At 43.4% G+C, this 72,089-nt stretch overlaps 1 protein-coding gene across 1 annotated transcript; it reads right to left on the bottom strand.

Annotated features, from left to right (window-relative positions):
* Window positions 1–27,351: 27,351 nt before the first annotated feature.
* LOC145862675 (uncharacterized) lies at window positions 27,352–28,705 on the bottom strand. Its single transcript, XM_082967801.1, has 2 exons — window positions 28,499–28,705; window positions 27,352–28,289 (listed from the first exon to the last, which is right to left on the bottom strand). Exon 2 carries the CDS (start codon window positions 28,242–28,244, stop codon window positions 27,495–27,497), a length of 750 nt encoding a protein of 249 aa, XP_082823927.1. The 5' UTR covers window positions 28,245–28,289; window positions 28,499–28,705; the 3' UTR covers window positions 27,352–27,494.
* Between the last annotated feature and the right edge of the window lie 43,384 nt (window positions 28,706–72,089).

The following is a 72,089-nucleotide window of genomic DNA, read 5'->3' as shown; positions in this document are numbered from 1 at the left end:
ACACACGACGCAGCAGTATATACACAGTAAATAAAACACGAGGCAGCGGTATATACACAGTAAGTAAAACACGAGGCAGTGGTATACACAGTCAGTAAAACACAAGGCAGCTGTCACGACTTCCGCCGAAGTCAGCTCCTCTCCTTGTTCGGGCGGCGTTCGGCGATCGACGTCACCGGCTTTCTAGCCATCGCCGCTCCATTTTTCTATTATCCATTTGTCTTGTCTTGTTTGCGTACACACCTGGTTATCATTTCCCCAATCAATCTACTTGTATTTAATCTTCCATCTAGACGTTCCGCTAGCGGAACACCTGCTCCAATATCCAATGATAGGCGTGGCGCGAATTACAAATTCCTCAAAAATACTAAAACTTCAATTTTTCAAACATATGACTATTTGACAGCATTTTAAAGACAAGACTCTCCTTTATCTAACCACACTGTCCAATTTCAAAAAGGCTTTACAGCGAAAGCAAAACATTAGATTATGTCAGCAGAGTGCCCAGCCAGAAATAATCACACAGCCATTTTTCAAGCTAGCATATAATGTCACAAAAACCCAGAAGACAGCTAAATGCAGCACTAACCTTTGATGATCTTCATCAGATGACAACCCTAGGACATTATGTTATACAATACATGCATGTTTTGTTCAATCAAGTTCATATTTATATCAAAAACCAGCTTTTTACATTAGCATGTGACGTTCAGAACTAGCAAAATTCCGGGGAATTTACTAACAATGTACTAAATTACTCACGATAAATGTTCACAAAAAGCTTAACAATTATTTTAAGAATTATAGATACAGAACTCCTCTATGCACTCGATATGTCCGATTTTAAAATAGCTTTTTGGTGAAAGCACATTTTGCAATATTCTAAGTACATAGCCCAGCCATCACGGGCTAGCTATTTAGACACCCGGCAAGTTTAGCCTTCACCAAAATCAGATTTACTATAACAAAAATGTTATTACCTTTGTTGTCTTCGTCAGAATGCACTCCCAGGACTGCTACTTCAATAACAAATGTTGGTTTGGTCCCAAATAATCCATCGTTATAGCCGAATAGCGGCGTTTTGTTCGTGCGTTCCAGAAACTATCCGAAATGGTAAATCAGGGTCGTGCGCATGGCGCAATTCGTGACAAAAAAATTCTAAATATTCCATTACCGTACTTCGAAGCATGTCAACCGCTGTTTAAAATCAATTTTTATGCAATTTATCTCGTAAAAAAGCGATAATATTCTGACCAGGAATCTCCTTTTCGGCAAACAGAGGAAAAATCACAAAGACGGGGGCGGCCAGGGCATGCGCCTAAGCCCACAGTCCATTGATCGGCCACTTGAGAAAGGCGATAATGTGTTTCAGCCTGGGGCTGGGATGACGACATTCAGGTTTTTCCCGGGCTCTGAGCGCCCATGGAAGACGTAGGGAGTGTCACGTTAGAGCAGAGATCCTTTGTAAAAGATAGAGATGGCAAAGAAGTTCAAGAAATGGTCAGACAGGCCACTTCCTGTAAAGGAATCTCTCAGGTTTTGACCTGCCATTTGAGTTCTGTTATACTCACAGACACCATTCAAACAGTTTTAGAAACTTTGGAGTGTTTTCTATCCAAAGCCAATAATTATATGCATATTCTAGTTCCTGGGCAGGAGTAGTAACCAGATTAAATCGGGTACGTTTTTTATCCAGCCGTGAAAATACTGCCCCCTAGCCATAACAGGTTAACCCTCTGTTTCCCATCATGTTTTGTGTGTAATTGTTTCATGTTTTTCGTGGTTTTTGATTTACGCGCTTTACTTTGGTTATGTTCCGTGGTTTGGGCGCATTTTGATTTATGTAGTGCTCTCGTATTTTGGAACTATAATAAAGTGCGCTTGGTTACATTTCGCTTCTCTCCTGCACCCGACTTCGCCTCTCATACACCCAATATTGACAGAATTACACACCTACCATGGAGTCAGCAGGAGCAGGTACCCCGGTTAGAGGCGTCGAGGAGCGCGTCCAGGAACATTCGGCCATGTTACATCATCTTGGTGCCATGATGGATCGCGTTGTCCAGACCATGGACCGCTGGGAGAGACAGGAAGTCTCTCCAGTGCCTCGACCAGGACAACTGGTGTTGTCACCACCCGTTCCATCCGGAATGAATTCCAGTGGGATGCGTCTCCCTTCCCAGGAAGTATGATGAAACGGCAGCACAGTGCCAGAGATTTCTGTTACAACTGGACCTCTACCTGCCCACTGTGCACCCAGCTCCCTCAGGAGGGGAGAGAGTGGCCGCCCTCATCTCCTGTCTCACAGGAAGAGGGTTGGAGTGGGCAAACGCCGTGTTGAGAGAAGGAGACACGGCGCCAGACCACTTCGAGGAGTTCACCCGTCGCTTCAGGGCCGTCTTCGACTATCCACCTGAGGGCAGAGCGGTGGGGGAGAGGCTCTTCCATTTGAGACAGGGGACGAGGAGCGCCCAGGACTTCGCTCTGGAATTCCGGACCTTGGCAGCCAGAGCAGGCTGGAACGACAGGGCCCTCATCGACCACTATTGATGCAGCCTACGAGAGGACGTCCGACGTGAGCTGTCCTGCAGGGATGCCACCATTTCCTTTGACCAACTGGTGGATTTGTCCATCCGGTTGGATAACCTGCTGGTCACCCGCGGACGTCCAGAGGGGGCTCTGTCGGTTCCATCATCCAGCACCCCCGCTCCGGTGCCCATGGAGCTTGGAGGAGCTGCGCATAGGGAGACTAGAGGAGGATCCATCATGTGCGCCATCTGTGGCCGCAGAGGACAGACTGCCGGTCAGTGCCGTGTTGGTTCCTCTGGGAGTCGAGGCAACAGGCAGGGCACTCTGGCGTCACCCCAGGTGAGTTTGCACCACACTCATCCAGAGTCCTCTGTTGATCAACTCTTTGTGCCTGTTCGTTTCCCTGAGTATTCCCCACATTCCCAGCATAAGGCGCTCGTCGATTCAGGCGCAGCTGGACATTTTATAGACCGAGCATTAGCCATTAGGTTAGGTATCCCCATTTTTCCTATAGTTAGACCCTTCCCGGTACATGCTCTAGATAGTCGACCATTAGGTTCCGGGCTAATCAAGGAGGCCACAATCTCCTTGGCTATGGTTATGCAGGGGAGTCATGAGAAGAGAATCAATCTCTTTCTCATTGACTCTCCTGCGTTTCCTGTGGTACTAGGCCTTCCTTGGTTGGCTATGCATAAACCCACTATTTCCTGGCAACAGAGGGCTCTCACGGGGTGGTCGCGAGAGTGCTCAGGGAGGTGTATAGGGGTTTCTGTTGGTGCTACCACGGTGGAAAGTCCAGACCAGGTCTCCACCGTGCACATCCCCCCCAGAATATGCCGATTTGGCTCTCGCCTTCTGTAAAAAGAAGGCGACTCAATTACCACCTCATCGACGGAGGGATTGTGCGATAAATCTCCTGGCAGACGCTGCGCTTCCCAGGAGTCACATGTATCCCCTGTCGCAAGCGGAGATGGTGGCTATGGATACATATGTCTCTGAATCCCTGCGTTAGGGGTACATTCGGCCCTCTACTTCACCCGCCTCCTCGAGTTTCTTTTTCGTGAAGAAGGATGAAGGTTTACGCCCGTGCATTGACTATAGAGGTCTCAATCAAATCACAGTATGGTACAGTTACCGGCTACCTCTTATCGCCACGGCAATTGAGTCAATGCATGGGGCGCGCTTCTTCACAAAACTGGATTTCAGGAGTGTGTATAACCTGGTGCGTATCCGGGAGGGAGACGAGTGGAAGATAGCGTTCAGTCCCACCACAGGGCATTATGAGTAGGTCCTATGATTAAGTATAGTCTGGCCCAGAGGTGAAGGTGAACGGAAAGGCTGGAGCAACGAACCGCCCTTGCTGTCTCTGCCTTGCCGGTTCCCCTCTTTCCACTGGGATTCTCTGCCTCTAACCCTTTTACAGGGGCTGAGTCACTGGCTTACTGGTGTTCTTCCATGCCGTCCATGGGAGGGGTGCGTCACTTGAGTGGGTTGAGTCACTGACGTGGTCTTCCTGTCTGGGTTGGCGCCCCCCCTTGGGTTGTGCCATGGCGGAGATCGTTGTGGGCTATACTCGGCCTTGTCTTAGGACGGTAAGTTGGTGGTTGGAGACATCCCTCTAGTGGTGTGGGGGCTGTGCTTTGGCAAAGTGGGTGCGGTTATATCCTGCCTGTTTGGCCCTGTCCGGGGGTATCATCGGATGGGGCCACAGTGTCTTCTGATCCCTCCTGTCTCAGCCTCCAGTATTTATGCTGCAGTAGTTTATGTGTCGGGGGGCTAGGGTCAGTCTGTTACATCTGGAGTATTTCTCTTGTCTTATTCGGTATCCTGTGTGAATTTAAATATGCTCTCTCTAATTCTCTCTTTCTCTCTTTCTGTCTTTCTCTCGGAGGACCTGAGCCCTAGGACCATGCCTCAGGACTACCTGGTATGATGACTCCTTGCTGTCCCCAGTCCACCTGGCCGTGCTGCTGCTCCAGTTTCAACTGTTCTGCCTGCGGCTATGGAACCCTGACCTGTTCACCGGACATGCTTGTTGCACCCTCGACAACTACTATGATTATTCTAGGTTTCTTCCTAGGTTTTTGGCCTTTCTAGGGAGTTTTTCCTAGGGAGTTTTTCCTAACCACCGTGCTTCTTTCACATGCTTTGCTTGCTGTTTGGGGTTTTAGGCTGGGTTTCTGTACAGCACTTTGAGATATCAGCTGATGTACGAAGGGCTATATAAATACATTTGATTTGATTTGATGAGTACCTTGTCATGCCGTACGGGTTGATGAATGCTCCATCAGTTTTCCAATCCTTAGTAGACAAGATTTTTAGGGACCTGCACGGGCAGGGTGTAGTGGTGTATATCAATGACATTCTGGTTTACTCCGCTACAAGCGCCGAGCATGTGTCTTTGGTGTGCAAGGTACTTGGATGACTGTTGGAGCATGACCTATACGTCAAGGCTGAGAAATGCCTGTTCTTTCAGCAGGCCGTCTCCTTCCTAGGGTATCACATTTCCACATCAGGTGTGGAGATGGAGAGGGACCGCATTGCAGCCATGCGTAATTGGCCGACTCCCACCACGGTAAAGGAGGTGCAGCGATTTTTTTTTTTTTAAATGTTTGAATATTTTTTTTTTAAATATTTTATTTTGTATTTTTTGTAATTTTTTTTAGGGTTTGCCAATTACTACCGGAGATTTATCCGGGGTTTTGGTCAGGTTGCTGCGCCCATTACCTCACTGCTGAAGGGGGGTCCTGTAAGGTTGCAGTGGATGGCTGAGGCGGACAGGGCTTTTGGGCAACTAAGAGCTCTGTTTACTTCGGCTCCAGTGCTGGCCCATCCGGATCCCTCTTTGGCATTCATAGTGGAGGTGGACGCGTCCGAGGCTGGGATAGGAGCCGTGCTCTCACAGCTCTCGGGCACGCCACCGAAGCTCCGCCCCTGTGCTTTCTTCTCGAAGAAGCTCAGCCCAGCGGAGTGTAACTATGATGTGGGGGACCGGGAGTTGTTGGCTGTGGTTGAAGCGTTGAAAGCATGGAGACATTGGCTTGAGGGGGCTACACACCCTTTTCTCATCTGGACTGTCCACCGCAACCTGGAGTACATCCGGGCAGCGAAGAGACTGAATCCTCGTCAGGCATGGTGGGCCATGTTCTTTACCTGTTTTGTGTTTACCCTATTCTACAGACCAGGTTCACAGAATAAGAAGGCAGACGCACTGTCCCGGCTGTATGACACAGAGGAGCGGCCCATGAATCAGACTCCCATACTCCTGGCTTCCTGCCTTGTAGCGCCGGTCGTGTGGGATCTGGATGCGGACATTGAGCAGGCGTTGTGTACAGAGCCCGCTCCCCTCCAGTGTCCCGTTCGGTGTAAGTACGTTCCGTCTGCTGTCCGTGACCAGTTGATCTCTTGGGCCCACAGATCTCCCTCCTCTGGTCATCCGGGGATCGGTCGGACGGTGTGCTGTCTGACTGGGAAGTACTGGTGGTCCACTTTGGCTAAGGACGTGAGGGTTTATGTCTCCTCCTGCTCGGTGTGTGCCCAGTGTAAGGCTCCGAGACACCTGCCCAGAGGTAAGCTACACCCCTTACCCGTTCCACAACGACCTTGGTCACATCTGTCCATGGATTTCCTAACGGATTTTCCTCCCTCACAGGGAAATACCACGATCCTGGTCATTGTGGATTGTTTTTTGAAGTCCTGTCTCCTCTCTTTGCCCGGTCTCCCTACGGCCCTACAGACTGCGGAGGCCTTGTTTACACACGTCTTCCGTCACTACGGGGTGCCTGAGGATATAGTGTCGGATCGGGGTCCCCAGTTCACGTCGAGAGTTTGGAAGGCGTTCATGGAATGTCTGGGGGTCTTGATTAGCCTTACCTCAGGTTTTCACCCCGAGAGTAACTGGCAGGTAGAGAGAGTCAACCAGGATGTGGGCAGGTTTCTGCGGTCATATTGCCAGGACCGGCCGGGGGAGTGGGCAGTGTTTGTGCCCTGGGCCAAGATGGCACAGAACTCGCTTCGCCACTCCTCCACTAACCTCTCCCCCTTTCAGTGCGTATTAGGGTACCAGCCGGTTCTGGCACCGTGGCATCAGGGTCAGACCGAGACTCCTGCGATGAACGAATGGTTCAGGTGCGCACGGAGGTAACATGGGAGGCTGTCCGTGTCCATCTGCAGCGAGCCGTGCGTCGCCAGAAAGCCAGCGCGGACCGTCACCGCAGTGAGACCGGGTCTGGCTCTCGACCCGTAACCTGCCTGCCGGAAGCTGGGTCCGCAGTTTGTGGGGCCATTTAAAGTCCTGAGGAAGGTGAACGATGTATGTTATAGATTACAGCTTCCCTCTGATTATCGTATTAACCCCTCATTACATGCGTCTCTCCTCAGACCGGTGGTGGCTAGTCCGCTCCAGGAATCTGAGGTGCGGGAGGTCCCTCCGCCCCCTTTGGACAACGAGGGGGCCTCGCCGTATATCGTTCGTTCCATCCTGGATTCGAGGCGTCGGGTGGGGGGCCTTCAGTACCTCGTGGAGTGGGAGGGGTACGTGCCGAAGGAGAGGTGCTGGGTTCCGGTTGCAGATGTTTTGGATCCTGAACTGATGCGGGAGTTTCACTGTCGCCGGCCGGATCGCCCTACGCCTCGTCCTCTGGGTCGTCCTCGAGGCCGGTGTCAAAGGGGGGGTACTGTCATGACTTCTACCGAAGTCGGCTCCTCTCCTTGTTCGTTCGGCGATCGACGTCACCGGCTTTCTATCCATCGCCGCTCCATTTTTCTATTATCCATTTGTCTTGTCTTGTTTCCATACACACCTGGTTATCATTTCCCCAATCAATCTACTTGTATTTAACCCTCTGTTTCCCATCATGTTTTGTGTGTAATTGTTTCATGTTTTTCGTGATGTTTGATTTACGTGCTTTACTTTGGTTATATTCCGTGGTTTTGAGAGCATTTATATTTTTGTAGTGCTCTCGTATTTTGGAACTATAATAAAGTGCGCTTGGTTACATTTTGCTTCTCTCCTGCACCTGACTTCGCCTCTCATACACCCGATATTGACAGCAGCAGTATATACACAGTAAATAAAACACGAGGCAGCAGTATATACACAGTAAATAAAACACGTGGCAGCAGTATATACACAGTAAATAAAACACGAGGCAGCAGAATACATACAGTAAATAAAACACGAGGCAGCAGTATATTCACTAAGTAAAACACAAGGCAGCAGAATACACACAGTAAATAAAACACGAGGTAGCAGTATATACACAGTAAATAAAACACAAGGCAGCAGTATATACACAGTAAATAAAACACGAGGCAGCAGTATATACATAGTAAGTAAAACACGAGGCAGCAGTATGTACACAGTAAATAAATCCGATCTTACAAATATTCTCCATCCTTCCACCCCAGAACTGCAGTGACCTGTTGTACACAGCCCTCTTTTTACAGGGAAGAAGAAAGCTTCAGTATTATGCTGACCTGAAATGATGTACGGCAGTCGCAACTAGCAGAGCACTAACTTTCCAGGCATTTAATAATTTTATCCCTTTCAATTGGGAGGTCAATTCCATCCAGGTTAAAGACTTCCTTAAAGCAGTGTTTCCAGAACTGTTCCTTGGTCCCTGTCGAAATAACTTATGATGCATTGACGTGATTGATTTTAAATGGAGACCAATGGCATGCCCTGAAATCCTGTACTACACTCATGGAGCGGTTATCTATTTTCATTATGCAGCACGTTGCTGTCCCAGCAAATATTTTGTTTTTTCTTGGCAGGAGCACTGACAATTTGTCATTGTGGCTTTTTTCTGTTTCCCCAATTCACATTTTTCACAATTGTCTGGGCGGCAATATATAAAAGTGTATGGGCGGCAATATATAAAAGTGTATGGGCGGCAATATATAAAAGTGTCTGGGAGGCAATATATAAAAGTGTCTGGGAGGCAATATATAAAAGTGTCTGGGAGGCAATGTATAAAAGTGTCTGGGAGGCAATATATAAAAGTGTCTGGGAGGCAATATATAAAAGTGTATGGGCGGCAATATATAAAAGTGTATGGGCTGCAATATATAAAAGTGTATGGGCGGCAATATATAAAAGTGTATGGGCTGTAATATATAAAAGTGTATGGGCGGCTTCATAATTTCAACCAGTAGTTTGCTTGCGTGTTTTTTTTTTTGCCCCAAAAATTATTTGGTTGTGTGTGTGTGTGTGTGTGTGTGTGTGTGGATGACCTGTCCACGGTTGATAAACAAATGACAAGGTGGGTGTAGGTACACTGAGGTGGCTAAGCCTATTTCGTCCCAATCCTCATGATCAGAACCAGAACACCTCTGCAAAACTGTAGCCATTAATGTGTTGTGCATTGCGATTCAAATGATTTGTTATTAAAATCCTTTTGGGGCCTTACATACCCTGCTGGTTCCCTCTAGTGCATCAATACCTAATAGCACCTCCAGGGGTTTGTTTTAAACCAAACCTTTGGTAGAACATTAGAATAACTGTGTAATCCACATGCTAAAACTATTCATTTGAATTAGAAAGTGATAGTCAACGCCTAAAGCTGTTTATTCTAATCAAACTTACACTCTTGTAATTGTGTGTTTTTGAAAACCATAACTAACAATATGCATCATAGTGTGGATGGTGCTGATAATTGTCAGTGATGGTGATTATCCTTTTCATCACATTCTGATCCTTGTTGTGATTATCCTTTTCATCACATTCTGATCCTTGTTGTGATTGATGGTGCTGATAATTGTCAGTGATGGTGATTATCCTTTTCATCACATTCTGATCCTTGTTATTATCCTTTTCATCACATTCTGATCCTTGTTGTGATTGATGGTGCTGATAATTGTCAGTGATGGTGATTATCCTTTTCATCACATTCTGATCCTTGTTGTGATTATCCTTTTCATCACATTCTGATCCTTGTTGTGATTATCCTTTTCATCACATTCTGATCCTTGTTGTGATTATCCTTTTCATCACATTCTGATCCTTGTTGTGATTGTGAAATCGGAGAAGGCTCATTGGTCATGCATGACAGATAGAAGGATGGAAACGGACTCATTAAAAAACGGCCACACGTGGCAATGCATACTGGGAGCTGCTACCGTTGGCAACCATTGACAGTGTTTAATGAATGCACAGAACAAAGGAGCTGTTATTAGAGAAGAGATATAGAAAGGGAGGTAGAGTGATAGAGATGGGGGGGCAGAAAGTAAAAGAGAAAGACAGAGAGATGCTGGGGTTATTAAAGAGAGGGACGAAATGCTATTGTTCCCGGGTCCTCAAGGGAGTTTTCCTCTCTTTGTGAAGATTTGCCAGAGCGCTCAGCCATGCCTTGGGCTGTGTGTGTGTGTGTGTGTGTGTGTGTGTGTGTGTGTGTGTGTGTGTGTGTGTGTGTGTGTGTTGTCTGTCTGTGTGTTGTCTGTCTGTGTGTGTGTGTTGTCTGTGCGTGTGTATGTGTGTGTTTGTATGTGTTTCTGTGTGTCTGTGCAATTCACAAGTCTAATTAAGGTGGTCTACTGACACACACCACACAGGCGCACGCACGCGTATACACACACACACACACACACACACACACACACACACACACACACACACACACACACACACACACACACACACACACACGCTCCCACCACAACATAAACACAGACACTGACACGTACACACACAAAGTAAGCACACGAGCCAAGCAAAACTGAACCAGACTTGGGCCGGCCCTGCCCAACAGGCTTTGCACTTAAGCTTCAACTAATTGGTATAAAGGCAAGCCAAAGGCCCTTCTCCAGCTGTGTCAGTTGAGCACTAGACTGGAGAAAGCTTTCCTTCTCTCTCCAATTAATTTACATGAGTCTCAACTGGATCGATACCGCTTCCCGTTTATATTCCTCCTTTTTTACATTATTTTAATTCGGTATGCATAGCTTTTTCTATTGGCTCGGTCAGAAAAATTGGAAAAGCCAGATGTTACATTGCGGTGTTGGTGCTTCTTTATTCTCTCCATTCTCTGGGTGTAACGTGTTGTCTGGAGAGCGGATCTATAAAGCTTTGCAATTTGCTTTTTCTAAGTGGGAGGACAATAGGTTCGTTTTGGAGACTTTCCTACCAGTCTGTCAATTTAAAGATAGGGATTAAACAACGAGAGGCTGTCCCTGAGCCGCTTGCACCGCAGGGGGCCCTAACTATGATGCCAGCATACAGGATGTAACATAATTGCATGGCTACAGTACATTGGATCTCTCACCCTCCCTCTCTTTGTCTCTATATGTATCTCCATGTTAGTGGTGGATGAGATGGTTCTTGTCTGTTACCACACCAACCACCGCCTGTCATATAATTGGATTCATGTAGAAGGCTAATATATGCTGAGAGAGGGTAGGAGAGACAGACAGGTTGAAAGAAAGGATTAGAGAGAGAGACAAAGACAGAGAAAGAAAGACAGAGAGAGAGACAAAGGTAAAGAGAGTGAGAAATAGAGAGAGATTCTGTAATCCAACTGGACACCAGCAAACAGTCCGGCCCTCCAGATTGACATGACCTCATCCAGCAACAGTCCAGCCATCCTCATTAAGATGACCTTATCCAGCAACCGTCCAGCCGTCCAGACTGACATGACCTCATCCAGCAACAGTCCAGCCATCCTCATTAACATGACCTTATCCAGCAACAGTCCAGCCGTCCAGACTGACATGACCTCATCCAGCAACAGTCCAGCCCCCCTGAATGACATGACCTCATCCAAAATAACATGATAACAGCTCGATAACATGATAACAGCTCGATAACATGAAACCACACTCAAACCAACATCTTCTCATCAATCTGAGCCTATTCTTTAGTTGTCCTTTACCCTCCAAAGTCTGGCAATGGACATAAATTGAAATGACTAAGACCATATTCAAAGACCAGGAAAGACGATTATCAACATGATCTGATATCCTGTCTCAAATGAAGAGATAACCGTAGTTAATTTCCTCCTTCGTGTGATATGGTTGATTAAAGCCTTGTTTTTGATGAACAGGCGTTTGATAAGGGTTTGTGTTTCACCCAGAGCCTCTCTTTATCTATCTATCCTTCTCTAAGTATTTTTATACTTGTCTCTTGTCTTGCCTTTTAATCATGGAGGCTTGCTTGACACAGTCAATATAAATATTATGGTTTCAGTCCAGATACTGCTTGTTCAAAACCACCACTTTTATGTGGGACACATTTGAACAGCAGCTACGTTGCTAGTCATTAAGTTGCCACGTAATATATGAATGCGTTGTTGCATAGTTAAGTTAATAATCTTTGTGTATGTATTTGCAATATTTTTAAAGGTTGAATAATCGTTTTGTGGATAAGACTCTGTCTATTCTAGCCACCTATGAGGAGATTCTTAACGAGAAAATCGAATCATCACACGACTTCGCCTCTATACCGTATCGACAAACCCCCCCTTTCCCTCTGGACTGTATTGACAAACCCCCCTTTCCCTCTGGACTGTATTGACAAACCCCCCCTTTCCCTCTGGACTGCATAGACAAACCCCCCTTTCCCTCTGGACTGCATAGACAAACCTCCCTTCCCCTCTGGACTGTATCGACAAACCCCTCTTTCCCACCTGTCTCTTTGATACCTGTTGCACCTCTATTTCTCTGTCTGATGGCCATTGATTGGCACCGTTTTGGCATGGTGAACAAACCTGCAAACAGCAGGGACTGATAGCATTTCAGACCCAGGCCCAGCCGGTATTCATCAGACAGCGTCTTCTTCCAGCGCCTTGGCGCCAGCATCTTGGTGCCCACCAGATAGATGAGATTCCCGGTGTCCTTCCTGGTTCCCGCTGTGATCAGGAATGAGGAAGACGTTCCCGCCAGGTGATCTGACGTTCCTGGGAGACACCTGGGCTGCAGCTCAATCAGAACACACAGAGAACTTGCAACTCGAAGAGGCTGCCAAAATGAAGGTGTGTAATATACATAAGAACATCAAAAATGTTGTGTACTGCATCTCTCTGAATGTTTTACATCTGCTTTCTTTCTAATTTAACTCCCTTTAAGAGTTATGAGGTGGTGTAGAATCAGACAATGCTGCTTGCCGACACAACTTTCTGTAATTATTATGGTAAAGAACAACATATTTGAATTTCAGTCTAACAATATATACTCTTCTTTCTTCTTCCCACTCACCATATTTTCTCCTTTAAACAACACCATTTCACCTAGCTGTTTCCATGACAGCAACAGACTTATTAGTATGCCAATATGGCCCCCAAAAAGTGCCTTGAACTAATTACTTCTAAGTAAGACTGAAAGAAGAATTCACATATCTTAATGTTACTAGCTATGTAATTTTATACATTTGAGAGTATCTTGATCCTGTCATTTGTGTGAATTCATTTCAGTCTTTTTGGCATTCATAGTAAGCGACTCTAGTCCTAATACAGCCATCAGCAAGATGGCATTACGTAATCAAAAAGAGAAAAACACAATGCGTTTCTGCATGGCCATGTGCCATTATTATATAGGTATATGCCATGTGCAAGCAGTCCCCACAAAGTTATTCTCATGGCTGAGGAATTGAAAGGCTAATCTCAGAGGGGAAACAAGGAATACGAAGATCAAACCTGTGTACGGTGGCCATATGTAGGGGCAAAATAATTTGAAAATGTAGTTATGGTGGGTGTACACAAACCTAGACTACTTTGTCCCTTAGGCCCACTGTACATGGGCCCCATGTTTTTTACATTTTTTAATTTAATCATTATTTGACTAGGCAAGTCAGTTAAGAACAAATTCTTATTTACAATGACGGCCTACCAAAAGGCAAAAGGCGTCCTACGGGGACAGGGGCCTGCTTACTAAAAAAATGTAATAATAATATATAAATATAGAACAAAACACACATCACAAAAAGAGAGACAACACAACACTACATAAAGAGAGACCTAAAACAATAACATAGCAAGGCAGCAACACATGACAACACAGAATGGTAGCAACACAACAACAACATGGTAGCAACACAACATGGTAGCAGCATAAATCATGGTACAAACATTATTGGGCACAGACAACAGCGCAAAGGGCAAGAAGGTAGAGACAACAATACATCACACAAAGCAGCCACAACTGTCAGTAAGAGTGTCCATGATTGAGTCTTTGAATGAAGAGATTGAGATAAAACTGTCCAGTTTGAGTGTTTGTTGCAGCTCGTTCCAGTCGCTAGCTGCAGCGAACTGAAAAGACGAGCGACCCAGGGATGTGTGTGCTTTGGGGACCCTTAACAGAATGTGACTGGCAGAATGGATGTTGTATGTGGAGGATGAGGGCTGCAGTATATATTTCAGATGGGGGGAGTGAGGCCTAAGAGGGTTTTTATAAATAAACGACGGGTAAACAGAGATGACCAGTTTACAGAGGAGTATAGAGTGCAGTGATGTGTCCTATAAGGAGCATTGGTGGCAAATCTGATGGACGAATGGTAAAGAACATCTAGCTGCTCTAGATCACCCTTACCTGCCGATCTATAAATTATGTCTCCGTAATCTAGCATGGGTAGGATGGTCATCTGAATCAGGGTTAGTTTGGCAGCTGGGGGTGAAAGAGGAGCAATTACGATAGAGGAAACCAAGTCTAGATTTAACTTTAGCCTGTAGCTTTGATATGTGCTGATAGAATGACAGTGCACCTTTTAGCCATACTCCCAAGTACTTGTATGAGGTGACTACCACAAGCTCTCAACCCTCAGCGGTAGTAATAACACCTGTAGGAGGAGTGGGCATTCTTCTTACCAAACCACATGACCTTTGCTTTGGAGGTGTTCTGAACAAGGTTTAAGGGTAGAGAAAGCTTGTTGGACACTAAGAAAGCTTTGTTGTAGAGCATTTAACACAAAATCAGGGGAGGGGCCAGCTGAGTATAAGACTGTATCATCAGCATATAAATGGATGAGAGAGCTTCCCACTGCCTGAGCTATGTTGTTGATGTAAATTGAGAAGAGCGTGGGGCCTAGGATCGAGCTTTTGAGTGCTCCCTTGGTGACAGGCAGTGGCTGAGACAGCAGATTGTCTGACTTTATACACTGTGCTCTTTGAGAGAGGTAGTTAGCAAACCAGCCCAAAGACTCCTCAGAGACACCAATGCTCCTTAGCCGGCCCACAGGAATGGAATGGTCTACCGTATCAAAAGCTTTGGCCAAGTCAATAAAAATAGCAGCATAATATTGCTTAGAATTAAGTGCAATGGTGACATCATTGAGGACCTTTAAGGTTGCAGTGACACATCGATAACTTGAATGAAAACCAGATTGCCTACCCAAGAGAATACTGTAGACATCAAGAAAGCCAATCAGTTGATTATTGACAAGTTTTTTCAACTCTTTTGATAAACAGGGCAAAATAGAAATGGGCCTATAACAGTTAGGATCAGCTTGATCTCCCCCTTTAAATAAAGGACGACCAGTGGCTGCCTTCCAATAAATGGGAACCTCCCCAGAAAGGAGAGACAGGTTAAAAAGGTTTGAGATAGGCTTGGCGATTGTAGGGGCTGCAACTTTAAAGAAGAAAGGGTCTAAACCATCTGACCCAGATTGTTTTTTGGGGTCAAGTTTAAGGAGCTCCTTTAGACTCAGTGACTGCCTGCAGGGAGAAACTTTGTGGCGGGGCAGGGGAAAAAGAGGCAGAAGCATCAGGGATAGTCGCATTAGAAGTGGTGGTAGATGAGGAAATGTTGGACGGGCAAGGAGACATGGGTGAGTCAAATAGGAATCCTGACTTAATGAAGTGGTGATTACAGAGCTCAGCCATGTGCTTATTGTCAGTAACAACCACATAATCAACATTAAGGGACATGGGCAGCTGTGAGGAGGAGAGTTTATTCTCCAGGTCTTTAACCGTTATCCAGAACTTCTTGGGGTTAGACCAACAGAGAGAGAATTGCTCCTTAAAGTAACTAACTTTGGCCTTCCGGATAGCCTGAGTGCACTTATTACTCATTTGCCTGAACGATATCCAGTCAGCCTGAGTACGCGTGTGCCGGGCCTTTCGCCAAATGCAATTCTCGAGATGGAGTAACTCTGCAAGATCACGGTCGAACCAGGGGCTGAACCTGTTTTTAATTCTCATTTTCTTTATGGGGGCGTGTGTCACGTCCTGACCATATACTTAGGTATTTTTGTATTATATTTGGTCAGGACGTGGCAGTTATGTTTGGTTATGGTATAGTGGGGTTGTGAGTGTTGGGGTAGGTTCTAGGTTAGGTATTTCTATGTGGAGTTTAGTGAGTGTATGTCTGTTTGGTTAATTGGGGTTGGGACTCTCAGTTGAAGGCAGGTGTTGTCTATCTGCCTTTAATTGAGAGTCCCATATAGTGGGGTGTGTTTGTGTTTGATTTTTGTGGGTAATTGTATTTTGCACTGTGTTTCGTTTCACCTGTGAAACTGTCACCTTTCTCCTTTGCGTGTTTATTTTGTTTTGTCGTTTCCATCTAAAATAAATATGATGTGGAACAGTCAACCTGCTGCGTATTGGTCATCGAGTGATTTCGACATATCTTCCGATGAGGGAGAATACGAGGAACGTGACAGAATTACCCACCAACAACGGACCAAGCAGCAGAGGAAGGAGCAGCACAAGGAGAGGCACCAGGAGAAAAGCATTCTGGAGTCATGGACTTGGGAGGAAATCCTGGATGGGAAAGGTCCATGGGCTCAAGCTGGGGATTATCGCCGCCCGCAGTGGGAGATCGAGGCGGCGACAGCTGAGAGGCGCTGGTATGAGGAGAGGGAGCGCAACGGACACGGGAGGCAGCCCCACAATTTTTTTTGGGGGGGGCACACGGGGAGATTGGCGGAGTCAGGTGGTAGACCTAAGCCAACTCCCCGTGCTTACCGGAAGCAGCGTGGTACTGGTAAGACACCGTGTTATGCTGTGGAGCGCACGGTGTCCCCAGTGCGCGTTCAAAGCCCGGTGCGCTACATACCAGCCCGCCGCAAGTGCTATGCGAGTGCAGGCATCGAGCCAGGGCGGATGGTGCCAGCTCAGCACGTCTGGTCTCCAGTGCGCCTCCTCGGTCCAGGTTATCCTGCGCCGGCGTTGCGCACTGTGTCTCCAGAGCGCTGGGAGGGTCCAGTTCGCCCAATGCCTGCTCTCCGCCCGTGCCGGGCCAAAGTGGGCATTCAGCCTGGAGTGTGGGTAAAGAGTGTCCGTACCAGAACTCCAGTGCTCCCCCACAGCCCGGTTTATCCTGTGCCACCTCCCAGGACCAGGCCTTCAGTGGGTCTCCCCATCCTGGTTCATCCTGTGCCACCTCCCAGGACCAGGCCTCCAGTGGGTCTCCCCATCCTGGTCCGTCCTGTGCCACCTCCCAGGACTAGGCCTCCAGTGGGTCTCGCCAGTCAACAGTCGTCAGAGCTGCCCGCCAGTCAACAGTCGTCAGAGCTGCCCGCCAGTCAACAGTCGTCAGAGCTGCCCGCCAGTCAACAGTCGTCAGAGCTGCCCGCCTGTCAACAGTCGTCAGAGCTGCCCGCCTGTCAACAGTCGTCAGAGCTGCCCGCCAGTCAACAGTCGTCAGAGCTGCCCGCCAGTCAACAGTCGTCAGAGCTGCCCGCCAGTCAACAGTCGCCAGAGCTGCCCGCCAGTGCTGAACTGCCGGAGTGGCCAGACTGCGCTGAACTGCCGGAGTGGCCAGACTGCGCTGAACTGCCGGAGTGGCCAGACTGCGCTGAACTGCCGGAGTGGCCAGACTGCGCTGAACTGCCGGAGTGGCCAGACTGCGCTGAACTGCCGGAGTGGCCAGACTGCCCTGAACTGCCAGAGTGGCCAGGGACGCCCGCCAGCCCGGTGAGTCCTGTGCCTACGCCTAGGGCCAGGCCTCTGTCATGTCTCCCCAGCCTGGTGAGTCCTGTGCCTGTGCCCAGGGCCAGGCATCCATCATGTCTCCCCAGCCTGGTGAATCCTGGGTCAGGGCCGTCGGAGGATCCGACACCGGGGTGCGGCCCAGAGGATCCGACACCGGGGTGCGGCCCAGAGGATCCGACACCGGGGTGCGAACCAGAGTATCCGACAACATCTTGCGACCCGGGACTGAGGGGAGCTGCCTGTGACCCAGAACCGGGTGAGTCTGGTCACAATTCTAAAATAAAGTTGATTAACTATGACTGTGATGATTCTGCCTACAACCCAGAACCGAAGGAGTCTGCTTACAGCCTGGGACCGACGGAGTCGGCCCACGAACCAGAACCAAAGAAGTCTGCCTACTGTCCTAAGCCCAACAGGTCTGTCTACGGTCTGTTGGACAGTAGGCCAGAACCGGAGCCACCTCCAATATAGGTGGGTTGGGGAGGGGGGGTGTAGCACTGTGCCGTCGTTGACGGCAGCCACCCTCCCTTCCCTCCCTTTAGTTAGGAGGTTAATTGTGTGTTGTTGTTTTTTTTTTTTTTTTTTTTTCTGTTGGTTTTGTGCATTCGGTGTATGCACCTTTAGGGGGGGTAATGTCACGTCCTGACCATATACTTAGGTATTTTTGTATTATATTTGGTCAGGACGTGGCAGTTATGTTTGGTTATGGTATAGTGGGGTTGTGAGTGTTGGGGTAGGTTCTAGGTTAGGTATTTCTATGTGGAGTTTAGTGAGTGTATGTCTGTTTGGTTAATTGGGGTTGGGACTCTCAGTTGAAGGCAGGTGTTGTCTATCTTCCTTTGATTGAGAGTCCCATATAGTGGGGTGTGTTTGTGTTTGATTTTTGTGGGTAATTGTATTTTGCACTGTGTTTCGTTTCACCTGTGAAACTGTCACCTTTCTCCTTTGCGTGTTTATTTTGTTTTGTCGTTTCCATCTAAAATAAATATGATGTGGAACAGTCAACCTGCTGCGTATTGGTCATCGAGTGATTTCGACATATCTTCCGATGAGGGAGAATACGAGGAACGTGACAGCGTGTTTGTTAACCTCTATGGGTGGTGCACTCCATCAACAGCAGGTGCATTTCAAGAGCGGCAAATTTGAATCCAAATAAATGTCAAAATTCAAATTTTTCAAACATACAACTATTTTACACCCTTTGAAAGATAAACATCTCCTTAATCTAACCACGTTTTACGATTTCAAAAAGGTTTTACGGCGAAAGCATAAATTTAGAGTATGTTAGGACAGTACATTTACAAGAGTTGTGTGTAATGTTTTGTCAATTCAAAGACAGGGTCACCAAAACCATAAAACCAGCTAAAATGATGCACTAACCTTTTACAATCTCCATCAGATGACACTCCTAGGACATTATGTTAGACAATGCATGCATTTTTAGTTCTATCAAGTTCATATTTATATCCAAAAACAGCGTTTTACTATGGCATTGATGTTGAGGAAATCGTTTCCCTCCAATAACCGGCAGTCAAGTCAGCATCACAAATTAAATAATTAAAATTAGAAAACATTGGTAAAATATTATATTGTCATTTAAAGAATTATAGATTTACATCTCTTGAACGTAATCAACTTGCCAGATTTAAAAATAACCTTACTGGGAAATCACACTTTGCAATAATCTGAGCACTGCGCCCAGAAAAATACGCGTTGCGATACAGACTAGTCGTCATGTTGGGGAGATCTAAAATCGAAAATACTATGTAAATAATCCATTACCTTTGATTCTCTTCATCAGATGTCACTTCCAGGTATTACAGGTCCATAACGAATGTAGTTTTGTTCAAAAAAGCTCATCATTTATGTCCAAAAATCTCCGTCTTGTTAGCACATGATCTAAGCCCGCCGGACTTCACTTCATGAACGAGGGGAAAAAATATGTTTACGTTCGTTCAAACATGTCAAACGTTGTATAGCATAAATCATTAGGGCCTTTTTTAACCAGAACATGAATAATATTCAAGGTGGACGAATGCATACTCTTTTATAACGTATTGGAACGAGGGTACCCAACATGAACTCGCGCGCCAGGTGTCTAATGGGCCATCATCGTTCCATGGCTCTTGTTCGGTCAGATCTCCCTCCAGAAGACTCAAAACACTTTGTAAAGGCTGGTGACATCTAGTGGAAGCAATAGGAAGTGCCAAAATATTCCTCAGCCCCTGTGTTTTTCAATGGCATAGGTTTAAAGGTAATACAACACATCAGGTATCCACTTCCTGTCAGAAAATGTCTCAGGGTTTTGCCTGCCAAATGAGTTCTGTTATACTCACAGACACCATTCAAACAGTTTTAGAAACTTTAGAGTGTTTTCTATCCATATATAATAAGTATATGCATATTCTAGTTACTGGGTAGGATTAGTAACCAGATTAAATCGGGTACATTTTTTTTATCCAGCCGTGCAAATACTGCCCCCTAGCCCTAACAGGTTAACCTCTTGGGGCTAGGTGGGACGCTAGCGTGCCACCCGTGGTGCACTCCATCAACAGCAGGTGCATTTCAAGAGCGGCAAATTTGAATCCAAATAAATGTCAAAATTCAATTTTTTCAAAAATACAACTATTTTACACCATTTGAAAGATAAACATCTCCTTAATCTAACCACGTTTTACGATTTCAAAAAGGTTTTACGGCGAAAGCATAAATTTAGAGTATGTTAGGACAGTACATTTACAAGAGTTGTGTGTAATGTTTTGTCAAGTCAAAGACAGGGTCACCAAAACCATAAAACCAGCTAAAATGATGCACTAACCTTTTACAATCTCCATCAGATGACACTCCTAGGACATTATGTTAGACAATGCATGCATTTTTAGTTCTATCAAGTTCATATTTATATCCAAAAACAGCGTTTTACTATGGCATTGATGTTGAGGAAATCGTTTCCCTCCAATAACCGGCAGTCAAGTCAGCGTAACAAATTAAATAATTAAAATTAGAAAACATTGGTAAAATATTATATTGTCATTTAAAGAATTATAGATTTACATCTCTTGAACGCAATCAACTTGCCAGATTTAAAAATAACCTTACTGGGAAATCACACTTTGCAATAATCTGAGCACTGCGCCCAGAAAAATACGCGTTGCGATACAGACTAGACGTCATGTTGGGGAGATCTAAAATCGAAAATACTATGTAAATAATCCATTACCTTTGATTCTCTTCATCAGATGTCACTTCCAGGTATCACAGGTCCATAACGAATGTAGTTTTGTTCAAAAAAGCTCATCATTTATGTCCAAAAATCTCCGTCTCGTTAGCACATGATGTAAGCCAGCCGGACTTCTCGTCATGAACGAGGGGAAAAAATATATTTCCGTTCGTTCAAACATGTCAAACGTTGTATAGCATAAATCATTAGGGCCTTTTTTAACCAGAACATGAATAATATTCAAGGTGGACGAATGCATACTCTTTTATAACGTATTGGAACGAGGGTACCCAACATGAACTCGCGCGCCAGGTGTCTAATGGGACATCATCGTTCCATGGCTCTTGTTCGGTCAGATCTCCCTCCAGAAGACTCAAAACACTTTGTAAAGGCTGGTGACATCTAGTGGAAGCAATAGGAAGTGCCAAAATATTCCTAAACCCCTGTGTTTTTCAATGGGATAGGTTTAAAGTCAATACAACACATCAGGTATCCACTTCCTGTCAGAAAATGTCTCAGGGTTTTGCCTGCCAAATGAGTTCTGTTATACTCACAGACACCATTCAAACAGTTTTGGAAACTTTAGAGTGTTTTCTATCCATATATAATAAGTATATGCATATTCTAGTTACTGGGTAGGATTAGTAACCAGATTAAATCGGGTACATTTTTTTTATCCAGACGTGCAAATGCTGCCCCCTAGACCCAACAGGTTAACTGACTTGCCTAGTTAAATAAAAAATAAATGTATAGATCGACACTCAAATAGATCATGCTGCATCACCAGTGGTGTTTCAATGGAGGTCCAACATAGTACAGAGTAAACGCACCATTCAACATGCCATCCTCAGCTAGAGTGTTCGAGGACTTGGACAGTGAAAACCTTATAGTTCACTTTCATCAGTAATGGCTTAATTAGTTTGGTTACTGACAAACTTCATAAATGTCATTTTGAAGATACTTGTCACGACTTCCGCCGAAGTCGGTCCCTCTCCTAGTTCGGGCGGCGTTCGGCGGTCGACGTCACCGGCCTTCTAGCCATTGCCGATCCACCTTTCATTTTCCATTGGTTTTGTCTTGTCTTCCCTCACACCTGGTTTCAATTCCATCAATTACATGTTGTGTATTTAACCCTCTGTTCCCCCCATGTCCTTGTCCGGAATTGTTGATTGTAAGAGTTGTGCACGTTATGTCTGGCGAGCGAAGGGTTTCGTTACATTGTATTTATTTATTGTTTTTGTTCACTGTGATTTTTATTATTAAACTGCACCGTTGTAACACAGTCTTTGCTCTCCTGTGCCTGACTTCTCTGCCGCCAGTACGCACGCATTACAATACTGCCAAGGATATGGTGATTTCGTTATCTTGCCTCCAAACCATTGGTCGTGTAACATATTAGATTCGACATGACTGAGCATGAAAATATGTTCTATTAGCCACGTTCACTCTGGCATGTCCACATCAGTCTCTCTTTGTATGAATCTGTGTTATTCACACACATGATAGCTGGGTGAGAGTTGTTTTCATCAGTGACAGCCTTGGTGTCAGGAGCTGTAAGCAGCTATTTATTAAGTTGACTCAATAGTGATTCAATTTCTTTTGGCTCTAAAATTACTCCATAAAGCTAGCTTTAGAATTTTGGGAAAACTGAAATCCACACTTCCTGATTAAGAGTCTAAGCGGAGATCATTTGTTTGCGACTGGAGGGAAGGTAAATAGCACAGCTTCTCTCATGTAGCAGGCAATAATATCCTCCAGATATGTCTTTAATAGGTATCATCATTAAAACATTTGGCAGTTCGAGGATTAGGAAGACTTTGAGGCAGTTTCAGGGGAATGGATGTTAAGTCGGAGACTTCAAGTTTGGGGGTAGAGAAAGGAGTACACACTACACAGACTGATGAAGTTGCTCTGTTTGTCACCTGAAGATAGAACATGTTCTGTCTGGTTATGTTGTGCAGAAGCACACACTAGCGCTACTTGAGCTCAGCTTCCTGAATGGGAAAAGGAAAAGGTCAAAGTAAAGTCATTGAATCAGTCTTATGTCTCTGTATAAACTGCAGCTGACTATCCCCATGCTTATACTTATACATGAGAAGCCATAATAGTTTATTCACATGGATTAACTATAGAAATGGTCTAGAAACAAAGTTGGAATCGCACAAATTACTTTTTTCTTACTTAACCTATATCTTTCACTCAAACAAAACTCAAATTCCCCCCTCCACGTCTGGGCTTCTACACCAGAAGAGAGAGAGAGAGAGAGAGAGAGAGAGAGAGAGAGAGACACACACACACACACACACACACACACACACACACACACACACACACACCTACCTACCCTTCACTGGAGTACCTGTGTGTGTTTTTGATAAAACATTTGTGATAAATAGTACAGCGTCTTCCCATCTCTTTGAGCGCCACTCAATCTGACAAAACATCAAGTGCCTCCTCTTCAAATCCTTTGATTAGTACACATAACTGGAAGCCCCTGTACAGGCTTTGTCTCTTTTTCATAAATTAGACATCTGACAGTTGAGCTACGTCAACAACATGTCACCCAATAGTGATTCTACCTGAGTCTGGAGGGATAAGTTCTGTTTCAAATTTCTTTGTTGTTTTTTTCCCAATGCAGAAAGTTTTTCTCCAAAACACTGCAATAGCGGATGGTACAAGGTCGGATTATCACAATATTGGCAAGCTTGTACAAAAGTAAAAGTAATGATCACATATTGAAACAAGGGGCAAAATGTGAGCAGAATATCTAGTTTGATAGATACTGCTGTCAGAGCTGCAACTAGCATTACACTTTATGCTTGTCCTTGGAATAAGACATAGCCTAGTCAGCAGACACAATATTGGATTCATGTTGATAAACTGATGTAGCCTATACAGTATCTCAAAAGTGGCAGTTGTGGAATATGTTGGCTGTTGATATACAATATGGGATTTAGGTGACACCAAATCAGGCAAGAGAACCTTGCTAGATTGGTTGGGGGAATTTAGGATTGATTTCTGTAATACCTCCCTGACTGCTGTGGATGGTAATGTCATTTTCCCAATCCAATGTTTGGTAACCATCCTCTAAAACACATTTGTTTGCCTAAACTCAAACTGATTGATACTGATTAACACTTGAATGATGTACTGCATTTTGTTGTTGTTGTGCTGTATTTTTTTGTTTGTTGTTGTACTGCATTTAGTTGTTGTTGTTACTGTACTGCATTTTGTTGTTGATGTACTGCATTTTATTGTTGTTGTTGTTGTACTGCTTTTGTTGTTGATGTACTGCATTTTGTTGTTGATGTACTGCTTTTTATTGTTGTTGTTGTTGTACTGCTTTTGTTGTTGTTGTACTGCATTCATTTTGTTGTTGTTGTACTGCATTTCATTTTGTTGTTGTTGTACTGCATTTCATTGATGTTGTTGTTGTTCTATAATGACCCGTCATTTGGTTAGTGAAATAACTCAAGTTTGGTTGTTTTTAGAGAGTAGTATGTGTGAAAATAGCTAAAAGTGCTAACTGGCTAATTGGGGCTGAGTTTGACCAGAGAATTAACAATGGAGAAGTTAAAGCTATCTGAATCTTCATTCAGGCCCACTTTACTGAATTAAATTGCTGTGACAATCAAAGACCATGCAAATTTGTGATGGGTCCACACTCAAAAAGATATTGCCTAAAGCTTACTTTACTTATTTACTTATTTTTTATATGTATTTTTAATTCCATAAAATGCAGAATCCTGAAAAAAGCCTTTGAAGTGGTATCCTTTTGAGGCATCAATAGTTCTCTCCATCAATACAAAGACCACACTGTCTGCTGAACCATGTGAACAGCTGGCATGCTTTACAGTCAACACAGAGACAGCATTTAGATAAAAACATATATGCATATTAATGTTGATCAATTATTATTAGCCCATTGTTGATAATGTCCCACTAGGAAGGTCCATCAGATACCGTACCTTGCCTCACGAATTGCAAAAATCACTGAAGCTGGAGACTTATATCTCCCTCACTAACTTTAAGCATCAGCTGTCAGAGCAGCTTACCGATCATTGCACCTGTACACAGCCCATCTGTAAATAGCCCACCCAACTAACTCATCCCCATATAAAAAAAAAAAATGTTTTGCTCCTTTGCACCCCAGTATCTCTACTTGCACATTCATCTTCAGCACATCTATCACTCCAGTGTTTAATTGCTAAATTGTAATTATTTTGCCACTATGGACTATTTATTGCCTTACCTCCCTAATCTTACTACATTTGCACACACTGTATATAGATTTTTCTATTGTGTTTTGACTGTACGTTTGTTTATCCCATGTGTAACTCTGTTGTTTGTGTCGCACTGCTTTGCTTTATCTTGGCCAGGTCACAGTTGTAAATGAGAACTTGTTTTCAGCTGGCCTATCTGGTTAAATAAAGGTGAAATAAATAAATAAAAATCTCCTCTTCTGATTTCTGCTCTCGTAAAAGCCTGGGTTTTCTGCACGTTAACACTAGAAGCTTATTACCTAAAATGGATCAATTGAAAGTGTGGGTTCACAGCTCCAATCCAGATGTGTTGGTCATTACTGAGCTGTGGTTAAGGAAGAGAGTTTTGAATACTGATGTTAACCTTTCTGGTTATAATCTTTTTCGGCAAGAGAGATCTTCCAAAGGTGGGGGAGTGGCAATCTTTACCAAGGTTCACCTTCAGTGCTCGGTTGTCTCCACCAAGTCTGTCCCCCAAACGATTAGATTTTCTGGATTTAAGCATTAAACTTTCAAATAGCTCTTTGTTGACTATTGCTGGGTGCTATCATCCTCCATCAGCACTGGCTTGTACCCTAACTGCCCTAAGCTCTCTCCTGGCCCCTTACACTAACTCTAAATTTGTCCTGCTTGGTGACCTAAACTGGGACATTCTTAAACCACCTGACCAAGTCCTAAAGCAATGGGACTCCCTAAATCTTTCTCAGATTATTACCAATCCCACAAGGTATGACACCAAACACCCAGAAAAGGCTACTCTCCTCAATGTTATCCTCACAAATAATCCTGATAGGTATCAGTCTGGTGTTTTCTGTAATGACCTTAGTGATCACTGTTTTACAGCCTGTGTTCGTAATGGCTGCTCAGTGAAATGACCTGTCCTGATTTGTCATCGACGCTTGCTAAAAAACTTTAATGAGCAAGCCTTCCTTCATGAACTGGGCTCTGTAAAATGGTTTAGAATCATTTTGATCCCCTTTGTCGAAGACGCTTTGACCTTCTTTTTTGATATTTTCAGTGGTATTGTTAATTTACCTCTGTGTAAGAACTAACAACAAGTTTCATGGATGTTCACAAATGATTGTCTTTAGTTTTTCACATATGATACAGTTTCACATATAATGCTAAAAGACATTTGATATATTGGGGGAAACATCTTTCTCTTTAGTGGGTGGAAAACCTATTCTTACTCTTAGGAAGGATTTGTGACATTGTCCACTTTCTATGTGTTCCCTAAAGTCCATCCAATCACCGTTTTAATTATTTGTCAAGAGATATAGTATGTACGGTGTCCATATTATGACAGACACAACTTCCATGGATGTTTGACTGTCCTAAAATGGATGCTGTACGTTCAAAACCTTTATAACAGTATGATTTTTGCTCAGTTTCATTCCAAGGCATATACCAAAGGGATTACTTTGAGTTTAAAGTAAGTTTAGCATAGCTTTGAGAGAAGTCTGAATAAACCCTCTTAGAGACAAATTCATATGTATTTGTCACACCCTAATCTGTTTCACTTGTCTTGTGCTTGTCTTCATCCCCCTCCAGGTGTCACTCATTTTCCCCTGTGCATTTATACCTGTGTTTTCTGTTTGTCTGTTGCCAGTTCGTCTTGTTTCGTCAAGCCTACCAGCGTTTTTCCCGTATTCCTGTTTTTCTCTCTAGTCCCCGTTTTCTAGTTGTTTTCCTGGTTTTGACTATTCTGCCTGCCCTGACCCTGAGCCTGCCTGCCGTTCTGTATCTTGTGACACTGCCCTGAATTAATGACGTCTGTCTGCCCTGACCCTAAGCCTGGCTGCCGTTCTGTACCTTTCGGACTCTGCTCTGGATTACTGACCTCTGCCTGCCCTTGACCTGTCGTTTGCCTGACCCCTGTTTTTGTAATACAATTTTATTACTTTGAACTGTCTACATCTGGGTCTTATCCTGAGGTCTGATTCACAAATACCTGTTAGCGCTGTGGAGTGTTACCTACACACAATGTTATTAACAGGCTAGCTTGTTTGAAGTTCCAGAATGAATATAATCCTAATGTAGTGGGATGGGATGTTTGTTAAATTATCTTTGGCTGAGACATACTCGTAGTCCTTTTCTGCAATCAAATGACAAAATCTCCCTCTAGTGGCCTCATGGATGGAATGTTATCAATATTTTCCTACATTTCATAATGAATAAACTTTTTTTTTAAGCCTAAAAGCCGGTGTTTCTATGTTAAACAGTTTTGTTGTGTTTCAGTCTTCTGTGATGCATATAAAGTGTAATATTGAGATGCAAACTTAAAATTGATTACATTTAAACTCTATATCAAACATGGTACAGGTGTCTTCTTTTTTTAAACCCATAACCATGTGTGTGAGGTGTATATGTTTGTTTCAAAGTAGATTTTTTTTAAGACTACCAAGAAGCACCCTGATTTAGCCCACTGCAGTAAAAGGTTACTTTCTCCTCCGTTTCTGTGTCCTACATGGTTAACATTACATTTACATTTTAGTCATTTAGCAGACGCTCTTATCCAGAGCGACTTACAAATTGGTGCATTCACCTATAATATCCAGTGGAACAACCACTTTACAATAGTGCATCTAAATCTTTTAAGGGGGGGGTTAGAAGGATTACTTTATCCTATCCCAGGTATTCCTTGAAGAGGTGGGGTTTCAGGTGTCTCCGGAAGGTGGTGATTGACTCCGCTGTCCTGGCGTCGTGAGGGAGCTTGTTCCACCATTGGGGTGCCAGAGCAGCGAACAGTTTTGACTGGGCTGAGCGGGAACTGTGCTTCCTCAAGGGTAGGGAGGCGAGCAGGGCAGAGGTGGATGAACGGAGTGCCCTTGTTTGGGTGTAGGGCCTGATCAGAGCCTGAAGGTACGGAGGTGCCGTTCCCCTCACAGCTCCGTAGGCAAGCACCATGGTCTTGTAGCGGATGCGAGCTTCGACTGGAAGCCAGTGGAGAGAGCGGAGGAGCGGGGTGACGTGAGAGAACTTGGGAAGGTTGAACACCAGACGGGCTGCGGCGTTCTGGATGAGTTGTAGGGGTTTAATGGCACAGGCAGGGAGCCCAGCCAACAGCGAGTTGCAGTAATCCAGACGGGAGATGACAAGTGCCTGGATTAGGACCTGCGCCGCTTCCTGTGTGAGGCAGGGTCGTACTCTGCGAATGTTGTAGAGCATGAACCTACAGGATCGGGTCACCGCCTTGATGTTGGTGGAGAACGACAGGGTGTTGTCCAGGGTCACGCCAAGGCTCTTAGCACTCTGGGAGGAGGACACAAGGGAGTTGTCAACCGTGATGGCGAGATCATGGAACGGGCAGTCCTTCCCCGGGAGGAAGAGCAGCTCCGTCTTGCCGAGGTTCAGCTTGAGGTGGTGATCCGTCATCCACACTGATATGTCTGCCAGACATGCAGAGATGCGATTCGCCACCTGGTTGTCAGAAGGGGGAAAGGAGAAGATTAATTGTGTGTCGTCTGCATAGCAATGATATGAGAGACCATGTGAGGATATGACAGAGCCAAGTGACTTGGTGTATAGCGAGAATAGGAGTGGGCCAAGAACAGAGCCCTGGGGGACACCAGTGGTGAGAGCACGTGGTGCGGAGACAGATTCTCGCCACGCCACCTGGTAGGAGCGACCTGTCAGGTAGGACGCAATCCAAGCGTGCGCGGTGCCGGAGATGCCCAGCTCGGAGAGGGTGGAGAGGAGGATCTGATGGTTCACGGTATCAAAGGCAGCAGATAGGTCTAGAAGGATGAGAGCAGAGGAGAGAGAGTTAGCTTTAGCAGTGCGGAGAGCCTCCGTGACACAGAGAAGAGCAGTCTCAGTTGAATGCCCAGTCTTGAAACCTGACTGATTAGGATCAAGAAGGTCATTCTGAGAGAGATAGCAAGAGAGCTGGCCAAGCACGGCGCGTTCAAGAGTTTTGGAGAGAAAGGAAAGAAGGGATACTGGCCTGTAGTTGTTGACATCGGAGGGATCGAGTGTAGGTTTTTTCAGAAGGGGTGCAACTCTCGCTCTCTTGAAGACGGAAGGGACGTAGCCAGCGGTCAAGGATGCGTTGATGAGCGAGGTGAGGTAGGGGAGAAGGTCTCCGGAAATGGTCTGGAGAAGAGAGGAGGGGATAGGGTCAAGTGGGCAGGTTGTTGGGCGGCCGGCCGTCACAAGACGCGAGAGTTCATCTGGAGAGAGAGGGGAGAAAGAGGTCAAAGCACAGGGTAGGGCAGTGTGAGCAGGACCAGCAGTGTCGTTTGACTTAGCAAACGAGGATCGGATGTCGTCAACCTTCTTTTCAAAATGGTTGACGAAGTCATCCGCAGAGAGGGAGGAGGGGGGGGGGGGGAGGGGGAGGAGGATTAAGGAGGGAGGAGAAGGTAGCAAAGAGCTTCCTAGGGTTAGAGGCAGATGCTTGGAGTTTAGAGTGGTAGAAAGTGGCTTTAGCAGCAGAGACAGAAGAGGAAAATGTAGAGAGGAGGGAGTGAAAGGATGCCAGGTCCGCAGGGAGGCGAGTTTTCCTCCATTTCCGCTCGGCTGCCCGGAGCCCTGTTAAATACCCTCTCTGTATTGTTGATATGTTTGTATAATCAAGTGTCTGTGCTGAGAAATGGGTTGCGTTATTTGGCCAAGTTTTGATAGGTAAATCTATATTCAAAGTGTAATATTTTAGAGAACTCTTTGATTTAGAAGACCAGAGGATTGTTGAATAATGCATCAGCTATTTAGAGTCAGCGAGACTGGACTTGTTTCAAACAAGGGCATATGAGACCTTCGAATAAGCCCACTAATGAAAAGGAGACATACTGCTCTGCCTCACCCACTTCCCCTTGGTATTTTATAATTCAAACACGTGCCTGCTCCACAAACACACTCACACATGCCAAAGCAATGCTTATCAGGAATAACTTTTGGGGGAGAGTTGACAAGTAGCACATGCAATAGGAGCCTAGTTTCATAATCTGCGTGCGACTGTATATCATTCATTGGGAAAATGCAGGTTATCTTGCTGACACTGGTGGAAGATGTGGAAAAAGAGAAGTGATGCACACAATTCTGTGGAAGTAGTTTAGAATGTTAGTTATTGTCATTCTTGACAAGAAGCAGTTCCTTTCTCATTCTTTACAATAAGCAGTTGTCAATGTGAGAATTGTTGCTAGAGGTAACTCATGTCAGTAATGCAACATCAATTGTAGCCTGTTTACTTGAAGGATAAGCAGCAGCTAAATCTGAGCCTGAGCAGGGTTTCGGTATGTGTAGTTCCACAGGTGTTCTGCTGTTCACTCTCAGGAACTGAGGAGAGGTCGGTGACACAGAATTTGCAGTTGTATGACTTATCCGCTAATTTGTATATTTACTTTCACTTTGCCTCTGTAGGCTATGTACTCCTTCACCTCTATTTCATGACACTATTGCTGGGGATTGGGACATTGTCACAACTACATCGACCACTACAACCCACAGCTTTGCACACTCTTGGCATTCTCTCAATCAGCTTTGTGAGATAGTCACCTGGAATGCATTTCAATTAACATGTGTCCCTCGTTAAATGTTAATTTGTGGAATTTATTTTCTTCTTAACGCATTTGAGACAATCAGTTGTGTTGTAATAAGGTAATCAATCAATCAATCAATCAATCAAATGTATTTATAAAGCCCTTTTTACACAAAGTGCTATATGGAAACCCAGCCTAAAATCCCAAACAGCAAGCAATGCAGATGTAGAAGCACGGAGGCTAGGAGAAACTCCCTAGAAAGGCAGAAACCTAGGAAGAAACCTAGAGAGGAACCAGGCTCTGAGGGGTGGCCAGTCCTCTTCTGGTTGTGCCGGGTGGAGATTATAACAGTACATGGCCAAGATGTTCAAACGTTCATAGATGACCAGCAGGGTCAAATAATAATAATCACAGTGGTTGTGAGGGTGCAACAGGGCAGCACCTCAGGAGTAAATGTCAGTTGGCTTTCATAGCCGAGCATTCAGAGTTCGAGACAGCAGGTGCGGTAGAGAGAGAGAGTCGAAAACAGCAGGTCCAGGACAAGGTAGCACGTCCGGTGAACAGGTCAGGATTCCATAGCCGCAGGCAGAACAGTTGAAACTGGAGCAGCAGCAAGACCAGGTGGACTGGGGACAGCAAGGAGTCATCAGGTCATGTAGACCTGAGGTATGGTCCCAGGGCTCAGGTCAAATCAAATCAAATCGAATTATATTGGTCACATACACATGGTTAGCAGATGTTAATGCGAGTGTAGCGAAATGCTTGTGCTTCTAGTTCCGACAGTGCAGTAATATCTAGCAAGTCATCTAACAGGTCCTCCGGGAGGGGAGGGAGAGGGAGAGAGAGAGAATTAGATAGAGCATACTTAAATTCAAACAGGACACCGGATAAGACAGGAGAATTACACCAGATATAACAAACTGACCCTAGCCCCTCGACACAAACGATTGCAGCACAGATACAGGAGGCTGAGACAGGAGGTAGGGGTGGTATACAGAAGATAGCTCTATTTGGTGAAAGACTAAGTCCGTATGTCGTAAAAATGACTGTCTGGCCGTTTCTATTGTTAACGAGGAATACAAAATATCTACAAAAGATAGGTGTCAAAATGATTGGCACTCCTGTTTTCAATACTTGGGCATCCTCCCCTTGAGAGGATAATGACACTGAACCATATTCTAAAATGTTTCATGAAACCTGAGAGGGAGAGAAAGAGAAGACGGTTCCCCTGAAATGAGTCCACTGTGTTTTAATTGCATTTCATATGAAAGCGTGTCGCCTCCTTTCTCTCAGTCTCAACCCTCCCTCCTTTTCTCACTTGTTTATTTGTTTCATTAAATGATGACGTTTTAGACTGTCGCTGTGTGTGTGTGTGTGTGTGTGTGTGTGTGTGTGTGTGTGTGTGTGTGTGTGTGTGTGTGTGTGTGTGTGTGTGTGTGTGTGTGTGTGTGTGTGTGTGTGTGTGTGTGTGTGTGTGTGTGTGTGTGAAGTGAAGTGAAGTGAAGTGAAGGGTGAGAGTGAAGCCGGTGTAAAGTGTGAAAGAGAGAACCAGTGGGACCGTAAATCAATATGCTGTATGAGGTGTTCTCTGATGAGGTGTGTCCCCACCTGGAGTCCATCTTTCCTCACATCTTAAAAAGGAGAGATGGACCTGTCACAAGACAGCCACAGCCATCAATCTCTGACAGACGCCAACATACTGACTGCCCCCCCCTCTCTATCTTTCTCTCTCTGCTCTCTGTCTCTGTCAATTCCATTAAATTCAAGGGACTTTATTGGCATGGGAAACATATGATAACATTTCCAAAGCAAGTGAAGTAGATAATATACAAAAGTGAAATAAGAAATGAACAGTTAACATTACACTCACAGAAGTTCCAAAATAATAAAGACATTACAAATGTCATTATGTACAGTTTATGTCGGAAGTTTACATACACTTAGGTTGGAGTCATTAAAACTAATTTTTCAACCACTCCACACATTTCTTGTTAACTAGGATTAAATGTCAGGAATTGTGAAAACTGAGTTTAAATGTATTTGGCTAAGGTGTATGTAAACTTCCGACTTCAACTGTATATAGTGTTGTAACGATGTGCAAATGGTTCAAGTACAAAAGGGAAAATAAATAAACATAAATATGGGTTGTATTTACAATGGTGTTTGTTCTTCACTGGTTGCCATTTTCTTGTGGCAACAGGTCACAAATCTTGCTGCTGTGATGGCACACTGTAGTATTTCACCCAGTAGATATGGGAGTTTATCAAAATCGGGTTTGTTTTCGAATTCTTTGTTGAACTTTTATTGTTAGATTTTTTTATTTTACCTTTATTAAACTAGGCAAGTCAGTTAAGAACCAATACTTATTTTCATGACGGCCTAAGAACGGTGGGTTAACTGCCCTGTTCAGGGGCAGAACGACAGATTTATATCTTGTCAGCTCGGGGATTCGATCTTGCAACCTTTCGGTTACAACGCTCTAACCACTAGACTACCTGCCGGATCTGTGTAATCTGAGGGAAATATGTGTCTCTAATATGGTCATACCTTTGGCAGGAGGTTAGGAAGTGCAGCCCAGTTTCCACCTCATTTTGTGGGCAGTGTGCACATAGCCTGTCTTCTCTTGAGAGTCAGGTCTGCCTACGGTAACCTTTCTCAAAAGCAAGGCCATGCTCACTGAGTCTGAACATAGTCAAAGCTTTCCTTAAGTTTGGGTCAGTCACAGTCGTCAGATACTCTGCCACAGTATACTCTCTGTTTAGGGCCAAATAGCATTCTAGTTTTCTCAGTTCTTTTGTTAATTCTTACCAATGTGTCAAGTAATTATCTTTTTGTTTTCTCATGGTTTGGTTGGGTCTAATTGTGTTGCTGTCCTGGGTCTCTGTGGGGTCTGTTTGTGTTTGTGAACAGAGCCCAGAACCAGCTTGCTTATGGGACTCTTCTCCAGGTTCATCTCTCTGTAGGTGATGGCTTTGTTGTGGAAGGTTTGTGAATTGCTTCCTTTTAGGTGGTTGTAGAATTGAACGTCTCTTTTCTGGATTTTGCTAATTAGCGGGTATCAGCCTAATTCTGCTCTGCATGCATTATTTGGTGGTTCACATTGTACACTGAGGATATTTTTGCAGAATTCTGCATGCAGTCTCAATTTGGTGTTGGTCCCATTTTGTGAATTCTTGGTTGGTGAGCAGACCTGCTGTTAATGATAATGCAGAGGATCTTCCCAAGGTTGCTATTGACGCATATCCCATAGTAGTTATTGGGGTCAAATTTGTCTCAACTTTTGTGGATTGGGGTGATCAGTCCTTGGTTCCAAATATTGTGGAAGATGCCAGAGCTAAGGATGATGTCAAAAAGTTTTAGTATAGCCAATTGGAGTTTGTTGTCTGTATATTTTATAATTTAATTGAGGATACCATCAACACCACAGGCCTTTTTGGGTTGGAGAGTTTATATTTTGTCTTGTAGTTGTCACGTCCTGACCATAGAAAGCTGTTATTTTCTATGGTAGAGTAGGTCAGGGCGTGACGGGGGTTTTCTAGTTTTGTTTTTCTATGTTGTCATGTTCTAGTTTTGTATTTCTTTGTGGGGTTTTGTTTGGGATGATCTCCAATTAGAGGCAGCTGGTCCTCGTTGTCTCTAATTGGAGATCATAGTTAAGTAGGGTTTTTTTTCTACCTGGGTTTGTGGGAGATTGATTTTGAGTAGGTGTATTTTGTAACTCTGCGTCACGGTTTGTTGTTTTGTTCGTTCAATTTATGTTGTATGTATCGCATAGTTTCACAGTTCAATAAAAATGTGGAACGACACACGCTGCACTTTGGTCCGCTCCTCCTTCCTACGACAGCCGTGACAGTAGTTCATTCAAGGTAATTGGAGAATCCAGTGTGTTCTGGTAGTCTTCAATAGTTGATTCTAAGATTTATATTTGATCATGTATGTGTTTTTGCTGTTTGTTCTTTGTGACAGAGCCAAACAGATTGGAGATGATAATTCTTCATGTTGTTTGTTTAGAGTTTTCCAATGTTCCCAGAAGTGGTTAGAGTCTATGGACTCTTCAATTACATTGAGCTGATTTCTGACGTGCTGTTCCTTCTTTTTCCGTAGTGTATTTCTGTATTGTTTTAGTGAATCGCCATAGTGAAGGTGTAGACTCAGGTTTTCTGGGTCTCTATGTTTTTGGTTGGACAGGTATCTCAATTTCTTTCTTAGGTTTTTGTATTCATCAAATCATTTGTCATTGTTGTTCATTTTCTTCGCTTTTCTGTTTGAATTTTTTTGATTTGATAGGGAAGCTGAGAGGTCAAATATACTGTTAAGATTTCTGTCTCTGTCTCTGATCCTGTCTCTCTCTCTCAATCTCTCGTGCGCTCTCTCTCTCTGTTTAGGATCCTGTGTCTGTCTGTCTGTCTCTGATCTGCTCTCTCTCATGCTCTCTCTCTTTCTCTTTTTCTCTCTCGGCTTATTTCTCTCTCTCTGTTGTCATTGGCTTAGTGGTTAGGGTAATGGTGATTGGGTATAGGTGCAGTTATTTTGGTTGGGGATTGACTAGAGTAGAGGGAGCTGACCATTGGCTGGCTCATAATTTTCACCCTCAAGTGCAGAGGGTGGTTATTGTTACAGATTGGTGGTATAGGTTGTAAGGCGTAAAGCACTATAGCTCCTCCTATATGAGAGCATTTAATTCCAATCCAATACTCTTTCTAATGAGTATTGCAGTGCATTTAAGTCTTTTAAGGACTCTAATAACTTTCACCCACTAAAATGGCATGGCCATTTTGAAAAGGTCAATATCCACAACCATGTGTTTCACACACTATAAAGCATAATAACAACCTCATTACTTCCTGCTGCACTCGTTCAATAGCCAACTCATCAATGGCTTTTAAATAGACACATTATATAGTGTTTTATGGGTTTGGTCTTACACTTGTGTTTATTGTTTAGGTCTTTGGAGTTTTCACCAACTCAAAGGGCGTGAGAGGTGGAATTGGGATTTTAGTCAGGGTTGATTCTGCATATGATTTTAGTCAGGGTTCATTCTGCATATGATTTTAGTCAGGGTTCACTCTACATATGATTTTAGTCAGGGTTCACTCTACATATGATTTTAGTCAGGGTTGATTCTGCATATGATATTCGTCAGGGTTCATTCTGCATATGATATTCGTCAGGGTTCATTCTGCATATGATATTCGTCAGGGTTCATTCTGCATATGATATTCGTCAGGGTTCATTCTGCATATGATTTTCGTCAGGGTTCATTCTGCATATGATATTCGTCAGGGTTCATTCTGCATATGATATTCGTCAGGGTTCATTCTGCATATGATATTCGTCAGGGTTCATTCTGCATATGATTTTCGTCAGGGTTCATTCTGCATATGATTTTAGTCAGGGTTCATTCTGCATATGATTTTAGTCAGGGTTCATTCTGCATATGATTTTAGTCAGGGTTCATTCTGCATATGATTTTCGTCAGGGTTCATTCTGCATATGATTTTCGTCAGGGTTCATTCTGCATATGATTTTCGTCAGGGTTCATTCTGCATATGATTTTCGTCAGGGTTCATTCTGCATATGATTTTCGTCAGGGTTCATTCTGCATATGATTTTCGTCAGGGTTCATTCTGCATATGATTTTCGTCAGGGTTCATTCTGCATATGATTTTCGTCAGGGTTCATTCTGCATATGATTTTCGTCAGGGTTCATTCTGCATATGATTTTAGTCAGGGTTCATTCTGCATATGATTTTCGTCAGGGTTCATTCTGAATATGATTTTCGTCAGGGTTCATTCTGAATATGACCAATATGGTATAAGAACAATGTGACACCATGTCGTTATATTCCAAAGATCACAATTAAGAAATATCAAATTCTCCTAAAAGGTTCGGAAAAGAGATCCATCAAAAGACACAATGTGTAATGACCAGAAAAACATTGACCCAAGCAACTACCAATTAATTATTGAATTAGACCAATTAATTATTCAGTATCCGACAAAGGTAATGATGTTGATCATGTGGTGTGCTGCTAACAACACGGGGGAGAGTGTTCTCGCTCTCTCTGTCTCTCTGTCTCTCTGTCTCTCTGTCTCTCGCTCTCTCTCTGTGTGGAGTTTAATGGTGTGTATGGGGCCACAGCAGTCTGCATTACTCAGGAGTAATTACCAAATAAAACATGTGTAGGCTAAATGGAGGAACAGCTTGCAACTGTGCCTGCAATCACTGCAGAGAAAGGAGACACAGATAGAGAAAAAGTTACACCTTGTGAGAGTTGGTGTGTGTGCAATAGAGAGAGAGAGTTTTTGAGTTTTAAATTATCTTTATTGGGTCTGGGAACCCACAACAATAAAACCATAGTTACACATCAATTAAAAACACAACACTAAATCCTCCTCCTGTCACGCCCTGGCCATAGAGAGCCCTTGGTTCTCTATGGGGTAATAGGTTAGGGGGTGTTCTAGTTTAGATTTTCTATGTTGCTGAGCTTGGTATGGTTCCCAATTAGAGGCAGCTGATTATCGTTGTCTATAATTGGGGATCATACTTAAGTTCTCCATTGTTCCCACCTGGGTTGTGGGATATTGTTTTGTGTTAGTGTGTTTGGGCACTACGTCTTCACGTTCTTTGTAAGTTTTGTGGCTTTGTTTCTAGTTTCACTTTGTATTAAAAAGATGTGGAACTCAATGCACGCTGCGCCTTGGTCCGCTCATTTTGAAGTTCGTGACACCTCCACACTAACTAAACACAACCGACTCTGAATATCCCATTTACTCATAAACAGATCAATATTGTTAACCAGTTTGTAATAGGCTGTCCCCGAATAACCTGTACTTTAGCCCAAATATAAACAGTTGGGAAGAGAACCTCTCCCAAAGCTGAGAACCAAGAAGTGATCAGGCCAATCATCCCGACCAACCCGGAACACTGCAAAAACAATGTGCCAGAGTTTCAGACTCAGCACAGAATAGACACCCTTCCCCAACAGTAGGATCCAGGTGTACCAGATGCATATTGGTGGCTATAGCTCCATGTATTATCCTCCATTGGGGGTCAGCTGTCCTCTTTCAATAGGCAGTTTGTGAAAAAGAGGCTCTTCAAAAAGCCACATCCCTGGTGGCGTGCCGGCCTTACGGGACTTGACAAGAACTCTCCAGCACAACAGACTCATAAAATGGAGTCAGGCCAGGCAAATCACCCCCTCCAGCTTTAAGATGAAAAGGTGCTTGTCTAAGCCCAAACAGCCCACTCTCCTCATCAATGTGTAGGCCGTGTCGACCCAGCTAGAACCGTCACTGTACAACAGTCTCTGGGCTGCTTGAAGCCAGAAAGCCATGATCCTGGAAGAAATGTCCACAAGGCCTTGCCCACCCTCGTGCAATGGCAGGTACAGTGCTGCAGCTTTAATCCAGTGCTGTCCAGACCAGAAGAAATTGACAAAGGTCCTCTGAAGCTCTTGTATCAGATTGATTGACCCAATCAGCTCCTGGCTCCCAGCCCTGGGTGGCTGTAAAATCATTAGTCTGTGCCACAGGGTAGAGGCAGCAAGATTATTAGCTACCAGTACCCTTCCCCTATAAGACAGCTGGGGTAGCACCCATTTCCACCTTGACAGTCTGGCACACCCTTTCTCCACTACACCCTCCCAAAAATATGACATCATGTAACAATTGAACATTAAAATACCAGTAAGGTGATGATCTTCGTGGACAGGACAAGTACATATCAACAGTAACAATATGGTGATCAGAGAAACCCACAGGAGTAATATCACACCTTCCAACCCTATTACAGTAGTGATCAGATACATACAACCTGTCTAACCTTGCTGCACTGACACCACCTTCATTAACTTTTAACCATGTGTACTGCCTAACTTTTGCATTCCTTACTCTCCACACATCAGAAAACTCAAACTCAGTTAATAAACCAGACAGGCAAGTGGCTGACCACAGATGAGGTTCTTCAGCAGTGCGGTCAACAGTAAAATCTACTGTACAATTCCAGTCCCCCCCTAAAACCATACACCCCTCTGTCTTAAGACACTGTCTTAAGGTTTCCTTTATTTGATCAAATACAGCAATATGCTCTGTACCCTCATTAGGAGCATAAACATTAAAAAAACAAATAGAAAACCCATAACATCCACCTTGACCAATAAAACCCGTCCCTTGACAATCTCTGTTGTAGATACCACAGTCACCCTAAGCCTGAGGAAAACAAAATTGCCACCCCAGCACTGAAATTAGTACCATGACTGAGTATATGCTGCCCCTCCCACCACATACCCTAGTCAACCTCATTAGCCTCATCACTGTGTCTCCTGTAGAAAAACTACATGAAGTCTTTTCTGTTTTATTACTTCTAATACCCAAGCCCTCTTATTCCTGTCCCTTCCTCCATTGATATTGAGAGAACCTACCCTTAGTACCTCCATATAGAAAAGAGAAAGGAAAAGCAGAAGAAACCACAGAGAAACCAAAGAGAAAAAAGACACCCTATGAGGCATGATCATCATCATTATTTACATTTTCTCTTAACCTGACCACGTTTCCCACTACCCTTTGCTGCTGTGACAGCAGTAACAAATTTCCTCATACGAAAACGCTTCTTCTCACTCAACTGGTCTAACCCCACCGTCTTCTGTAACATCACAGCTGACCTCACAAACTTATCAACATCAAAAAAATCTGCCAATTTGACAGATTTCCCAAAAGTCTGATCCAGGAACCCATTTACCTCCTCTAGACTGTAAATTTAAGTCGTCACCAGCTGCTATCTTATCAATAGAGTTATCCATATCCTTCTCCTGATCCTCCTCAACTGAGGCCACAGACCCCTGACTCCCTTCTACCACATCCCTCTCAACACTCCCCACTTGCACCCCATCACTCATACCAGGTATCTCCTCCACTACCTGGGAGAATAGCCCCACCTGAACCCCCTCCTGTACCCCAGCACTCGTACTGGGCACCTCCTCACCAGTCTGAGGAAATGGCTCTTCAAATCCATCTTTACCTTCTACAACAATATTTTTCTGCTGCATATCATAACCCTCTGGTACAAGTTGCAACTCCGTGCCCTCAACACGGACAACTTGTTCCTCAGCACTAGGTGCTTGTGGCTGCTCTACCGCTATCGGCCCACCTCTTCCTTCATCAGTGGGCCCAGGCGTTACGAGGACCGCCTGCGCCCCTCTCTCTGCCTTCTCCCTTTTCGGGCAAGCATGTCGCTTATGGCCAACATCACCACACTCAAAACACCGTTGACTACCCGTACTAGCATAAGCCATATACAGTCTGTCGTCATACTTGACTTTAAACGATAACTCCAAAGTCTGCTCTGGTGAGTCCAAAAACATAAACACCTGTCGCCGAAACAACATAACCTGTTTCAAAGCCGGGTGTTTGCAACCAAACGGGACAATCTTAATTGAACTTGCGAACTTCCCAAACCACAATAACCCGCGCTCCAATAGCTCATTGGGAATAAACGGCGGTACATTCGAAATCGTTACCCTTGTTGATGGAGAAAAAAGCAGCGTAACTTGAATAAACATTCCTTTAAGAAGTACGCCATGCTCAACCATACGATCCACAAGGCGCTCTTCTTTAAGAAAAACCACCACCGCTTTATTCATCCGTGACACATAAGCAACATTCTCATATCCTACCTTCTCTCCTACGGCGACCAGAAACTCCTCCACAGTGACAGTAGCTTCAGTAACACACCTAAAGCCGTGCCGAAGTGACAGGAATGGCGTCCCCATCTTGGTCACCATCCCCGCCAAAACCAGGGTAATTTTGACACAAAAAACAATATACTTAATTCTACCATAACAACTAAATAAAAATGATAACCTTAATCATGAATAGGAAGAAAAAAATAAGATAGCACCAAGAAAGGGAAACATAAAAGAAAAAACAAGATATCTAACTCTACACACCACTCACACTCAGTCACACAATTCCCAGCATGCACCAAACACTCCCAGCATGCAGAGAGAGAGAGAGAGAGAGCTCATGGGCTCCTGAGTTCTTCTGTAAAAAAGATAGAATTAGATTTGGATAAACGTACAGGACACTAACCTCACATTAATCCAAATCAAAATTCCTCACCTAAAACCTTGATTTGGACAAAATTACCTGAATGGACTATTACGACCAAGGACTATCAAGAAAAAACTTCTAACAAAACATGTTTTATTTTTTTTTAACTAGGCAAGTCAGTTAAGAACAAATTCTTATTTACAATGACAGCCTACACCAGCCAAACCCTACCCCGGACGACTCTGGGCCAATTGTGCGCCGCCCTATGGGACTCCCGATCATGGCCAGTTGTGATACAGCCTGGAATCAAACCAGGGTCTGTAGTGACACCTCTAGCACTGAGATGCAGTGCCTTAGACCGCTGCACCACTCGGGAGTCCCAAGACCTGCAGAAGAAACACCGCAGAACCTGGAAATACCATCCAACACATCTGAGTGAGTAATATTCACTCTGAAGCTATTTCTGAAGCCAAAAAGTAAAATAGTCATTTTGTAATTTAAAGCTAAGTAAATAAGTATACTAAGCTACTAAGCTGATAGGACAAAACAAACCTGGCGGAACCATCAATTAGCACTGAAGTGTGAAGTCAGATGTGTAAAAACCCTTGAGCCCCCACCAACAGAATGCAGAGGCCTTTGGATTACTCCATGTATATTAACAATTACACTGTAAGGAATATGTACAAAAAAAAGCTCCTCAAGGACAATCCAGAGACACTATTTGCTGACTGCTACAAAGAGGGCAACGTAAGCAACTTAATTTTTCACAGACCATCCCCTGGCATGGCACAGTGATGCTAGAGCACATTACCCCTATGTCGAGAGAGGGTATTGACCAAAGGTGCAAACTCAGAATACTAATTGGAACAACCTCTGTCAATGTGTACAAGTCTGGGAGAGTAATGGTGCAGGGCATCCTCTAGCAGTTCCAGCAGGACTTTTACATGATCAAAGAGAGCACAGCAGGAAATGCTCTCTCTCTGTGACGAATACCCTGTTGCTCTGCTCACGGCCTGCGCATATGTCCTGCTCTCATGTTGAGGTCCTTGCCGCAGGGGCGGGGGCATGGGGTGGGCAGAAGGGGCATAGGTCTGATATGGGGGGGCCTATATAGGGTGTGGCAAGGGTTTGCTTGGGGTGGTCTTAGCTGTGGGTGTGGCTGGTGATGCTGTGGTCTGGGTGTAGGTCCTCTTGGCGTGGGTTCTCTCGGTGCAGGTCCTTCGGGAGGGTGTCTTGCAGGTCTAGGAGGGTGTCTCGCTGGTCTGGGCGGGGTGTCCATTGCTCTGTTGCTTTTGTTTGAGGTACTGGAACTATGGTTGAGGGTGACATCCTTCAGGGTCCTGGCAAAAGTTGGGATTGCTGCCTTGTAGAGGTGGACCTGGTTGTAAACGCTGTTCATGTCCAGGGTGGAGTGGTGGGCCAGGTATACTTTAGGTTTTGAGGCACAGTCTCACGAAATGCTTGCATTCACCTGCTATATGGTGGCAGGGTGAAAGTATTTTTGTGGTAGTAGGGTGGAGATAACCATTTGTGCATTGGGGAAGGTGGAAGAAGCTTTTTCAATCACTCTCTTGAGTGCTGTGGCCACCCTTTCCTGCTGGGCCTTCAGGTCATTTGTGCCAGTGTGAATTATGATGTGGCTGGGGGACCCTAGTCTGTCCTCTGACAACAGCTCCAGGGCATGTCTAGTGTTTGGGCTCCAGAGTTTAGCCACTATGTTTGGGAAAAAGTTTATCCTCTTGAATGTATTTGCCATTTTGAGTCAATGAGGAGCACATTCTCTGGCTTTTGTGTGTCCTCAGTGGATGTGGGGGGTGTTGTCAGGAGGGCTATTGAGGGAGCTGACAGGAGGGCTGTTAGGAGGGGGTGGGGTCTGTTGGGTTGGTGGGTCCTGTGTTGTCTGTCCCATTGTGGTGTTGAGGTTGTAGTCTGGGTCTGAGGTGGGCTGTTCTGCTGGCTTGTTTTTGGGGAGTTGTTATTTATTTTTTATTTTACCTTTATTTAACCAGGTAGGCCAGTTGAGAACAAGTTCTCATTTACAACTGTAACCTGGCCAAGATAAAGAAAAGCAGTGACAAAAACAACAACACGGAGTTACACATGGGATAAACAAAGTACAGTCAATAACACAATACAAAATCTGTATACAGTGTGTGCAAATTAAGTAAGGAGGTAAGGCAATAAATAGGCCATAGTGGCAAAGTAATTACAATTTATCAGTTTACACTGGAGTGATATGTGCAGATGAGGATGTGCAAGTATAAATACTGGTGTGCAAAAGAGCAGAAAAAAAACATATGGGGATGAGGTAGGTAGTTGGTTGGATGGGCTATTTACAGATGGGCTGTGTACAGCTGCAGCAATCGGTAAGCTGCTCTGACAGCCGATGCTTGAAGTAAGTGAGGGAGATATAAGTCTCCAGCTTCAGTGATTTTTGCAATTCGTTCCAGTCATTGGCAACAGAGAACTGGAAGGAAAGTTAGCCAAAGAAGGTGTTGGCTTTGGGGATGACCAGTGAAATATACCTGCTGGAGCACGTGCTATGGGTGGGTGTTGCTATGGTGACCAGTGAGCTGAGATAAGGCGGAGCTTTACCCAGCAAAGACTTATAGATGACCTGGAGCCAGTGGTTTGTTGACGAATATGTTGCGAGGACCAGCCAACGAGAGCATACAGGTCGCAATGGTGGGTTGTATATGGGGCTTTGGTGACAAACAGATGGCACTGTGATAGACTGCATCCAATTTGCTGAGTAGAGTGTTGGAGGCTATATTGTAAATGACATCACTGAAGTCAAGGATCGGCAGCATAGTCACTTTTACGAGGGTATGTTTGGCAGCATGAGTGAAGGAGGATTTGTTGCGAAATAGGAAGCCGATTTTTAGATTTAACTTTGGATTGGAGATGCTTAATGTGAATCTGGAAGGAGAGTTTACAGTCTAGCCAGACACCTAAGTATTTATAGTTGTCCACATATTCTAAGTCAGAACCGTCCAGAGTTGTGATGCTCGGCTGACTGGCGGGTGCAGTCAGCGATCGGTTGAAGAGCATGCATTTAGGTTTACTTGCATTTAAGAGCAGTTGGAGGCCACGGAAGGCATGTTGTATGGCATGCATTGAAGCTTGTTTGGAGGTTTGTTAACACAGTGTCCATAGAAGGGCCAGAAGTATACAGAATGGTGTCGTCTGCGTAGAGGTGGATCAAAGAATCACCCGCAGCAAGAGTGACATCATTAATATATACAGAAAAAAGAATCGGCCCGGGAATTGAACCCTGTGGCACCCCCATAGAGACTGCCAGAGGTCCGGACAACAGGCCCTCCGATTTGACACACTGAACTCTTTCTGAGAAGTAGTTAGTGAACCAGGCGAGGCAGTCATTAGAGAAACCAAGGCTGTTGAGTCTGCCGATAAGTATATGGTGATTGACAGAGTAGAAAGCCTTGGCCAGGTTGATGAAGATGGCTGCACTGTTTTTTATCGATGGTGCTTATGATATTGTTTAGGACCTTGAGTGTGGCTGAGGTGCACAGGTGACTAGCTCGGAAACCGGATTGCATAGCGGAGAAGGTAAGGTGGGATTCGAGATTGTCGATGATCTGTTTGTTCACTTGGCTTTCGAAGACCTTAGAAAGGCAGGGCAGAATGGATATAGGTCTGTAACAGTTTGAGTCTAGAATGTCTCCCCCTTTGAAGAGGGGGATGACCATGGCTGCTTTCCAATCTTTAGGAATCTCAGATGATACGAAAGAGAGGTTGAACAGACTAGTAATAGGGGTTGCGACAATGGCGGCGGATAATTTTAGGTAAGAGAGGGTCCAGATTGTCTAGCCCAGCTGATTTGTAGGGATCCAGATTCTGCAGCTCTTTCAGAACATCAGCTGTCTGGATTTGGGGGAAGGAGAAGGGGGGGGGCGGGGGCTTGGGCCAGTAGCTGGAGGGGGTGCAGAGTTGTTGGCTGGGGTTGGGGTAGCCAGGTGGAAAGCGTGGCAAGCCGTAGAGAAATGCTTATTGAAATTCTGCGGATGTGTGCTACCTATATCCCTCCAATAGAATGCCCATATTTTAACGACAACAGCTTCTCCATCCTAGAGGGGGAGATCAACAATTTACAGGCTTAGGGACATGTACTGGTATGAGGCGACCTTAATGCCAGAACTGGACAAGAACCCGACACCCTCAGGACATAGGGGGACAAACACCTACCTGGAGGTAATAGTGAAGGTGTAAACTTGGAAATAGAAATCCTAAACAGTATATTTCACCTCTCAGCTTCCCTATCAACTCTAAACATTTCAAGCAGACAACCTAAGAAAATGAACAACAATGATAAATGTTTTGTTGAAGAATGCAAAAACCCAAGAAAGAAATTGAGAAACCTATGCAACCAAAAACATAGAGACCCAGAAAATCACTGTGGTGAATCACTAAAACAATACAGAAATACACTACGGAAAAAGAAGGAACAGCACATCAGAAATCAGCTCAATGTAGTTGAAGAATCCGTAGAATCGAATCACTTCTGGGAAAATTGGAAAACTCTAAACAAACAATAACACGAAGAGGTAACTATCCAAAACGGAGATGTATAGATAAACCACCTCTCCATTCTTATTGGCTCTATAACAAAGAACAAAGAACAAAAACATATACATGATCAAATACAAATATTGGAATCAACTATTAAAGACTACAAGAACCCACTGGATTCTCCAATTACATTGAATGAACTACAGGTCAAAATACAAACCCTCCAACATAAAAAGGCTTGTGGGGTTGATGGTATCCTAAATTAAATGATAAAATATACAGACCACAAACTCCAATTTAACATCATCCCCAGCTCTGGCATCTTCCCCAATATTTGGAACCAAGGACTGTGTGGCGGATGAATCAGAATTAGTTGGGTAACATAGATAATTAAGATGTCTTATCTGCATAATATGCTATGTGATATACTTGTTATTAGAATGTATCCCTTTGGCCTCTTGTGTTGACAGTTGCACTTTTCCCTCAGCTGGGGCTCAGTCACTTGGGGCCCAGAGAGGGGAGAGGTCAGGCTTGTCTTTCACATGTCCTTGGTGCTATGCAGATAATCAGAAAGGGAAGAGGACAGGATGGAACCTTGTCTTCATACGTGAATGTGTCTTTACCTATTCTTAAACAGTGTGAAGGGATGGCGTGATTAATGGGGAACCAATTACTTGTCTCCACAATGTCTGTGCGCAAGTCACTCCCTCCTTTGGTATTGGGGGGAGGTGTATGGCAGTGTCTGGAACCATTGTATGTCCTCTCTGATGTTGCACTTATCCTGGGATAGTGTATGACCTAGAGGCTCACTCCCCTCAGTGAGCTTGTCCAGGAGTGGGGTCAAGAAGGGGTTTACTTGAGATGGGAGTATCTAGAGTTGACAATTGAGTAATACCATTGGATAAGTTGGTGTTTTTGTGCTATGAAGTACCAGGAACGAGATTAGAACCTCGTCTTAGGGACCAAACAGAATGATAATCTATAGCGAATGCTATCTGGCTATGGGATACTCCTCTCTCATTTATAAAGTTCCGTTGTGAGCTGTTCCTAATATCTGTGGTTTGTTATATGACTAGGGGGGTGGACCTTTGCTATAAAAGATCTCAGTAGCCATTGTGTTGGGACTCTCAACAGTTCATTAGAAATGGTGAATCATTGAAAGTCAGTGCTATTGCAAAGCTCTTATTATTAAAGATATAGTTTAAGTATAACTCTGACTGGTGTGTGAAGTTTGTCTCTCTCCTCATTTGGTAATACAGAAATTAACCACCACAACTGATCACCCCAATCCACAAAGTGGATATGTGTCAACCTTGGGAAAATCCTCTGCATTAACATTAACAGCAGACTCGTACATTTCCTCAGCAAAAACAATGTAATGAGCAAATGTCAAATTGGCTTACTACCAACTTATCGTACGACAGACCACGTATTCACCCTGCACACCCTAATTGACAAACAAACAAACCAAAACAAAGGCAAAGTCTTCTCATGCTTTGTTGATTTCAAAAAGCATTTGACTCAGTTTGGCATGAGGGTCTGCTATACAAATTGATGGAAAGTAGTGTTGGGGGAAAAACATACGACATTATAAAATCCATGTACACAAACATCAAGTGTGCGGTTAAAATAGGCAAAAAACACACATTTCTTCCCACAGGGCCGGGGGTGAGACAAGGATTCAGCTTAAGCCCCACCCTCTTCAACATATATATAAACGAATTGGCGAGGGCACATGAACAGTCTGCAGCACCCTGCCACACCCTACTAGAATCTGAAGTAAAATGTTTACTGTTTGCTGATGATCTGGTGCTTCTGTCCCCAACCAAGGAGGGCCTACAGCAGCACCTAGATATTCTGCACAGATTATGTCAGACCTGGGCCCTGACAGTAAATCTCAGTAAGACAAAAATAATGGTGTTTCAAAAAGGTCCAGTTGCCAGGACCCCGAATGCAAATTCCATCTAGACATCGTTGCCCTAGAGCACACCAAAAACTATACATACCTTGACCTAAGTATCAGCGCCACAGGTAACTTCTACAAAGCTGTGAACGATCTGAGAGACAAGGCAAGTTGGGCGTTCTATGCCATCAAAAGGAACATACAATTCGACATACCAATTAGGATCTGGTTAAAAATACTTGAATCAGTTATAGAACCCATTGCCCTTTATGGTTGTGTGGTCTGGGGTCCGCTCACCAACCAAGAATTCACAAAATGGGACAAACACCAAAATGAGACTGCATGCAGAATTCTGCAAAAATATCCTCCACCAAATAATGCATGCAGAGCAGAATTGGGCCAATACCTGCTAATTAGCAAATCCAGAAAAGACACGTTCAATTCTACAACCACCTAAAAGGAAGCGATTCCCAAACCTTCCATAACAAAGCCATCACCTACAGAGAGTACTTAACAATACATCTGCCTCGTTGATCCTCCTCAGGCCCTTCCTGTACTCCCTGCTCACCCATGACTGCATCGCCAAGCACAACTCCAACACCATCATTAAATTTAATGACGACACAACAGTGGTAGGCCTGATCACCGACAACGATGAGACAGCGTATAGGGAGGAGGTCAGAGATTTGGCATTGTGGTGCCAGGATAACAACTTCTCCCTCAACGTGATCAAGACAAAGGAGATGATTGTGGTCTACAGAAAAAGGATGGCCAATCATGCCCTCATTCTCATTGACAGGGCTGTAGTGGAGCAGGTTGAGAGCTTCAAGTACCTTGGTGTCCACATCACCAATGAACTGTCATGGTCCAAACACACCAAGACAGTCGTGAAGAGGGTACAACAACTCCTATTCCCCCTCAGGAGACTGAAAAGATTTGACATGGGTCCTCAGATCCTCAAAAATGTCTACAGCTGCACCTTTGAGAGCATACTGACTGGTTGCATCACTGCCTGGTATGGCAACTGCTCGGCCTCTGCCTGCAAGGCATTACAGAGTGTAGTGCGTGCATTACATCACTGGGCCCAAGCTTCCTGCCACCCAGGAGCTCTACACCAGGCATTTTAAGAGGCCCTAAAAACTGCCAAAGACTCCAGCCCCCCTAGTCATAGACTTTGAGTATAATAGTAATTGGAGTGTAATGGTAATTGGAGTGTAATAGTGAATGGAGTATAATAGTATTGGAATGTAATAGCAATTGGAGTGTAATAGTATTTGGAATGTAATATAAATTGGAGTGCAATGGTAATTGGAGTGTAATAGTAATTAGAGTGTAATAGTAACAGTATTATGAGTGTGATAGTAATGGGAGAGTAATCAAAGTGTAATAACAATAGGATTGTAATAGTAACAGTAATCAGACTGTAATAGTAATGGGAGTGTAATCACAGTGTAACAGTAATCAGATTGTAATAGTAACAGCAGTGAAATAGTAATCAGAGTGTAATAGTAATAGGAGTTTAATAGTAATAGGAATGTAATATAAATATAATTGTGTGTGTGTGTGTGTTTGTGTGCGCAAGATCTATACCAATGCACCAGAAGACACCAGGCTCCCGCTGAGGCGATCAGGAGAAGCAACCCAGATCTGTCATAAATACGCTGAATTACCCTTCACTCACTGCAACGCTGCCTTGAGGTGGAATGAAGGGATGATATGAAGCAATGATATGAAAAAGGGATGATGGGGTGGATAAATGGAGAAGGAAGGTGGTGTCTGACCTCGTTGTCTGGAATGGAGGGTGTGGTTTGTGTCATACTTCATAATATCTCTGATTCCCAGACTGTGGAATTAAAACAGAAACGACTGGGTAATATGATACAATTCAGAATAGTCCTTTTACTGTTGCACATATTTATTTTCAAAGAACAGAGGGCAGAACAGATTTTTCTGTAAATACTAGGTGAAATAGGAGTATAAAGAATGTATTAGCCACTTCTGTATTTGCAACCGCTGTAATTCTACTGCATGGCTGAATGCTTTCTGTTGCCCTAAACTACAATAAAATACTCTAAAGCACTTCCACTCTTCTGGGCCCAGTTTTTGGAAAATCAATGCTTGTGTTCGTGTTTGTGTTTCTCTTGTGTTCACCTCACAGACTAAGCTGTGAAATCTCTCCTGATATTTATTTGATGTAGATTAAAATCATATTGATGTATGGTCAGTATCAAGAAAGGCTGGAATAGTTTCCATTTTGGCAGAAGTCTCATGAAGATCTGCAAGGGAGAAGATAAGAGGACATGATTTAATTGGCTACGGCAAGTAGCCAAGCTATAAGAGAGGGAATGTGAGAGGAAATGAAAGAGAGTGATTTAGTTATGAGCAGCAGAGAGAGAGAGAGAAGGGAGAGAAAGAGAGACACAGAGAGAGAGAGAGAGAGAGAAGGGAAGAGTGACAGAGAAGAAGAGAAAGGGAGAGCTTGCAATTATTGCGCTGGTGTTAGTCTTCTCAAGGTGAATCAGTGGATTATTTCTGTCACATGCTGATACTGTAGCCTGTGTGTTACCACCCAGAAGATAACACACACACACACACACACACACACACACACACACACACTGTATATACTTACACACATACAAACACATTCTTTATATACTTACACACATACAAACACATGCAGGCATGATCACACACACAAAAGAACACACACACACGCACACACACACATACAAGGCAGACCATATGGAAGAGGTTCTTACATTCTCACACACATACCTCCTGTGGCCCAATGGAGTGGCATGCTGTCAGACTAGGTGGGGAATAAAATAACAAGGTAGGTACACACACACACACACACTCACTCACTCACTCACACAATCACACACTCACACCCAGCAGGGTGTACTTTTGTGTTATTAAAATGGCTTCCCGTGCCCCCCAGGCGTCTCTCTTCATTAAATCACCTGCCATCGTACCTCCGCCCCTGCTAAATAAAGTCTTCATTAGTTCACACCTACATTACGTTATGGGACCTCTACTGTGACATTGGGAAGTTAATCCATTCAGTGTTGTTCATTACTTCCCACACCGCTGTCCCCCAATACATGCAGGTGTGAGGTATAATTTTATTAGTGACACTAGGGCCGAACAAATTAACCTGTTGTCTCCAATGGCTTTGGCTGAAACAGCTCGTCTGAGGGACTTGATGTCATGGGTTGCTGTAGTACATTTAAACTAGGGCTCTATTCAATCCACATTGTGGAAATTCAGCGTTACAGTGTGATTTCAATTTAAATGCAATGTTCTCGCGTTAGCAGACACTTCATTCATGGTAAACGCTGCAAATGTCAGCTCAATCTGGAATTACCTTTATTTTTATATTGCGCAGTGTGCAACGCTTCAAGCTGCAACGCTTCAGCGATGCAGATGGAATTTAGCCCTTATTTACAGTAGGGTGGCTACTTTACTGATGGTGACAAGACAGCGTAGTACAGTGCTTACAAACATAACTTAGGCTATCACACCTTTGGGATGATGACCCAACACTCCGGCCTTAATTTAATCAATCAATCAAACAAACAAACAAGCAACTGATGAATCACTCAATGTGGGTTCACTCAAAATGGTTACACTGTTTTACTGTAAGGTCCATTGAGATGTTTAAATGCACTTAAAATAAACGTTAATTTGTTTATTTTAGGCACCTTCTGGTAGAATGAAAGGTTTTTTATTTTAATTTAACTTTAAAGAAGGTGTTTTCTAAATTATAGGAAGATAGTATTTCCCTTTGGGCCGAACAGATGAAACACGGAATTAGCCGCCGGTGCTAGCCTTGTACAGGAAGGACAAGGCATTTCTCATAGGTGAACAGTGTGTGTGTGTGTGTGTGTGTGTGTGTGTGTGTGTGTGTGTGTGTGTGTGTGTGTGTGTTAGTGCATGTGGAGACAGCAGGAAATAAATCATTCCTATCAAAATCACTAAGCTCCATGTTCCCTGTAATAGCTCATTTAAAAAACACACAGCTTTATTCATATTCATCATCCTTAACATTACCTTAGGCGTTCTGCTGCTGTTGCTGTGCAGTTACACTAAGCTAGCTGGCACGACAGCACTGGTACCCTTCTCACCCTGCTTCCACACACCTCTTTTAGTCAATTCAAGTGTTTCATTAGGAAAGGCTCATTTGTGTAACATAATTTACATGGCGCAGTCAGCATTTGCCAGAATATTGTTGCCTGAGGTACAATTGTTGTGTGTGTGTGCGTGTGCGTGTGTGTGTGTGTGCGTGTGCGTGCGCGCGTGTGTACAAGCCCATATTACACAAATTACTTGTTGATTTGGTGTACACAAAGTGATACAATTTTAGCAATGAAACTTGCAATGTCATTTGCATAGTACATTCTTAACAACAGTGAATGCTTAACAACAGTGCATGCTTAACAACAGTACATGTGTGCAGATGTATGACACTGATCAAATCGTAGGTCATCTGTTTTAGAGTAACCCCATCAGAAAGAAATGTATGGGAATATATTGATATTCATAGTAAATGTCAAAACGTTTTACGTCTTATTCTCCATTTCTGTTTCATCCTGATAATTTTCCGATGGATATTACGAAACAAACATCACAATAGAGCGTCCCTTTCCCATCTGAAGTACCTCTTAGCACCACTTAGCATGCTCTTGTGTTGGCCTGTCATTAGTACATGATGCATCCACAGAGCCGGTGCCAGCGAGGGCCCCCACCGATAGTACACCTCATGAAATAAAGCACCTTGATTTCATGGTTCCCTTTCACAAAACCCTATTTTGAAATAAAGTACCTTCCCTCCTCCTTTTAAAAATGTATCTTTTGAGGGCAGCTCCATTAAGGTAGAAAAACCTCTCTATCTCTCCGTTGAGAATCATGAACTACCTTTTGATGAAGCCGCTCTCTGACCCATTTTACACTACTAAGAGAAAGGGAAAAGAAAAAGGGATGAAGAATGGAGACTCAGCAGAAAGAGAAAGGGAGGGAAGGAGAAAGGTTGGAGGACAAAAACATTACGATGGGTTATTAGAATTCATATTTCCTCTGTAATGGATGGTCTCTCAGTGCCGCTCATGCTACTTCCTCATTCTATTCACCAGCTGCACAACAAAAGGACACTGAATTATAAGCAAATGGTTGCCACGGTAATGTGATGGTACTCTTTCTCTCAGGCTTCTGGGAACAAGCTGATAATTAAAGGAGAGAGAGGAGAAAGGAGAGACAGGAGAAAGAAGAGACAGGAGAAAGGAGGGAGAGAGGAGAAAAGAGAGAGAGGAGAAAAGAGAGAGAAAGGAGAGAGGAGAAAAGAGAGAGAAAGGAGAGAGGAGAAAGGAGAGAGAAAGGAGAAAGGAGAGAGAGGAGAAAAGAGAGAGATGAGAAAGGAGAGAGAGGAGAAAGAATAAAGGAGAGAGGAGAAAGGAGAGAGAAGAGAAAAGAGAGATGAGAAAGAAAGAAGAAAGAAGATAGAGTAGAGAGAAAGAAAGAAGAAAGGAGAGAGGAGAAAGGAAAGAGAAGAGAAAAGAGAGAGGAGAAAGGAGAGGGAGGAGAAAGGAGATAGAGTAGAGAGAAAAGACGGAGGAGAAAGGAGAGAGAGGAAATGAGAGAGGGGAGAAAGGAGAGAGAGGAAAAAGTCGAAGGAGAAATAAGAGAGGAGAAAGTAGAGATAGGAGGAAAGAGAGAGACAGGAGAAAGGAGAGACCGGAGAAAGGAGAGACAGGAGAAAGGAGAGAGAGAGGAGAAAGAAGAAAGGAGAGAGAAGAGAAAGGGGAGACAGGAGAAAGGGAAGACAGGAGGAAGGAAAGACAGGAGAAAGGAGAGAGAGGAAGGGATGAAAGGTGTTTGAAGAGAGGGAGATATATGTTTATTACCAAGTGAAGGAGAAGCAGGGATAAAGAAACTGCCTGTGTGACCGACCAGGGTTTGAATCTGTTTTTGCACGCTATGAGACTGTGTTAGTTTGCTGAATAGCCTGGGCATTAGCTCAGGTCTTTGGGTCTCAGGCGAGTTTACCACCTCGTGTACACCTGCATGTGACATGAATTTTGAGCTCTTTTCAACCCTGATGAATATATGTTTAATATTCTAAGTTCAGTGGAAGGTACTGTACTGTAGCCTATTGAATTAATTCCATATGAGAAAGGGAGGGAGTGAGGGAGGGATACTGTTTTTCCTCTTATTAACCCTAGTCATTCCCCAGTGGGCCCTGTGGCATTGACACTGTCAGTCACCCGTCACTTCTGTCCCATCTGTCAGTGTGTGTGTACGTGCGTGCATGCATGTGCATTTGTGCATGTGTGTGAGTATCGCACAGGGGATCTCATAGTGAGGTGCCATGTTGTAACACGAGGACTCTGAATATTATTTATGGGGTCCTCACCAAATAGGCCCATCCATCAAAAGTACTCAGTCAGGTGAAAGAGACAGGAAGAGACAGACAGAGAAAGAGCAACGTTATTGGCTGTGACATTTATCTACTCTCCTATTGGTTCTTCTTCCATAGCTTGGCTCGAGCTTCTGCCTCCTATTGGTTGGCCATGATGCAAGCAGTGTTGGAAGTTGAAGCTCATGTTCTGTGTTTTGTATACGCAGTGTAACAAGAGGAAACTGCTGATGCACAACCAAGTTTCGAAATTGCATATTGTGTGTTCTACTATTCTAACTCGCAATAGAGTTTCTATCTCCTATTGGTTGGCCACGATGCAAGCCACTTGTGTTAATTTGGTCAGTCTATCTGTTAATAGGATATTATTTAACTGATTTCATCATTTATTGGATTCATAGTGCCCTTTCCAGAGGCTTTCCCAGTTTGATTTATGGACCAACAGCTTTGATTGGTCGTTTCTCAGCATTGAGTGTTTACAGCCAGAGGTGTCACTTATTTCAGAACCATAAAATGTAACAAGACACATATTCCCCTGCTATTAGACATCAGTTCCATGCTATTACACATCAGTTCCATGTAGATTACAGACAATTCATATTGAAGCAAAATCGGTATAATCTGTTGCACTTTACACTGTGTGAAGCCTTCAATCTAAACTAAAACATTAATATCCATATCAGTCTCATTTCCACAAGCAACCAGCTGTAACTCTCCCCCTGGATCCATCATTCTAAATTAGCTCAGCCCCCTCCCACCCCTCTACTGGCACTGTGAATCAAATGTACTTTGTCTATGGCAGAGCCAATATGGTCCTTAGTTGTGCACTTTTTATGAGATTATTACAACCAAAGACGAACCAGAACAAAGGGCATCTTCTGTCTTTGATGTGTCTTTTTCTTGTTGTCTTAAAATGCTGGAACCTGGCTTTATGTCAACAAACCCTGCTTTTCTCTCTCTCTGATCTGTGTGTACTGAGATCAGAGGGAAGTGGTCAGCGGTTGCTGGTAGTAGCAAACCGTTGTGGTACAATCACATGATTCTGTCCCCATCCCCTACTGAGTACTGATTAAGGGATAGATTGAGTTGAAGGCACTGTCAATGCAATCAATATCAATCAGTATCTTTGTTGTCCCATTTGGGAAATGTGTAGTGCAGTTGATGAAGAAACCCTGGATGGGAAGGCGACTGTGTTTTTTGTTCCAGCCCTTGACTTATTCCACATTTTGTTGTGTTAAAGCCGGAATTTAGATTTAGACATTGACATTTTGTTTCACTGGCCCACACACAACACCCTATAACGCCAAAGTGGAATTATGTTTTTTAAATGTTTACAAATGAATTCAAAATGAAAAGCTGAAATGTCTTGAGTCAATGAGTATTCAACCAGTTTCTAATGGCTATCCTAAATAAGTACAGGAGTAAGCATTTGCTTAGCAAGTCACATAATAAGTTCCACGGACTCAATCTGTGTGCAACAGTGGAGGCTCCTCAGAGGAGGAAGGGGAGGACCATCCTCCTCAGTGAATTTCATAAAAATAAAAATTGTAAAACAATTTTCCTAATATAACTCTTCAGATATTTTAAAATCTGATCAATTAGTCTTCTTATTAATGATTTATTCTTTACCTCACGTTAGTCTTATTCCAAACATCGTAAATTGTTGGTTATCTGCACGAACCCAGCCTTTTCTATGAATCATCCATACACCAATTGTCTTAATAATTGATTTACTAACTAACTAAATAATCACAGAAATTCATAAACAAACAACAGTTATGGTTACAAGGAAATGATAGGGGAGGTTCCCTAGTGGGCTAAGCCGATATGACGGCTTGGTGGACAAAGGGAAGTGGGTGTGGACTGAAAAGGGCGGGAAAGACAAAAGGAGTCATTACACAATTGCTAATTATATTAATTGAAATGCTAAGTCTTTGCACATGAACGCTCACTCATTCGGGAATAATTGCAATCAATATATATATTTACGCCCAGTGTGTTGTTGTGATCTCTGTTGGAATCATCAGTCCTTCTGTTGGAGAGTCAGTTCATCATTGTCTCTCTCTCTGCTTCCCTGAAGATCAAAGTCTTTCGTGGTTAGAATGTATACTTCAGAGTACCATTCAGAAATGTTCTCATAGAATTGATGTTTCGGTGGTTGTCGGTCTGCGCATCCCAGGTTGACGTAATGTCTAGCTGCAGACTAGTAATTATTATCTAAGATTTGCTCTTATTCTGTAGGGATCGATAGTCTCAGAGTTTAACCATTTCCAACCGTGTAGCCAATGCTCCACGTGGTTTGGTTAGGAATTCAACAACCATTACAACCTTCACTTATACTGAGGTTTTTGTGGTCTAAACTCAACCTGTGCCCCCTCGGTGTCCATCGAGGTATGCGTGGTCTGAAGAGGATTTCCTCAGGAGGGGGTTTTATTCATAACAATAGAAAATGCGGGTCTATGATGCCAGATCATGTCTTTGCTCACAGGGGTGGGCCAATGACTTAGTTAAACTTTGATGGGAATACAATTCTCTTTCATTAAAGGATTAACATCACCTTACATCATTTCACAAATAGTTTCATCTTTACTCATTCATTTTATACAAGAATTAGATGCAAACCCCATAAATGAGAAATGTACATATTTAGAGCTATAGTTATGTGTGTTTCCTGTCCTCTCTGAGGTCACCAAATGAAACACACTCATCATAGCCGTCCCTTTAGTGTCCACGGACCATTCCCACCTTCTCACAAGTGGACATTTCGTATCAAATTCCCATTTTGTCAATTTAGGAGTTTGCCATGTGGAATCCTTTGTTCTCTCTATGTGTCTCTCTTTCTGCATGGCCAGGGGGAGAGAGTCTCCTCCAGGAAGTTACGACCTGAGATAACAGAACCTGGATGTAGGAGATAGAGAGAGAGAGAGGGGGGTGCCACGATCTATACCCAGAAAGGGCCATGTCATGACAGTAGCGTCAACAGCACTCTGTAGGGTAGCACCATGGTGTAGCCGGAGGACAGCTAGCTTCTGTCCTCCTCTGGGTAAATTGACTTCAATTCAAAACCTAGGAGGCTCATGGTTCTCACCCCCTTCCATACACTTACACAGTATTTATGGCAACGTCCTCCAGCCTATCAGAGGTCTTGCAGCATGAACTGACATGTTGTCCACCCAATCAAAGGATCAGAGAATTAATCTAGTACTGAAAGCATATGCTACAGCTAGCTAGCACTGCTGTATATTAAAGGTGGTGAGTAGTTTACTCAAAGAAAGAGAAAGACAATAGTTGAACAGTTGTGAACAAATACATTTCTTCCAAAATTAAGGAAAAGCAAGAGAGAAATAGAGAGAGAGATTTTGTCATTCTTTTTCACTTTCAATTTCACTTGCTTAACTATCAAATACAGTTAGCTAGTTTCGCCTACTGAAACACCCTGATTAAACAGAGGAATGCTATGTTAGCTTGCTGGCTATAACTTTCCAACACAACACTGTAACTCTTCCAAGTCAAGGTGAGCTTTTGGTATTACTAATTCATTGCCACAGGGGCACGCCAGTGTAACCGCTTACTGACTGTACACAAACGTTACTGCATGATTGTAGCGGGTTTACTAACATGTTAGTTCTATTAGCTATGCTGACTATGATGTTAATTTAGCTAATATGGTGACAACAATGTAGACTGTGTGCATTGGTTTGGCTTGGTCACATACAGCTGATGTGTTGTTTATTGAAGTCCACAAGCAAAGGGAAGAGGTGAGAGGTGGAGAGCCATAGATGTGAGAAGGAACACAACTTGGCTGCTATGAAAGTGAACTGTGTTTACGCGTGATCAGGGGTGGATTCATTCCACCGATTCTGTTGAAAAACTTTTCTTAAACGGAAGCAAACAGAACAAAACAGGGATAAACATACCTGAATTTGTCCAATAGAAACTTTTGTTTGCAATGGTATTGAATGCCACTAACTCAGCTGCCGGAGAGGAAGGAAACCACTCAGGGATTTCACCATGAGGCCAATGTTTAAAACTGAGGATGGATCAACAACATTGTAGTGACTCTACAATACTAACCTAAATGACAGAGTGAAAAGAAGGAAGTCCGTACAGAAAAAAAATCTTCCAAAACATATATCTTGTTTGCAATAAGGCACTAAAGTTAAACTGCAAAAAAATGTGGCAAATAAATTAACTTCATGTCCTGATACAAAGCGTTATGTTTGGGGTACACAGTACCACTCTTCATATTTTCAAGCATGTTGGTGGCTGCATCATGTTATGGGTATGCTTATCATCGGCAAGGAGTAGAGTTTTTTGGGGGATAAAAAGAAACAAAATTGAGCTAAGCACAGGCAAAATCCTAGAGGAAAACCTGGTTTGCGTAACAAGATGACATTGAATGTTTCTGAGTGGTCTAGTTACAGTTTTGAATTACACCGATTTGAAAATCGATGGCAAGACTTGAAAATGGCTGTCGAGCAATGATCAACAATCAACTTCACAGAGCTTGAAGAATCTTTTTTTTTTGTGTGAACAATCCAGGTGTGCAAAGTTCGAGACTTACCCAGAAAGACTCACAGCTGTAATCGCTACAAAAGGTAATCGCTACCAATGGTAATCACTACCAATACATTCTAAAATGTATTGACTCGGGTGTGAATACTTATGGAAATATTTCTGTATTTCGTTTTCAATAAATGCTAAAACATTGAAAAAAATAGCTTTCACATTTAATCCATTTTGAATTCAGTTTGTAACACAAGAAAATGAGGAATAAGTCAAGGGGGTATGAATACTGTATGAATGCACATGGTATTTACATAGCTAAGTACACATCTGATGCCATATTGTATTACTGTATTATTGACTGTATGTTTTGTTTATTCCATGTGTATCTCTGTGTTGTTGTATGTGTCGAAATGCTACGCTTTATCTTGGCCAGGTCGCAGTTGCAAATGAGAACTTGTTCTCCAGTAGCCTACCTGGTTAAATAAAGGTGAAATAAAAAAATAAATATAGATCCTGTTAAAGGGATTGTTTGAGATTTTGGACATGTTTAGACACTTCAGCTAAGACACTTTTCTAGTTTCCCAGAGTCAGATGAACTCATGGATACCAATGTTATGTCCCTGTGTGCAGTTTGAAAGAAGTTGAAGTTTTGCTATGAATGGAAGTCTACCAGAACAGCTAGCATGTCCATATCCAGATATCATCTGACAATGGGTAAATAAAAAAGGGTCTTGCTTGCCAAAATCTCGCAAAATCTACAGACCAGCTACAGACCAGCTACAGACCAGCTAGAGCGCACTCAAATCAAAGTTTATTGGTGTCACGGCTGTTCGAAGGAACAGACCAAGATGCAGCGTTTTCGTAGTTCCACATATTTATTAAAAGTGAAACTGAATGCAATACACTAATAACTTGAAAATAGGAAAACAACAAACCATGACGCAGAGAGGACAACACACTACTCAAAAGACAATAACCCACAAACCACAATGAGAAAAAACCCTACTTAAATATGATCTCTAATCAGAGGCAAATGAGGATCAGCTGCCTCCAATTAGAGATCAACCCCAAACAATCCAACATAGAACTAGAAAAACTAGAATTTAAACATAGAACTAGAAAACATAGATCAGCCCAAAAACACCCCCTGTCACACCCTGCCCTACACTACTATAGAAAATGACATCTTACTAGGGTCAGGACGTGACAATTGATCAACTACATAGTTTAGCATGTGTTATAGCGGTGCAGCGAAATGCTTATGTTACTAGCTCCTAACAATGCAGTCAAATGTCAAACAATTAAAATACAAAGTAAAAGCAAGAAATCAAGAACTGTGTGACAAATCCAATTAACAACACAAATAGCACTGTAGCAGTATCAAAATGCAATCTATACATACTGTACAGTATGTACACTGGCAGAATTTACACAAGATTAACTAAGAATTATATGTATAGCAGTAGTTGTATTAGAGTGAGCTATGTCAAGAATCCAATATATAAATAAATATGCGGTGTGTATAAACAGTGTAACGAAAATACAGTAGAAATAAGCAGTAGTAGAAATAAGCTATGACAGTATTTAAATACACAGTATAAAACCGGAAGTGACCAGTGGTTCAATGTCTCTATTACATGGGACATCAGCAATGACTGTGTGTGTGTGTGTGTGTGTGTGTGTGTGTGTGTGTGTGTGTGTGTGTGTGTGTGTGTGTGTGTGTGTGTGTGTGTGTGTGTGTGTGTGTGTGTGTGTGTGTGTGTGTGTGTGTGTGTGTGTGTGTGATAGCTTGTGTGTGTGTTTTGTGTTAGTGAGATCACTAATAGGTATTCTCTGTGTCTTCTTCCACACAGTACATCTCCGTTCATCATTTCCATCACTATATACACAGTGGATGTCACTTAGCAGATCAGCCGGGAGATAAGTAGAGCTAACTTCCCAGTGAATCACAACTCCATTTGCCTTCTTTTCTCTTCCCAGAATGCATTAGCCGTCCTTTGGAGCTCAGCGAAGCAGACAACCTGAGCACACAGGTTGGAGGGAAACAGAGGGACAGTCGATAATTCCAGCCCCCTGGGGATCTTGAGAAAGTCAAGCAAAAAAGACTGAGCTTTGACTAATAAGAAACTCGTGGAGCCTATGCGCACGTGTGTGTTCAAACACGCTCAATTGGCTTCTTTCTCTCTGCTTCTCTTTTTTTCCCACATATGTCTAGAAGCACTTAAAAAGGCACACATGTACAGTATAATCATACAGAATATACACACACCTACTGTACACATGTGCACTGTTATGTAGAGTTAAGACACATTTAGTCACTTTGTTATATCGAATGTCCCTCATTCGCAAAGGGATGGAGACAGACTTTAATGACCCATAAACCATAGCATGACATTGAAATCCCCCCACCTTCCGCTCTTCAAATTGTATGCCATCATATTCACCTGTATCATTTGTTTCACCTTGACAAAGTCCTCAACTGGGACATTGAAGCATGCAACAGGTGTAACAACAACACACTATCACAGATTATTGTGACACACACACACACACACACACACACACACACACACACACACACACACACACACACACACACACACACACACACACACACACACACACAGAGTATGAGTACATGTAGTTCACTCCTCATTGTCATTCAGCAGTGAAGAACAAGCCAATCAGAAGTAAGAAATTAGATGAAAGTAAGATTGACTTGTCAAGCGAGAGAGCGGAGCAGTATCTGCATACGGAATGAGGATATCAGCCCAGCTCCAAATGAAAAAGCTTGTTGCTGTGGTAACACACCTGCAGTGTCAGACTGGAAGAAAGTTCAGTGATGTAAAGGGTTTGAGGCTGCTTGCAGGGGGTGGGGGTGTTTGGGGGGGGGGGGGGGGGTCTATGTGTGTATGCTTGTGTGTATGCACCTGTCACATGCTTGAGCTTCCTTAATCACTTCAGAATTCAGTTTTATCTCTCCATCCTGTGATATAGACAAGGGGCTAAGCGTATTTCCCTCTATTGGTCTGCTAGGTATACTGTATATAATGTGAATTACCCATAGACTGTAAAAAGAATGGACAGAGCCATCAATGACGCCCCCCAATTGTTTCCTATATGAAGTCTCAGTGGCACATTTGATGATCAGGAAGTGTCGTTTTTTAAATTTCGAATGCGCAGTTTGAGCTACTCTAGGAAGTGACGTTGCAGGCAAGCTCAGTGCTGTCCTTTTTTTTACACAAGGATTGACCACGAAGATTGCCATTTTCCCTTTCACTATAATGGGATATCCTGCTTTCTGGAAAAAACAACCTGCAGTAAGTACCCCAGCCTTGAACTTCATGGCTTCAATGAGAGGGGGCAGTCGTTCTCCTCTGTGTATTCCAAATACCTAACATAAGATAACCTTTCTGGACTGTAAACGCATAGTGCAGAATAAGATATTTGGTTTATAGGGTCTTTTGAATGACGTGGTATAGCACAAGATGTGTTAGAAAACCGCCCTGACCAAACGTTAGTTAAGAACATACTTTCAACATGTAAAAAGCTCCCCTTCCCATCCTCGTCAGCACATTGTCTAGGAAGGGCACGGACAACAACAAGTCAACCACTTCTCACTTTTCATTCGTAGCCTGATGAGTACATTAATAGATAAATAAATAAAGGAATTGGAGAGGGGGAGTGAAAGAAACGGAGGTAGGGAGGACTGTCAACTGTCAAAGCAAAGCTGGGGAGGAATACAGAGAGGAATACGCCCTTCCCTTTGGCTAGATGAAGAGAATGGGGCAGGCCCTGTACTTGATCACCTCTCTTCTCCTCCTCTTTTCTCCACTCTTTCATTTATCTCAATTAGTCATGCTTTACCTTTCCCTTCAGAAGGCGCTTGGCGGCGAGCGGCCACATACAGGCTGAGAAATGTTCTGCGCTCTGCCTGTAATGAAACATTTAGATGCATGGAGAGCAATGGTTGTGCATTAATACGAACTTCGGGGCTATAGGCTGGTTTCAACCACATCAGTTTCTTGATGTCTTAGTGTAGGATCCCATGAACAGCAGCGGTAGTGGTAGAAATAAATCAAATCAATAATCATTTTTGCAGCAGCGTAGGTGTGAGGGGAGCAGTAGTTAGTCATTTAACAGCTTTATGGCCAGGGGACAGAAGCTGTTTAGGAGTATGTTGGTGCCATCTGCCGGACGGGAGCATGGAGAACAGTCCATTTCTCAGTTGGCTGGAGTCTTTGACAATTTTTAGGGCAATTCTCAGACATCTCTGGCATGTACACTACATAACCAAAAGTATGTGGACACTTCCTCGTCGAACATCTCGTTCCAAAATCAAGGGCATTAATATGGAGTTGGTACCCCCTTTGTTGCTATAACAGCCTCCACTAAATGTTGGAACATTGCTGCGGGGACATGTTTCGAATCAGCCACAAGAGCATTAGTGAGGTCGGGCACAGTTGTTGGGCGATTAGGCCTGGCTCGCAGTCGGCGTTCCAATACATTCCTAAGGTGTTTGATGGGATTGAGGTCAGGGCTCTGTGCCGGCCAGTCAAGTTCTTTCACACCAATCTCAACAAACCATTTCTGTATGGACCTCGATTTGAGCACAGGGGCCTTGTCTTGCTGGAACAAGAAAGGCCCATCACCAAACTGTTGACATAAAGTTGGAAGCACAGTATTGTCTAGAATGTTATTGTATACTGTGGTTTTAAGATTTCACTTCACTGGAACAAAGGGGCATAACCCTGTTCCATGAAAAACAGCCCCAGACCATTATTCCTCCTCCACCAAACTTTACAGTTGGCACTATGCATTGGGGTAGGTAGCATTCTCCTGGCATCCGTCAAATCCAGATTTGTCCGCCGGACAATGGTGAAGCGTGATTCATCACTCCAGTGAACGAGTTTCCACTGCTTCAGAATCCAATGCAGGTGAGCTTTACACCACTCCAGCCGACGCTTGGCATTGCACATGGTGATCTTAGGCTTGTGTGAGGCTGCTCGGCCATGGAAACCCATTTCATGAAGCTCCCGACGAACAGTTATTGTGCTGACGTGGCTTCCAGAGGCAGTTTGGAACTCGATAGTTTGGAACTCGGTAGTGGGTGTTGAAACCGAGGTCAGACGAATTTTTTACGCACTACGCGCTTCGGCACTCAGCGGTTCCATTCTGTGAGCTTGTGTGGCCTGCCACTTCCATGGCTAAGCTTATTGTTGCTCCAAGACGTTTTCCACTTCACAATAACAGCACCTACAGTTGACCGGGGCAGCTCTAGCAGGGCAAAAATGTAATGAACTGACTTGTTGGAAAGGTGGCATCCTATGACGGAGCCATGTTGGAAGTCACTGAGCTCTTCAGTAAGGCCATTCTACTGCCAATGTTTGTCTGTGGAGACTGCATGGCTGTGTGCTTGATTTTGTACACCTGGCAGCCACTGATGTGGCTGAAATAGCCGTATCCACTAATTTGAAGGGGTGTCCACCTACTTTTGTGTACGTCCTGGATGGCTGGGAGCTCACCCCTAGTGATGCGCTGGGCTGTCCGCACCACCCTCCGTAGGGCCTTCCAGTTGAGGGCGGTGCAGCTGCCATACCAGACGGTGACACAATCAGTCAGGATGCTCTCCAGTTATAAAAGTTCCTAAGGATCTGAGTGGCCATGCCAAATCCTTTCAGCCTCTTGAGGGAGAAGCACTGCCTCAAATAGCTTCTTCTCATATTTAGATATAGAAATATGTCTTAACTGAAAACATTTTTTGATAAATGTATTTAAATACCTCCATACTGGTGTCACATTACTAAAAAATGGAAATATATAATTAATTATACATGGCATTAGGGCATAGTATTTATTCATCTTTAGAGGGAAGACGCAGATTTGATGTCACGGGCTAGCTCGAGTCAAAAACATGCATGACACCTGTTCTTTTCATCATGCTCTATTAAAGTCTTGGTTTAAATTCAACACTAAGCCTGCTTGTTTTGCACCGCACATTGCAAAGAACTATTCAAATTCACCAACACACTGTATTTATATGCAGATGCGTACGTCTATAAATTAAAGAGCATTCCCTTTGATATAACGCCAGACATTCGATTCTCCTATTTTCCAAATGCCAATCTGAATATATTTAAAAAATGAAATAAGAGAGAGAGATATAGAGCTGTGGCTCCAGGCACAAGTCCTCTTCATTACAAAGCTTTATACATTTTAGGAGACAGGGGCGTCTTTTGTGAGTGTATTTTTACTGAGCTGTTTATGGTCTGACATGGTAAGAAGAGGAGGAGGAGGGGGAGAAAGGCATTTCTGCATTGGGGGGAGTTAAAGATTCTAAATCAACGTTTAGCTGAAACCCCAAAGGTGTGTGTATCTATGAGACTTAACAATCAACGATAGACAGATATAAAAGTGTGTGTGTGTAGAGAGAGAGAGAGAGAGAGAGAGAGAGAGAGAGAGAGAGAGAGAGAGAGAGAGAGAGAGAGAGAGAGAGAGAGAGAGAGAGAGAGAGAGAGAGAGAGAGAGAGAGAGAGAGAGAGAGAGAGAGAGAGAGAGAGAGAGAGAGAGAGAGAGAGAGAGAGAGAGAGAGAGAGAGAGAGAGAGAGAGAGAGAGAGAGAGAGAGAGAGAGAGAGAGAGAGAGAGAGAGAAGGAAGGATACAGAAAGAAGGAGTCGGGGGAGGAGACAGAGAGAAGGAGACAGCGAGAAGGAGCCAGAGAGAAGGAGAAATGGATAGATAAGTGGAGGTAAGAGGGAGAATGGAGAAGAGAGAAGCAGAGGGAGGAAGGGAGGGAGAATTGTTGTCTAAGCATAGTTTGCCATGACAGTGTTACCTGACTGACATTACAGAGGTGATATCAAGTTTCAAGTTTCAAGTTTTAATTTCGCCTGCAGTGAAATGCATTTATGAAATGCCTTTCTTGCAAGCTCAATCACCTGTCTGATTGCAAAAGAGTCAACCCCATAACCATGCTATCACCTTCCTTCGCACACACTCTCTTAAACATGCAAACACGCCCATGGCATGCTATCACTCTCTATCTATCTCACATAGGACCCAGGTTCTCTCCAAGCACTGTGTTGAGAAGCACGGTGGCTAGGAAAAACTCCCTAGAAAGGCAGGAACCTATGAAGAAACCTAGAGAGGAACCAGGCTCTGAGGGATGGCCAGTCGTCTTCTGGCTCCTGAAGGGAGACTTCAATTCCAAATAGAAATGAAAAGCAAGGTTTAGGTGGGGGTGATGCTAACACAATCATGGTCTGAAGTAGTTTCATAAATAACCTGTCTTAAGTATGCACTTTTCTTTAAAGGGGCAATCAGCAGTTGCTACATCCATTTTCTTTATATATCAATGATAGGTACCCATTGATTCTTGAAGATTATAACTTATACATGCCTCAGGGGCTTAGTTCAACTGTCGTACCCCATGAGAACTCAAAATGTAAGCTTGTTTTACTTCAATGTTTATAAACAAACTAAATGCAAACAAACAGTGTACACCCTCAAAACATGGTTAAAACTATCATTTTGATATCATGGATGGTCAGTCATTGCTTCCATAGCTCAGTCTATGAATTTGAGAGTGGTTATGTTTCTCCAGCCCTATCCCTCAGCTTTTTTTTTTTACCAAAATGGATAGGGAGAATACCTGCTGTGAATGTGAGAACCCACTACTAGAGAACTATAAACATAACCCAGCATCCCTGATACATCTCATCCTCCTCTAGTAAATTAAAGTGAGTTAAATTGAATTAAACACTTTCTGTCCAATCCAGATTTAGAACAAATTATCTGACAGAGAGCAAAATGGTCTCTTTAATGTTGGCGTACTCCTCAGAAGTCTAATCTCTCCCTCACATGGCCTGTTTGATGTCCAATTAGCCATAAAGCAAGCTGCTTGATTATCCTAGTTAAAGCCATTATCAAGATGAGGGAAACCTCAAAGCTACCTCCAAGTTCCCTGCGAAAATCCCCCAAAGATCTGTAGTGAGATAAGTGGAGGGAGAAAGCCAAATTCTGTCAAACAATGAAAAAATAACTCAGGACTTAATACGACTTAATGTGATTTAAAATGACTTAAAGCGACTTAAAAATCTAGACTGGAAAAGTATGAGTTAAATGAGTTAATCCTGGTGGTCCCGTCTGTCTGCATTAACCAACTCATCTCTATGTTAGCTTGTTGTCACAAATATGCCTTGACGAAGATAGTTTGAAGCTTTGGCTAAACTTCTACACAAGTGTGTCAAACCCCTTTGGATGGTTTTAGATGATACATTTCCCAAACTGTAGTCAGTGACATATATTTATTGAATAGAGATAATACATCATTTCTTTGTGAGACCTGGTTTCTATATATTTTACTATTGAAATATCATCTTTTATACATACAACATGATGAAATAAACAATTCCACTGGTATACTATGAAACAAAATGTGGCAGATGAACACGAGGCATCTCCACTCAACCCAGCACTGTGAAAGATCTGAAGTCAGATGACGTAAGCCCACTAACATGAATCTCTTCTCATCTCGCTGTGCTATATAGTGTGAGAAGCTTGTGCTGAGGTGGTGAGAACAAGCCCAAACATCTATTTTTCTAACGAGCCCCTGTGGGACCGGTTGCGGTGCCGGGCTACAAGCAACCAACTGAAAAGTGAGAGCAGCCTGAGTTACTTTTGGCCTACAACAAGGCAAGCGTGAACATTCCAAGTCATAAAATAACGACCTAATATCACACTCCCGGGTGACAAGCTGTTGGATGGCACGCCACAAGGGCTACAAGGAGATGTCAGATTCAATGATGGCTCAATGCAGCAAAACTGTATTGTTGCATGGCCGGTCCGTGTTTCTGAGATCATCTGCGGTACCTGAGGGTTTAACCTGTTGGCGACCCCTTCCCATTCTCATCCCGTTAACGGCATTGATTTTGACAACAGCCAGTGGAAAATCAGAGCGCCAAATTTAAAACAGCTAAAATCTCATAATTACATTTTCTCAAACAATCAACTATTTTACACCATTTCGAATATAAACTTCTCGTTAATCTAATCACATTGTCCGATTTCAAAAAGGCTTTACGGCGAAAGCATAAAATTAGATTATGTTAGGACATAAACTTCACAAGAAACACCACACAGCCATTTTCCAAGCAACTAGATGCATCACAAAAACCCATAACACAGCTAAAGGAAGCACTAACCTTTGACGATCTTCATCAGATGACACTCCAAGGACATTATGTTACATAATACATGTATGTTTTGCTCCATAAAGTTCATATTTATATCCAAAAACAGCATTTTACATTGGCGCATAATGTTGAGAAATGTTTTCCCTCCAAACCTTCCGGGGAAAGAGCACAATGAGCACATGTAACCGATGTGAAATGGCTAGTTAGTTAGCGGTGGTGAGCGCTAATAGCATTTCAATCAGTGACGTCACTCGCTCTGAGACTTGAAGTAGGGTTTCCCCTTGCGTTGCAAGGGCCGCGGCTTTTGTGGCGCAATGGGTAACGATGCTTCGTGGGTGTCAGTTGTTGATGTGTGCAAGGGTCCCTGGATCGAGCCCAGGTTGGGGCGAAGAGAGGGACGGAACCTACACTGTTACATTGATGCTGTTGACCCGGATCATTGGTTGCTGCGGAAAAGGAGGAGGTCAAAAGGGGGGGGGGTGAGTGTAACCGATGTGAAATGGCTAGTTAGTTAGCGGTGGTGCGCGCTAATAGCATTTCAATCAGTGACGTCACTCGCTCTGAGACTTGAAGTAGGGTTTCCCCTTGCGTTGCAAGGGCCGTGGCTTTTGTGGCGTGATGGGTAACGATGCTTTGTGGGTGTCAGTTGTTGATGTGTGCAAGGGTCCCTGGTTCGAGCCCGGGTTGGGGCGAAGAGAGGGACGGAACCTACACTGTTACACACACATAGTACGTAAATTCTCATCGTAAACATTGATCATTATAGAAGTGTTATGCACAGAATTAGAGATACACTTCTCCTAAATGCTACCACTTTGTCAGATTTCAAAAAAGGTTCACGACGAAAGCACAATTTGCAATAATCTGAGTACAGCCCAGATGACACTAACAACTAGCAAACAGAAACCTGCCATCTTGGAGTCAATAAAACTAAGGAATTACATTATAAATATTCACTTACCTTTGATTATCTTCATCAGAAGGCACTCCCAGGAATCCCAGCTCCACAATAAATGTTCGATAAAGTTCATATTTATTTCCAAATAATCAATTTTGTTTGCGCGTTAGGTTCACTATCCAAATCCACTACGCGCGTGCTTACTTAGTCCAGACGAAAAGTCCAAGAAGTTATACTACAGTTTGTAGAAACATGTCAAACGATGTATAGAATTAATCTTTAGGTTGTTTTTATCATATACCTTGAATAAAATTCCAACCGGACCAATCTGTTCTCTTTAGGAGTGAATATGAACTCAGCTCGCTCCCAAGTCCTTGCGCGTGACTTGAGCCCATGCCTTATAATGGGACACCAGTTTACCACAGCTGGTATAACCTTCAAATTCACCATAGAATCTTCAAACACCGTTCTAAAGACTGCTGACATCTAGTGGAAGCTTTAGGAAGTGCAAAATTAACCCTAAGTCACTGTATACAGTCAAGGCAATCACTTGAAAAAACTACAACCTCAGATTTTCCACTTCCTGCTTGACTTTTTCTCAGGCTTTTGCCTGCCATATGAGTTCTGTTATACTCACAGACACCATTCAAACAGTTTTAGAAACTTCAGAGTGTTTTCTATCCAAATCTACTAATAATATGCATATTCTAGTTTCTGGGACAGAGTAGTAACCTGTTTAAATTGGGTATGTTTTTCATCCGGCCATGAAAATACTGCCCCCTAGCCCTAAAAGGCAATTACTGCAGTGCTAGACAGAGCTTGTCGTACTCTCCCATTGGCCAGTTGTTGATATGTCTAATGTTCTTTGTGTCAGTGATATGCTGGGTAGAGTGTCCGGTATGGTATTAGACTTGGGAGATGTACGTTCCTCTTCCGCAGTCAAATTGATCTGTAACATGGTTCAGAGACACTGGAGGGACATGTATACCTCCAACTGTGGATTGTAGCATTGTACGTAGCCTTCCACTATATGTCACTGATATTTCAGTGTATAAGTCACTGATATTTCAGTGTATGTCAATGATATTTCAGTCACTGGTATTTCAGTGTATAAGTCACTGATATTTCAGTGTATAAGTCACTGATATTTCACTGTATGTCACTGATATTTCAGTGTATAAGTCACTGGTATTTCAGTGTATAAGTCACTAGTATTTCAGTGTATGTGATTGATATTTTAGTGTACAAGTCACTGATATTTCAGTGTTTAAGTAAAATCAAATCAAATCAAATTGTATTTGTCACATGTGCCAAACACAACAGGTGTAGTAGACCTTACAGTGAAATGCTTACTTACAAGCCCTTAACCAACAATGCAGTTTTAAGAAAAAAATGAAATAAATGAAATAAAAGTATCAAATAATTGAAGAGCTGCAGTAAAATAACAATAGCGAGGCTATATACAGGGGGTACCGGTACAGAGTCAATGTGCAGGGCACCGATATTTCAGTGTATGTCACTGGTATTTCAGTGTATAAGTCACTGCTACTTCAGTGTATAACTCTAGAGGCCGCAGGGACATTACCAATGAGGTAGTCTTCATCACTCTCAATATCTCTTCCTGTTGACACAGGAACACCAGCTGTGTTTATTGCAAGTGGAAGCGACTCAATAAAGGATTGTGTTGGTTGGTTGAAGCCGAGGAAGGAAGAGTCAGTGTAATTAATTTTCCAGTGTGACTTGAACATGGTGTTGTGTCATAGTTCCCGAGTGGCGCAGCGGTCTAAGGCACTGCATCTCAGTGCTAGAGGCGTCACTACAGACCCTGTTTCAATTCCAGGCTGTATCACAACCGGCCGGGATTGGGAGTCGCATAGGGTGGCGCACAATTGGGCCAGCATCGTCCGGGTTAGGTTTTGGCCGGGGTAGGCCGTCATTGTAAATAAGAATTTGTTCTTATCTGACTTGCATAGTTAAATAAAAAATAAATAAAATAGTTAATTTCATGCCATATCACTGTTAAGAATCTCCCTGCAGACCCCAAGCTTCAACTCTAGGATCTCTAACCTTATCTACACCCAGTTTTATCAGAGGTTTGTCCCCAAACAACCTGTCTCTGAGGAGATAAGCGTCTCTTAGGCCTGTATCCAGTTTTTTTTCTGTGGCCTTATGTAGGTGTATAAAGGAAACTAACCTAATCCTAGATGTCTATTGGGGCTGGTTTGAAGTGTTTTTTTTAACCTTTTTTGTTGATTCTAGCAGCTGGTCTCTTGGAAACAGATTAACCTGTTATGGCTAGGGGGCAGTATTTTCACGGCTGGATAAAAAACGTACCCGATTTAATCTGATTATTACTCCTGCCCAGAAACTAGAATATGCATATCATTATTAGCTTTGGATAGAAAACACTCCAAAGTTTCTAAAACTGTTTGAATGGTGTCTGTGAGTATAACAGAACTCATTTGGCAGGCCAAAACCTGAGAAGATTCTGTACAGGAAGTACCCTGTCTGACCATTTCTTGGCCTTCTTTGTCATCTCTATATTACAAAGGATCTCTGCTCTTACGTGACACTTCCTACGGCTTCCATGGGCGCTCAGAGCCCGGGAAAAAGCTGAATGACGTAATTCAAAGCCCTGGCTGAAACACACGAGCGCTTTTGCTAAGTGGTCTATCAGAGGACAAAGGGCTTAGGCGCGTGCACTGGCCCCCCCGTCTTTCTGTTTTTCCCTCTATTTACCGAAAAGCAGATTCCCGGTCGGAATTTTATCGCTTTTTTACGAGATAAATTGCATAAAAATTGATTTTAAACAGCGGTTGACATGCTTCGAAGTACGTTAATGGAATATTTAGAAATGTTTTGTCACGAAATGCGCCATGCGCGCGACCCTGATTTACCATTTCGGATAGTGTCTAGAACGCACGAACAAAACGCCGCTATTTGGATATAACGATCGATTATTTGGGACCAAACCAACATTTGTTATTGAAGTAGAAGTCCTGGGAGTGCATTCTGACGAAGGACAGGAAAGGTAATAACATTTTTCTTATAGTAAATCTGATTTTGGTGAAGGCTAAACTTGCTGGGTGTCTAAATAGCTAGCCCTGTTATGCCGGGCTATCTACTCAGAATATTGCAAAATGTGCTTTCACCGAAAAGCTATTTTAAAATCGGACATATCGAGTGCATAGAGGAGTTCTGTATCTATAATTCTTAAAATAATTGTTATGCTTTTTGTGAACATTTATCGCGAGTAATTTAGTAAATTCACCGGCAGTGTTCGGTGGGAATGCTAGTCACATGCTAGTCACATGCTAATGTAAAAAGCTGGTTTTTGATATAAATATGAACTTGATTGAACAAAACATGCATGTATTGTATAACATAATGTCCTAGGGTTGTCATCTGATGAAGATCATCAAAGGTTAGTGCTGCATTTAGCTGTGGTTTGGGTTTATGTGACATTATATGCTAGCTTGAAAAATGGGTGTCTGATTATTTCTGGCTGGGTACTCTGCTGACATAATCTAATGTTTTGCTTTCGTTGTAAAGCCTTTTTGAAATCGGACAGTGTGTTTAGATTAACGAGAGTCTTGTCTTTAAAATGGTTTAAAGTAGTCATAGGTTTGAAAAATTGAAGTTTTTGCATTTTTGAGGTATTTGAATATCGCGCCACGGGATTACACTGGCTGTTGAGTAGGTGGGACGCAAGCGTCCCACCTAGCCCATAGAGGTTAATATGATGTATCACTTCAAAACAGCTATAACTGTAAGGGACCAAATGATTATTTAGGTAATATGCTTCTATTTTGAGCGTAAGGGGTCAGTGGAAGACCACAGGCAGTAACGTACCTTCATGATGATTGACAGAATCACATAGTATGAGGAGAATAACAAAGAACACAATGTCACAGAAACACAGCTGTCTGTTACAGCAAAGCTAGGATTCATGTGCAATGATTATTAATGTCTCTTTGGGTTTTCTTCCCAACAGCATGTGTCACGGATCCCTCCAGAACTTTCATTATGCACACCTGGCTCCTATTCCCAGTGATTAGTAATTGTATAATTGTGTCCATGGTTTACCATTGTCCTGTCGATTATTGTTACAATGTCCGACGTAGCCACAATGGGCCCGTCCAATGATGCAACTTCAGCTGCTGCAATTGGCCCATCCTATGCCGCCACAACCAATCCTTCCGACGCCACTGGTATTGGTCCGTCCGACAACGACGCAACTT

The sequence above is a fragment of the Salmo salar genome, chromosome 22, assembly GCF_965601325.2.
Source record: "Salmo salar chromosome 22, fSalSal1, whole genome shotgun sequence".
NCBI lineage: Eukaryota > Metazoa > Chordata > Actinopteri > Salmoniformes > Salmonidae > Salmo > Salmo salar.
The sequence above is the reverse complement of the archived record's forward strand: the minus strand, read 5'-3'. Positions and strand labels throughout refer to the sequence as shown.

Bases quoted from the DNA above. Each gene is read 5' to 3' on its own strand.
- LOC145862675 (XM_082967801.1), bottom strand. From the start codon at position 28,244: ATGACGGATCACCACCTCAAGCTGAACCTCGGCAAGACGGAGCTGCTC.